Source organism: Tenrec ecaudatus, chromosome 12 (assembly GCF_050624435.1).
Source record: "Tenrec ecaudatus isolate mTenEca1 chromosome 12, mTenEca1.hap1, whole genome shotgun sequence".
NCBI lineage: Eukaryota > Metazoa > Chordata > Mammalia > Afrosoricida > Tenrecidae > Tenrec > Tenrec ecaudatus.
Window position 1 is genome coordinate 138,315,546 of NC_134541.1, and position 65,526 is coordinate 138,381,071.

The following is a 65,526-nucleotide window of genomic DNA, read 5'->3' on the forward strand; positions in this document are numbered from 1 at the left end:
AAGCAGGTGAATAAGCAAATGTGGTGAAGAAAGCTGATGGTGCCCGGCTATCAAAAGATATAGTGTCTGCGTTCTTAAAGGCTTGAAGTTAAACAAGCGGCCATCTTGCTCAGAAGCAACAAAGCCCACATGGAACACGCACACCAGCCTGTGTGATCACGAGGTGTCGAAGGGATCAGGTATCAGGTATCAAAGAACAAAAAATCATATCATTATAAATGAAGGGGAGTGCAGATTGGGAACCCAAAGCCCATCTGTAGGCAACTGGACAACCCCTTACAGGAGGGTCGTGGGGAGGAGACGAGCCAGTCGGTGCAGTGTAGCAACGATGAAACATACAACTTTCTCTTGTTCTTAAATGCTTCCTCTCCCTCCCCACTATCATGATCCCAATTCTACCTTACAAATCTGGGCAGACCAGAGGATGTACACTGGTACAAATAGGAACCAGAAACACAGGGAATCCAGGACAGATGATCGCTTCAGGACCAGTGATGAGAGTGGTGATACCGGAGGTGGGAAGGTGGGATAGAAAGGGGGAACCGATTACAAGGATCTACATACAACCTCCTCCCTGGGGAACAGACAACAGGGACGTGGGTGAAGGGAGACATCAGACAGTGTAAGATCTGACAAATAATAATAATTTATAAATGATCAAGGGTTCATGATGGTGAGGGGAGTGGGGAGGGAGGGCGGAAAGGAGGAGCTGATACCAAGGGCTTAAGTAGAAAGCAAATGTTTTGAGAATGATGAGGGGCAACAAATGTACAAATGTCCTTGACATACAATGGATGTATGTATGGATTGTGATGAGCTGTATGAGCCCCAATAAAATGATTTTTAAAAGCCTTATGCAAAAGGCACAGTTCTATGTACTTATTTGGGTTGGAGGAGATGTGGAGGGGATGTGGCTCCATGCCCTCATTTGATTGATGGGGAGCCAGAGACTTGGGGTGTTGCCTGGCTTGCCTGGGGTGTTTCAGCTAGTCTGGCCAAATGCTAGGTGAAGAGTCCTCTTGCCAGACCTATTGTTCTTTCATTCTGGATCCTGGGACAGAGACCAGACTATATTAGCAGGTGATGCATTTCAGCCTGCGGTGTTTCTATTGTTTAACTTTAAATGACACTTGTAACCACACAAGTCCTTCGAATCCTTTCACTCAACAGAGACACCTTCTTGAGAAAAAAGAGAAAAAAGTAAGACTCAAAACAAAAAATTATATTGATAGGAATGAGTGGGAGGGAGGAGTGGAGACCCAAAGCCCATCTGTAGACAATTGGACATCCCCTCACAGAAGGGTCACAAGGAAGAGACAGCCAGTCAGGGTGCAGTCTAGCACCGATGAAGCACACAATTTTCCTCTAGTTCTTTAATGCTTCCCTCCCTCTCCCCCTCCTCCCCCACTATCATGATCCGAATTCTATCTTACAAATCAGGCTAGACCAGAGGATGTACACTGGTACAGATAAGAACTCAAAACATAGGGAATCCAGGACAGATAAACCCCTCAGGACCAATAATGAGAGTGGCAATACCAAGAGGGTAAGGTTGGGAGAGAACGGGAAAACCGATCACAATGACTACATATAACCCCATCCCAGGGGGACAACAGAAAAGTGGGTGAAGGGAGACAGTGGTCAGTGTAAGACATGAAAAAAAAAAAAGTCAATTATCCAGGGAGCATGAGGGAGGGGAGGGGGAATGAGCTGATACCAAGGGCTCAAGTAGAAGGAAAATGTTTTGAAAACGGTGGCAACAGATGTACAAATGTGCTTGACAAAATGGAAGTATATATGGATCATGATAAGAGGTGTAAGAGCCCCAATAAAGTGATAAATAAATAAATATAAATGAGACATTTGTACAACTGACGGAGCTGATGTCTTCACTTATGAAACATTCTCCCTCCTGTAACCTGAGGTATTTTACTTAATGGAGTAAGAAACACCCTCCTTACAAAACACGTTTAGCCTCAGGTTCTTCACCGAATGTGGTCTCCAGGGAGGTTGTGACCGGCTACATTGCTCAAAAGCAGACAGGTTGGCTGCGGATGTCACCTGCTGAGAGTCTCCTCTTAGTTACCTGACTGTTGGTGACGAAAAGCTTGGCCCTGCCATCTGGTCACTCACAGAGCCATCCTGAGACTGGCCCAGGACCTAAGGAACCTTATGGTGTTGTTTGTTTGGTCACGGTCAACAGTCGTTCCCCCCTCACCCTCACCCCCACCCCGTGGTTCCCCTGAAATCCGAGTTAATGTAAAAAGTCCACACGTAACTCCCCAGTGTACAGATCCTGCTTCTGGAGTTCCACCATGTGTTAGTCTGGGCAGACTAGAAAAACAAATTCATAGTCACTCATGTGTATAAGAAAGAGCTTTATATACAAGAGCAATTGAATATTGAGAAAACATCCCAGCCTGGTTCAGATCAAGTCCATAATTCTAGTATTAGCCCATATGCCCAATAGCAATCTATAAATTGCTTTTCAGACTCATGAAACACATGTAATAATGCCAAATGCAGCATGGTCACAGGCCAGTGGGTGGGAAGTCTTGTGGATCCAGTGGTCATAGAGGCATTTCAACGCTGGTAGGGGTCTCCACCTGGCTCCTTCAGCTCCAGGGCTCTAGCGTAGCTCCACGTATCTTGTTGGTTGCAATGTCTTCCACGATATGAGCATGTGTCCTGCCTCCAGCGAGCTATTTATCTCCTTAGCACCTCCAAATGAGGTCATCAAGCCGTGACCTGATTGGCAGGCTAGACTCCACCCCTTCACTCCTAAATCTCAAACTGATAACAGATCATGTAACAACCTCCACCAGTCAGCATGTATCTTGATCTGCCACCAACCATGTTTCTGTGACAGTCTTCTTTGACCTCCCATGTCCTTTTTAAAGCTACGTATCTCAGCAAACCTTTGGAGCCCCCGCGCATGGTCTCCCTCATCCTGTGACGTTTCTGTGGTTGTCTGGACCTTGTCTCGTTTAAGACTTAATAAGTGTTCTCTTTACTAAGTCAATAAACGAACAAAATAAAGCAAAACCACAACAAAACAAATCCTAACAACCACAAAAAGAAGAAATACAAATGTTTTTTTTAAAAAAAAGGGAAGAGAAAGCAGTTACATTTTGTCTTTTTTTTTTTTTTAAACAAAAAATACTTTAAAAGCACAGAGGAGCAAAACATTCTAAAGAGGGATCCTGGGGTGGGGGTGGGGTGGGCATGGTGGTGAAGGACACCTTCCAGGGAGCCTCCTGGGAGAAAGGTGCTTGAATTGGCTTGGGGCAAGGAGTGGCCAACACGTAGTCACCTGGCCAGGTGGAAGTGTGCCCTGTGGGCCTGAGACATGAGTATGACTGAGACTGGAGACTGAGCCCCCAGGGCGTCATGAAGGGCTGGTTGGGCCAGGTCAGGTGGTGTGAGGCCGTGGGGCATCATTTGGCAGTTCTTGCTTTGGCTGAAACAAAACAAAACAAAACAGGACATCCATAACCGCATGAAGGGTGGTTGTGAACAGAACCATCTGTATTTCAAACAAACAAACAAACAGCTTTACAACGAATTGCAGGTTTTCTGAGAGGAGTAACTATTTTGCTGAGCGAGGCGAGCAGCCAGGATGTCCCTTAGAGGACTCCAGTGTGCCTGACTCGAAGCCCTGGTGTTCCCAACCACCTCCCACACATGCCAGAGTTGGAAAATGGACAAGGAAGACCAGAGAAGACGTAAGCTTTTGCACCGTGGTGTTTCTGAAGAGTTTTCAAAGTGTGGGGGATGGCCAGACAAGGAGCAACCCTGTCTGGGAGGGAGTACAGCCAGAATGCTCTTCTGACTCCATCTCACATACTGCGGACACTGTGGTAGGTACATCGCCCAGTGTCAACTTGTGAAGGGGTGGAGTCTAGCCTGTCAATCATATTGCAGCTTGATGACCTCATTTGGAGGCTCCATGGAGAGAAAGAGCTCTTAGAGGCCAGAGACAGATCGATTCCCTTTGCTTCATCTTCCCTGCTGAAAAGACACAGGGAACTCCCACCAGTCTGTCTGTCATCCTGAGGCGGCTCCAATGTTACTGTGACAACTGGGAGCTGGGCCACCCAGATATCAAATACCAGCATGGTCTCCATCCGTGGAGCTTCCAGACTAAGATGGACTAAGAAGACATCCTGACCATCTGCTTCCAAAAGTCAGCCCTCGAAAAGCGTGTGGACCACCACAGAATATTGTGTTGACACGATCCTGGGATTGGGGTCCACAGCAGCTGTGGTGGACAATGAGCACTCCTGTCCCCCTACCCCCTGGGCTGGAAGACATTAGAAATGCCCCGTGGTGGTGGTGGCAACAGCGGGCTTCAGCAACTCCCCCCCCCCCCCACCTTGTGAAGACTGTGCCGGCCAAGCCACATTCCATCCTGCTGCACGGGTCGTCCCCATGAGTCAGTGCTGGCTTGGTGGCAGCTGACAATCACAAGAAGCCTCTGGTGAGAATTCCAAATCCTCATTGAATCCAGACTTTCTGGAGGCTGGGTGAATCCTGGGACTCTCGTCCTGAGATCATTTTGCACACCTAGGCTTTAAGATATGCCCTGAAGCCTCTTACTAACCGGTCAGTAGTTTAGCTTCATGAACCTAGACTGCCTGGTCAGAGCACCGTGCTCTTCCAGGACTAGGTGAAAAGAGAAGCCAGCCCACCGGTTGCTATCAAATCAATTCCCACTCATCTGGACCCTAGAGGATTCTCACTATGGGATCAAATTGATAACAGCAACAAAGAGAACAGATGGGAAGCTTAGGGGACAGTGAGCTTGTGTTCAGGGGGGTGGGACACCTAAGAAAGGCTCAGTCCCCACTATAGCCACCCTCACACCCTTGAGTGGATGCTGAGTCCAAGCACAGGGGAGAGTAGAACTGGCCCCGTGGGTTTCTGAGCCGGTAACTCTTCCTGAGAATAGAAAGGGGTCCCTCTTTCACCTGCAGGGTGCCTCGTGGCTAGCAGCCCAATGCGTGCCCACTCTGCCACCCGTGCTCCTAATTAGGAGGAGAAGGATGGAGATGGACCACAACTTCAAGGACTTAACCAATGCCCCTGAGTCGAGGCTGTTGGACCGCTGTGTGTCCTGCTGCATTTCTTCCCAAGAACCAGTTGTTTTGCTTTGGGTTTTTTTTGTTTTTTGTTTTTTTAAACGTTTTATTAGGTGCTCATACAACTCTTACCACAATCCATACATCCATCAATTGTGTAAAGCACATCTGTGCATTCATTGCTCTCACCAGTCTCAAAGCATTTGCTCTCCACTTAAGCCCTTGGCATCAGGTCCTCTTTTTTTTTCTCTTCCCTCCCCGGTTCCCCCTCCCTCATGAGCCCTTGATAATTTATAAATTATTATTTTGTCATATCTTTCCATGTCCGACGTCTCCCTTCTCCCCCTTTTTTATTGTCTGTCCCCCAGGGAAGAGGTCACATGTAGATCCTTGTAATAGGTTCCCTCTTTCCAACCCACTCTCTCTCTACCCTCCCAATATCACCAGTCACACCCCTGGTCCTGAAGGTATCATCCACCCTGGATTCCCTGTGCCTCCAGCTCCCATCTGCACCAGTGTACAACCTCTGCTCTATCCAGACTTGCAAGGTAGAATTCGGATCATGGTAGTGGGCGGGGGGGGGGAGGGGGAGTGAAAGCATTTAGGAACTGGAGGAAAGCTGTATTCTTCATCGGTGCTACATCGCACCCTGACTGACTCATCTCCTCCCCTAGACCCCTCTGTGAGGGGATCTCCAGTGGCCGACAAATGGGCTTTGGGTCTCCCCTCTGCACTTCCCCCTTCATTCACTATGGTAAGATCTTTTGTTCTGATGATGCCTGATACCTGATCCCTTCGACACCTCATGATCACACAGGTTGGTGTGCTTCTTCCATGTGGGCTTTGTTGCTTCTGAGCTAGATGGCCGCTTGTTTATCTTCAAGCCTTTAAGACCCCAGACGCTGTATCTTCTGATAGCCAGTTGCTTTGTTTTTAAGAACTATTTTTAGGCTGAGTCTAAAAAGAAAAAGAACCATTTTAAATGAAGCCCCCTCAGAGAAACTTCACGGTGGGTCATCAAGGAGGTTCTCATGGGCTCAGCCCACCTTGGCGTGGTTTTGCCAGCGATGAGAAAGTACGTCGGGAGCAGGGGTGTTCTGATTGTTGACTGCATGTTTGCCGCTGGATCCCAAATGAAGGCAAGCCAGGTAGAAAGGCCTGGCAATCTACCAAGCTCTGACCCACTCCAGCACCCAGGGAGCCTTGTGGAGGAAGCCCCTGCCCTCCAGCCCTTCTATCCCTTCCTGCGTCCTGTCCCTCTTCCCTGTCCCCTCCAGGCCTGTGACAGAACAGCATCTTCTCCCCTGCCATCAGCCACTCTCCTCTTCACAGGGGGCCATACTTGGTCCCCTGATCACGGCTGGGTCAGGTCGCCACACACATGTCACTTTTCCTAGGAGGCCTGGCCTGGAAGTCTTGTTCTCAACCTCCCCCATCGGGCCCGGTCCTTCTTTCCCCTGTAATCAATAACGAAGGACAGTGCTCTGCCCTCGCGTGGCCTCAGTCCTCCACTAGAACGGCTCTTGGCAGATATTGTCCCAGGAAGAATCGGGGATGGGAAGTCACGCCTGTCCACAAACACTGCCACTGGTCCTGTGTGGGGCGGAGGGCAGACGTGTGCTTGAGCCCTGACCGTCCTGAGAGGGTCTGAGGAGAACAGCTCTTAGAGTTTCCCCGGAGGTTGTTTTACCACGTGACATCTTGGTGGCACCGTGGGTAAAACGCTGGGCTGGTCGCTGAAAGGTGGACAGTTGGAACCCCCAGCTGCTCCGTGGAGACAGATGCAACCATCTGCTTTCGTGAAGACGGAAACTAACTCTCTCTCTCTCTCTCTCTCTCTCTCTCTCTCTCTCTCTCTCTCTCTCTCTCTCTCTCTCTCTCTCGTTAGCCATTGACTGCTTACTGCAAGACTAGATTCAAAACAAAACAAACAAGGAAGCAACTGCCAGCGAGCTGACTGGCTCTTAGCAGCCCCGCTCTGGTCTGTGGGTTTCCCAGGCGCTCTTCTCCCGAAGAGCGAGCGCTCCTTACAGTCTGGAAAACCCACGGGGCAGTTCGTTCCACCGGTGCGACAGGGCCGTGAATTTTGGGTTGTTTGTCGTAACTCTTTTCGGAAGCCAACAGCTTCATCTTTGTCCCACAGGGAAGTCGGTGAGTTTGAAGTGCGGACCTTTCAGTTAGCATGCTGCCTGCCACTTAGTCCCCCGCACCACCAGGCACCTCCAGAAAGAGCACTGCCCCTTGGGAGCCCCAGGGTATAGTCCTACTGTCCCATGGGGCCGCTGTGATCTGAACTGCCTGTGACAGTGGGTCTGGGGAAGAGCGTGTCCTTTTGGCCTTGCTGCACTTGGGTGTGTCCTCTATGACTAAAGTCCTAATCTGAGAGGAGGAGAGACCACTGAGAGACAGGGGTACAGGAAGGGTGCCCAGGAGCATCTGGGGTGCCCAGACACCAGCCTATCACATGACCCCTTCCTGGTGCCAAAGGCATGTCCTCCCGATGGGCCCCTGCCCTCTCTGGTGGACTCCCTGGCTGCCCTGGCCTGGGAAGCAGACAGAGCTCAGCCCTCCTGGCCTTGGATGTGGCTTCAAATCCCCTCACTGCTACCCCAGAGCCTCAGTTTCCCCATTGGAAGGTAGAGCCAGGGCCATGGCAGCTCTCCAGCCCATGTGGCCCGTGATGGCCCGTGTGGCCATCAGTGTCCTCGCTCAGCCGTCACCTCTGGGCTCAGGATAGCAGGAGGGCCCTTCCTTTGTCCCTGCTCTAGGGATTCCCTTAGAGTGGAGCTGCTCTAGGCTGAAGGGGTGGTCGCCTGGCCCATCCAGCAGGGGCATCCCAGCCATTTAGGTTTTCAGTTTATTGGAAAGGGTAACCCCAGGCGATGAGAGCTGCCTCTTGGGGAGCTAGCCACCCCAAAGCGTCCTGGGTCTTCAGTATCAGGAACCTCCAGTGGCCTGCAGCAGAGGGGAACCGGGACAGCAGGCAGGGCCACCTGGGCCCTTGTAGAGTCTGTACTTGCACATTTCTGTCAAGCAAGAGAAAGGTCTGGGGAAGAGAGCCTTGGCATTGTCTGTCCAGGGGAGCAGGGCAGAGCGGCGGTCATGGCAATGTAGGTGTTAGGGTCACAAACAGATCCAGTCAAGCACCAGGTTTATTACTTACCATGTCAGTTTGCCAGGACCAACCCCTTGTCCTCTCTGAGCCTCACTTTCTTGATCTGTACAATGGGTACCAGGAAGCAGACAGGAGGAATGGCTCAGGTTGAGGGTCCCCGCTCAGCCCAGCTGCTGGCCTGAGGAGGGACAGATTGGACCATAAGGAGCTGCTCCTAGAGGGTTTTCTTGGCCGTCATCTTTACAGAGTGGCCTCTTAGTGGCACAGTGGTTAAAACACTAGGCTCACGGTCAAATGTGTGCTCCAGTTATTCTTGTGGTGCCTTTGACAGGCGTCCTGGGGGCACAGTGGATATGCACACGGCCGCTGAGAGGTTGGCAGTTCAAACCCATCCGCCGCTCAGTGGGAAAAAGATGAGGTCATCTGCTTCCGGAAAGATCTATAGCCTTGGAAACACCTCGGAACAGTTCGACACTCTCCTAGAGGGTTGCCAGAATGGCATCGCCCGGTCAGCGGCAGGTCTGGTTGGGGTGCGTGGTCCTATGATGTTGTTCGGTGCTTTCAGATCGGCGCTCCCTCAAGTGACCCTCAAGTGACCCCATGCCCAATAGAAGTTACCAGGACCCGGTCTGCCCTGCGCCAGCATAATATTTGAACCCACTGTTTGAACCCATTGTTGGAGTCAAGCTATCTGTCCATCTCCTTGAGGGTCTGTCTTCCTCTTTGGGGCTGACTCTCCATTGACCAAGCAGGTAAAGTCCTTCCCTTCCCCAAGGACAGTGCCTCCAGATCACATGGCCAAAGCACCTGGGACCAAGTCTCGCCATCTTTGCTCCTCCGGGACAGACGTGTCTGTTCTTCTGGCAGTCCACAATGCTTTCAGTGTTCTTCGCCCGCCAGCGCCGTCATTCATGTACATCTGTCTGTTGGCTTGTCATGCTGTGAGGGCTTGCGTGTCGCTGTGCTGCTTGAAGCCATGCCACCAGCAGTTTAAATGCCAACAGATTCTCCCCTGCTGGAGATTCTAGACGAAGCAGAAGGAAACAACGAAAAAATCTCACTGCTGTCCAGTCAATTCCAAACAGGATCAGTTAAAACTCCAAACCAGACGCACAACCCCTCTCGAGGTGAGGCCGGCTGGTCAGGTCCCTATAGAACAGGTTAGACCTGCCCGTGGGTTTCTGAGGCTGAGACTCTGGACAGACGCAGACAGCCTCATCTCTCTCGGGAGGAATAGGTCCCACAGGTGTTGGCAAATAATTAATGTCACATGTCCATCGTTACTGTCACCGTACAGAATGGCTTCCCCGCCTGCAACAGATTCTAAACCTGCATTCTGAATTCCTGCTCTCCAATCTTCCCCCTGAGCCCCTGAACCAACTTTTTGGTTTAAACAGTCTTATTAGCACTTCATCCACATGTCATACAATTCGACAATTCAATCCTCTCAAGAAGAGTTGTACAATTATCAGCACATTCAATTCTAGAACATTTTATTCCCCCTTGGACTCATTGTTATTCATGTGATTTTTTTCGAACTGTGGCAAAAAATACATAACAAAACGCTCTCTGATTCCACATCTACACTTAGAATTCAGTGCCATTGATTATACTCTTTGTGTTGTACAACCATGATTGATAAACTTTTCCAAGTCATTCCACCACCATTAACATAGACTCAATGCCCCCTAAGCAACAATATGTTCTCCTTCACCCATGATAACCACTGGTCTTTTTCCTTCTCTTTTTCTTTTTAAGTAGTTTTCTTAATAGAGTATTTACATATCATACACTGGGGGTGGTCTCAACAAGGCGGTGATGATTATCCCTATCATCACACGTGGCCATCATTACACACACCAGGTCGATTCCTGCGCTCAACCCTATGGCATGGGAAGAGAACGAGGCTCAGTGGGTGGTGATGGTAGGAGACTTGCTTAGGGCTACCCTGAAGTCACACAGGGGTTCAGCCCGGTTCTTCCTGCCTCCAGAGGAAGGCAAGATCTCCCCACACGTTTTCATTGTTCCACTCAACTCGCTGTCATCGAGTCCATTCTGACTCATGGTGGACTACTAATCATAAGGCCACCAGTTCGAGACCACCAGGCAGTCCTCGGGGGAAAAATGAGACTTTGGGGTCTAGGAAAGCCACAGAGGCAGATCTACTATAGAGTTGCTCTGAGTTTTCATGAATAGCAAATGTTTAAACCAATTCACGGACCAGCAATTATGTGTTCAGCGCTTATTACATATCAGGGGATCCTGCACAGCATACATTTTTATGGTGGAGGGGGAGGCGGGCGCGGGAACCAAACCCAAACTCACTGCCATCCAGTTGATCCCGACTCAGAGCGACCCTATAGAACAGAGCAGAGCTAGCTGGGGTTTTGAGACTTTCCATCTTTGTAAGCGTTAGACAGCCCCATCGTTCTCCCTTGAGGCAGCGGGCGGATTCCAACCCCTGACTTTTATGTTTAGCAACTCGATAGGGCAAACGTCAAAAGGGCAGGTCAGCGGGATGGGAAACCATTCCGACGTGCGTACATGCAGGTGGGGAGGAGCTCTGCTGTGGTGGCACTTGGTCCAGGGCAGTGGCTTTGGAACAGATCACAGGAAAGCCCTGGGGCGGAGCCTGCAGAAGTCCTGGGCGGGGCCTGGGCCTGGGGGCGGGGCCTGGGCGGGCCGCTAGGCATTCCCAGTCTCCGCGAGGCCGAAGCCCCAGCCCCCCGCGTACGTCGCGGCGTCGCCAAAGCCTATCTGGCTAGCACGCTGGGAGCGCGCCGGAGGACTCCCGGAAGTGCGTGCAGGAAGGCGCCGGAAGTGACGGGGCCCCGCCCCCTCCTAGGGTCTCTGTGGAGCCAGGGACGCGCCGGCTTTGAGCATCCCTGGCCGGGCAGGCGGGTGGCCCCGGGGTTGCAGCTCTGGCGGCGGCTGCTCCGCCGGCCGGCGACATGGCCAGCTCCGCAGAGGTACAGTCCGCACCTCTGTGCACGCCCGGCCTTCCTGCGGCCCGGCCCCACTCAGCCCTTCACAGCCCGGCCCCGGCCTGCGCGTCCTTCCCACCCCTCCCTGTCCCCGCGCTGCCCCTCCCTCCCCGGCCCCGGCCCCCCCTCCCTCCCCGGCCCCGGCCCGCTGGGTCCTTTCCACCCTGAGCCCGGCGTCGGGCCAGATTCGGCCCCTGTCCCACCCACAGCGTCAGCCCTGACCCACCCCTTCCCCCCTGGCCTGGCCTCTGGCCTCATCTCATCGAGCCCCATCCGCCCTGCCCGCTTTCCGGACCCTTGGTTGCCTCTTCGGGCTTCTGCCCCTCTGCGGTCCCGCCGCCTCTGCAGGCCTCCCGCCCCTCGCCCAGGGTCCCGCAGCCTTAAGACTGACTTCATCCATCCGTCCCACCCACCACTCATCCCCGTGGTCAGCTCCGTCTCACCGCCCTCAGGAGCCTCCTTGCCGTCTGACCTGTGTGCATTTGTGTGGGGGTGGGGAGGGAGCGTTGACGGAGGAAAAGCCATTTCACGGATTCCTCCCCGGAATCTGCGAATCAGAAAGGCCGTGTGTCTCCGCCGACAGAGGAGAGACACGCTGGGCTCCGAGTGGTGACATTTCTTTCCATTGCCTTCTGCCTACCTATCCGCACACCTGTGTTTATCTCCCAGCCCTGCCGGGGCTCAGATGGTGCACAGAACACACCTCTTCAGTCTTTGGCATTTGTGAGCCAGTGTGAGAAGTTTACGTGTCTCCCAGAGTGGACAGAGCCTTACGGCCAGCTTCCTATTGTTTGGAGGAACTTTGGTTCAGAGTGGCCACTGTGCTCCTTGGTGGAGGGGGCGGGGAGGCTAACAGGCTGGTGGTAGGAGGAAACCGTAGCGCTCAGGTCCAGTTGTCAGTACCGAATGGGGTTAGTGGTATGTGCTTGCAAATGATGATGGTGCTGGTACTCTCATAGGGCCTGACTCTCTTTTCCTTGAAGTATACATGGGCAGTTGTGCAGTGGGTTAAGCATTTGGCTTTGAACTACAAGTGCCCCATAGGGTCCTTAGGAGTTGGAATGGATGACTTGGCTGTACCATAGAGGGATCTTGGGTGGTGCAGTGGTTATCTTCTCTTGGCCTTTGGCCAAGAGGTCGGCAGCTTAACCCCACCAGTGACTCCATGGGAAGGAGCCCCTGCTATAAAGAAAGGTCTCCAGCCTTAGAAACTCTATAGGGACAGTTCCACAAGGTTCTATAAGGTCTCCATGAGTCAGAATGGATGCACGGGCATCTGGTGACAACCGGCCCTTTAAACCACCACGCAGAACCATTTCAAAGTCTCATTGTCCAGTTCAAACCAGATCCTTTCTGAATGTGCCTTATGAGAATCACTTGGACCCGGGAACCAGTGGCCTCAGGTGACTCTGCCTCCACTCCCCTCCACCTGGGACTGGAATTTCAGGAGAGGCCAGACCTATCAGAAAACCCCCTGGAGCAGAGGGACAGTCGGCAAAGGCCTGCCTTCCTCACTGCTGACCCTCTGACGGTGGGCTAGTGGCCCACGTGTTGGCTTTCTTGAAGATGGTGGTAGGTTCTCCTGAGGGGGTGGGGTTGGAGGGAGGCATGCTTGGGTCACTTTTTAAAAAGGGAAGTCGAATTGACAGCATACAAGGAAGCATTTTTAAGCTTTGAGTGTGTTCACAGCGGGAGGCAAGTACCAACCTCACTGGTTCTGTCATCCCCCCCAAAAAAATACCCCCCAGGTGGCCCCTAAGCAGTTGAGCCTGTCCCTCTCCCACCCAGTGCCCAGCAGCCACTGTTTGCTCTCTGTCATAACAGACAGACAGTCCCGGTCTGTACTTCCAGGCTTGGGTGACCCTGTGTCTCCTATCTTAACCTCAGCATGGTTTGGATGTGCATCTGTCCCACCCTCCTGTCTGTCAGCGCTTCATTCCTTGTTTTGGCTCAGTCGTATCCCATTGTAATGAGCCAGAGCAGGAGCCCAGGTGGCACAGTGGCTAAGTACTGGGCTGGCTGCCAACTGCAAGGTCAGTGGTTTGAGCCCCCCGGGAGAAAGATGCGGCCGTCTGCTTCTGTAAAGATTGCAGCCTTGGAAACCCAATGGGGCAGTTGTACTCTCCTTGCAGGTCGCTGTGAGTCGGAACGGGCCGGACAGGAGTGGGTTTAGGTTCAGGCTGGTTTGGTATGGCTTGGGTCACATGTGTTTCTTCAGTTTTCTCTGCACTGGGGTGGGGGCGGGGGTGGGAGCACTGTAGCTGCCATGCAGGCTGAAGGAATAGGCTTCCAGTCATTCCGCATATTCACCTAGAATGGAATTGCTGGTCTTGCCCACGCTTTGGGAGTCTTGGTGGTGTTGTGGTTACATGTTGGGTTGCTAACTGCAAGGTCAGCTGTTTGAAACCACCAACTACCTGGCCATGGTGAGTGATAGAAACCCCCTGAAGGAGATCGCATAATGAAATGACAGCGCCCTGGAAATGCTGCAGTCCCATGGGATAAGGCACCGAGGGGGGTGCCAAGCGCGGGCGGAGGAGCTGTAGCTCGCCTCCGGGCTGCTCGATGGTTTTTTAAAATGGATTGTGTTGCTGCTGCTGGAGACATGCGCATCAGGATGCACACCCACCGAGTCAGCACTGCCTCCCAGCTCGGTCCCATGATGGGGATGATGGGCTTGAAGTCATGTAACTGTGCTCCCCGCTCTCTGAGTCACCCTCCTGCTGAACATAGCTCACTGTCTCTTCCCCCTGCCCCCCCCCCCCAGCCTTCTATCTAATCATCCCAGTCTCTGCTGTCACTCTGATCCCATATAGATAGTTCTCAAAAGAGCAGAACAGCGGCAGGCAGACATTCTTGATGAGTTAAGTCAGAACTGTTTGGTTCTGGTCTTAAGAAAGTCATCGTCAGGGGATATTTTTTGGGTTGAAGTTTTCAAAGATGATCGATCTCAGGGCAGCCATTTGAGGGCTTTTATCCACGCACCACCCCCCAGGCTCCAGGAAGTCTGAATTCCGTGGTGATTTGAAAGCCTCTCTCATCTTTCTCTCCTTTGGGTCAAGGTTCTTCTAGAGAATCTTTTCTCTCCCTGTCTTTTTAAAAAATCATTTTATTGGGGGCTCATACAATTATCACCATCCATCCATCCATTGTGTCGAGCACATTTGTACATTTGTTGCCCTCATCATTCTCAAACATTTGCTTTCTACTTGAGCCCTTGATATCAGCTCCTCATTTTCCTCCCTCCCTCCCTGCTGCCCCCTCCCTCCATGTGTGTTTTTTAATTCTGTTTTCGGAAGGAGCCCTGGTAACTGAGGTGGGGGGCAAGCACTTGGCAGGTTAACCCCTAAGCCACCATGTCTACTCTGTGTCTGAGTAGGAATCAACTCCTCAACAGTAGGTCTGTGTGCCTTCTTGGTGGTTTTAATTACAATTCCACACCAGTGGTGGTAGAACCATGGGAGTCCTGGTGGCATCGTGAGCTGTTGGCATAAAGATCAGTGGTTCGAACCCACCAGCTATTCCACAGGAAAAAGATGATCTATCTGTTCCCATAAAGGTTTAAACCCTCCAAAACTCGCGGGGGCAGTTCTGCTCTGTCCTGCAGGGTCAGGGTCCCTGTGAGTCCGAATTGACTTGGCGGCAGTGAGAGTTGAACTCAGGAACTTAACGTGGTGGGGCAGCCTTTGTTCTCCTCTGACCACGTGTGCCTGATGGCTTTCTGGCTCCAATCCTTCCACATTGGGGCTCAGGACAGGTGCTTCAGCTTGGGCTGCTTAGCAGGGTATGACCAAGCCCTGTGACCCCACAACCCTTTGTTCCTGCTTCACCCCAGGTCCTCTTGTGTGCCAGAGTCCCCATCTCCTGGGCCCATGAGGCTTACCCCAATCTCACATCTCCTTCTTGGAATGGTGTCCATGGGTTGTAGGTGGAATTGGAGCTGTTATCCAAGAGGTTGGTACATCAGAGGAAAGGCCTGGTGATCTGGGCCTGAAAGAACAGCCATAGAAAATGCGATGGGGAGATCATGAGCCAGAACCACTAAGCCAAACACAAAAACCCAACCCAGACTCAGTGACACCACAAGCAGGGTAGGGCTGGTGTCCGCCTATATTTCTGTGGGGGCTTCAGAAAGCCCACAAGGACATCCCATGAGTTCCTAGTTGGGCTCGCCACCCACGCTTGGCTGCCCTGTCGAGCTCTCGCTCGGCGGAGGCTTTTCTGGTTGCTAGTCTGGAGGATCCTGCAAGAGCGGAGGCCCTGACTACCCATAGCAGCCCTGTGTGTGTAGAGGGGGTGGGGGGGAAACCAACACATGCTGTTATCATTAGGAAGTTGCTACCCTTTTTCTTCCTCCTGTTCCCTTCCGCTACCTCCCGCCCTCCCTCTTCCCTTGTGATAAATGCGGATGTGCATCAGACTGTGCTTCTGTGTCTCCCAAGCCATAGACACTGCGTTCTGTACAAATCAGAGGTTCGAAGCCTGTTGCTGCCCTTTCCCCAGCGGCCTCTGCTCACTTCCTGGTTCCCTTGTGTTCTTTCCTAAACCATGCTATCTCACGCTCCACACCTACAGTCTCCGTCAGCGTCACGTCCCTGCTGGGAAACCCAAGCCACCACGCAGCTCTCCCCTGGCAAGATTTGCTCCCCTGCGGTGGGCTGGACCCGAGGTCGGCCTGGGTACCGAGTGCTCGTCATCAAGTGTTCCGTTCATTGATGTTCTGTGTTGTGCAGCCGTCAACACGGTGGCTCATCCCCAAACGCCTCCGTCCCTCAGAAGGACCGACTGCCCAACCCGATGCTGCACCTTGCAGTCGATCCCGACTCGAGTGCCCCAAGACGGTCAATCCCCGTGGGAACAGAGAGCCTCCTCTTTCTCCCTCAGCACGGAGGGTGGTTTAGAACTGCCGACCTTGCAGTTGGCAGCCCAACAAGTAACCCCTTGTGCCTGCTGGGGGTCTTAACAGAAAGCCAGAATCCTTTGGACCCTGCCTTCCCTGCGCCCCGCTCCCAGCGGAACTTGGAACAGCTGGTACGGTCTCCTGATCTGTTCTAGGTGGTTTGTTTCACTGGGTCCTATGCTATTAGTCCTGCCAGCACGTTTCCCGATGGAATTCTCCTACTCCAGTGGTTTGGCCTTTAGCTGGGGATAAACAGTCAAGCCAACCAGCCTGTGGCTGCGCTCCCTAGGTGTTCTCGATTGCGTCTTTATGGACGCAGAAGGCCAGCACTTTCTTGGAGGGCACTGTGGGTGGGTTTGAAGCACCCACCTGTCGGCATTGAGTGTAGACCCAGAGACTGGAGGAGTAGCTTGCACAGGAGATGCTGTGGAGCTTGGCCTGCATTAGTGTTGTTGCGTCCAGGACACCCAAACCAGAAGGCAGATGTTTATCAGGGACAACTTCTTTTAAACATGTGACAATCTTATCCCTCAATCTCTAGTCTTTGATGTGTGCTCCTGGCTCAGCTCCCAGCCAGGAGGGGCCTTTCCATGCAGAATTTGACAGGCTCTTTGCACTGAGGTCAGGACTTATCTCTTCCCATTGGCTTCCCTGGGGGCTTCTCTTGAGGACTCCCCTCCCTACCCCACCCTAGTGCTGAGAGCCACCCTCATGGCCCCTAGCAACCTGATGCCCCCTGATTTCCAGGATATGCCCAGTGAAGAGGACACGGGCACCTCGGTGGCGGCTGGCATCTACCTCCTGGACTTCTCCGATGAGATCCTGCTGCACATCCTGAGCCACGTGCCCAGCACTGACCTGGTGCTGAGCGTCCGGCACACCTGCCGCAAGCTGTCTACTCTCTGCCTGGACAAGAGCCTCATCCACACCGTGTTGCTGCAGAAGGACTACCAGGTGAGGCGGGGCAGGGGTGAGGGGGAGACGCAGGAGACTGGAAACATGCTAAATGGCAGCCTGGGGCCAGCACAGCTCCACAGCCAGGAGACAGGCTCCTGAGCAAGGTGATAGAGCAAGGGACAGCAGTGTGTGTAGTAGGTTCCTGGAGAGAGGGGCCAGACAGAGGTGGAGGCTATTCTGGGAGGGAGAGACTTCAGGCATGGGGACAGGAAGAAGCCTGACTTGCTAGTCAGTACCTAGGAGTGGAACAGCTGGGCCCTCTTGTGGGTGTTGGCGTTCTTAGGAAGTTAGACACACGGCTCTCAGAGAATCCAGTAGGAGCGTCCCCTCGCACAGGAGAGTTCCAGTTGCCCTACATCCCTGTCAACCCTTGGTGCTGTCAGTCTGCTGAATCTTAGCCGTTTCCCTAAACATCAAGTTGATTCTGACTCATAGTGACCCCACACGACAGAGAACTCTCAGTCACCTTTCTCCTGCAGAGTGACTGCTGGATTTGAACTGCCGGCCTTTTGGTTACAGCCTCTTGGTTAACACTGTGCTCCCAGGGCTCCTCTGAGTCTTCCCAGTGAGCGAGCGGGACATGGGGTTGCCTTGTGGTGAGAGCGAGCATGCATTTTCCTGACGAAGGGGCTGCTGCTCACCTTTCCACGGTGCCTGGGGCCCTTGACGGCCTTTCCTAGAGGAGCTCTTTGATGTCCAGTTGTCCTCTTCTGAGCGGGCAAAGCAGCAGTTCTTGAGCTGGTCTGGATACAAGTCCAGTCAATGTATTGTGAAGAGTTTTCTCCGGTCTTGCTGTTTCATTTGCTGAGAAGCTGTGTATTGAATTTTCCCTTGAGCATTCATACTTTGTGTCGAGTTTAAGAAAAAGGATGTGTCCAAACCAAGGTCTTCCCCCACCCCCAACCCAAGGTCTTGAATTTCCGTTACATTGTATTTCAGAAGTCTTACAAAGAGATCTCTTTTTTTTTTTTTTTTGAGATCTCTTTTTTTTAAGAGCTCTCTTAAGTTTAAGCCTGCTCCATGTTGTGTGTTCATTTCCCGCACGGTGTGAGGTAAGGATCAAGCTCCCCTGCTTTGCATGTGGCCATCTGGTTGATCTAGCACCACTCCCTCATTGAATTACCTTAGAACCATTAGCTGCCCCTCAGACAAGCCCCAACCCGTCTAGGCCCGATGGGCAAACAGGCTGCCCGGGCTTGCACCCATCCCATCCGTGATTGGTTGGGGATTGGGCTGTTGTGATCCGTGAGTTCCCATTGGCTGATTTTTGCAAGTAGATCTCCAGGCTTTCTCCCTGCCAGTCTGGGTCAGTCTGGCAGCTCCACTAAAACTTTGTCAGCGTCACAGCAGCACCACCCCCCCGCCCCCGCCCTCCACTGACAGACTGTCTGAGCCGTGTTGGGACCCTCAGAGCATGTGTGTGTGTCCGTCCCCGCTGTGGAGTGGCTCCTTCTGCTGGAGGCCGCTGTGCTTCGTGCCCCAGAGTAATGAGGGACCAGGCTTGCTGTCTGGGAAGCTCTTTCTCATATAGGAGGTTCTGCTGCTAGCACCAGCACCACCCGCCTCACCTGCATCTAGAGCAAGTAAGATGACGTGTCTTTGGTTAAGTAGCTGGCTGATAACCCAAACGTTGGTGGTTTGAGCCCATCACACTCCCTGGGAGAAAGAAGCGGATTCCGCAAAGATGTGCAGTCTTGGAAGCCCCAGGGGTCAGATTTGTCTCTAGGGGCCCCATGAGTCAGAATCAACTCAACAGCAGTGGGCTTGCCCTGTCTCTGGATGATGCAGGTTCAATCCCAGACACTTGGGTCAATTGTGAGCAGTGTCCCAGCTAAGGTTCCGGGCTTTGCAGCCCTGCTGGAACAAGGTGCGATAACCACCTGCCAGTCTGGCTGGTCCCAGTGTGGGCCTCTTCAATCCTCCCCTCAACCTGCTGGTTTTGTTTGAATGGACACATAGCTGCCTTGCTCCCTCTTCATGCCATCCCCTTCATCGCTGTAAGTGCCCTCCAGTGACTTCGAGTTGTGTGCGCCCACGTCATCCCGTTTCTGAGTTGCTCCTCCCCCTTCAGCTGCTCATTGCACCTTTTGAGTTGCCCTTGTCCAGTTGGCCCAACGCTAGCTGGTCTGGAAGGAGCTCAGAGCCCAGGCGGGTCTGTGTCAGGGGATCCCAGGGGGAGGAGCTTGGTTCCACCATGGGAAATGGTTGTGAAAGGGTGTGAAGGAAAGTAGGAGCCCCCGCCTCCATGCCTGGGCCTGGCTGGAGGGGTGCACAGGGCAGAGGATTGAGGAGTCTGGGACAGGAGGGCATGGTGGCCTACTGGCCGCCTCTGTGCTCTCTGGGCGGGGCTGGAGTTTGTAGCTGGGCACCCTGGGCTGGGCCCTCGTGACTCGGCTCAAGGCCCATAGGAGGGAAGGTACCTCGATGTCCTGGACTGTTGTAACAGGACACCTCCACCGGATGGCTCATCTGCACAGAGACCCATTGTCTCAGCCCCAGAGGCTGCAGTCAGAGGCCGGGGTGTCGGTGAGTCCAGTTCTCCTGAGGCTCAGAGGGTGAATAGGGTCCAGGTCCTGGAGGCCCCAGCATCCCTTGGCTTGTGGACACCTCTTGGCGTGGTCATCTCAGCATGTACCTTTTTTATACGGGCACCTCTCCGGCAGGACCTCAGGTGAACTGGTTACTTCTCTAATGACCATTTCTAAATGAGGTCGAGGTCTGTAAAAGCTACCAATAAGGGGAGGCCACCAGTCTTCCCACGTGGCCCAGTTAAAGCAGGGGGGTGCCTTCAGCCCTTTCCTTCCCTCCTCCCCTGCCCCTGCAGGCCAGCGAGGACAAGGTGAAGCAGCTGGTGAAGGTGATTGGCCGTGAGATCCAGCAGCTGAACATGGCTGGCTGCTACTGGCTGTCAGGCGCCACGGTGGAGCAGGTGGCCCGCTGCCGCAGCCTGGTGAAGGTGAACCTGTCGGGCTGCCACCTGACCTCGCTGCGCCTCTCCAAGGTGCTCTCAGCGCTGCAGCACCTGCGCTCACTGGCCATCGATGTGAGCCCGGGCTTCGATGCCACCCAGCTGAGCAGTGAGTGCAAGGCCACCCTGAGCCGTGTGCGCGAGCTACGGCAGACACTCTTCACGCCCTCGTACGGCGTGGTGCCCTGCTGCACCAGCCTGGAGAAGCTGCTGCTCTACTTTGAGATCCTGGACCGCACGCGCGAGGGCGCCATCCTCTCGGGCCAGCTGATGGTGGGACAGAGCAACGTGCCGCACTACCAGCACCTGCGCGTCTTCTACGCCCGCCTGGCGCCCGGCTACATCAACCAGGAGGTGGTGCGCCTCTACCTAGCCGTGCTCAGCGACCGCACGCCTGAGAACTTGCACGCCTTCCTCATCTCTGTGCCCGGCAGCTTTGCCGAGAGCGGGGCCACCAAGAACCTGCTGGACTCCATGGCCCGCAGTGCCTGCCTGGACGCACTGCAGCTGCCCAAGTCCTGGCTGAATGGCTCTGCGCTGCTGCAGCACCTGCGCTTCAGCAATCCGCTCTACTTCAGCTTCAGCCGCTGCGCCCTGTCCGGTAGCCACCTAGTCCAGCGGGTCATCAACGGTGGCCGGGACCTGCGCAGCCTGGCCAGCCTGAATCTCAGCGGCTGCGTCCACTGCCTCTCGCCCGACGCCCTCTTCCGCAAGGCCGAGGACGACATCGACAGCAGCATCTTGGAGACCCTGGTGGGCGCCTGCTGCAACCTGCGCCACCTGAACCTGTCGGCTGCGCACCACCACAGCGCCGAGGGCCTGGGCCGCCACCTCTGCCAGCTGCTGGCCCGCTTGCGCCACCTCCGCTCGCTGGCCCTGCCGGTCTGTGCTGTCGCTGACTCTGTGCCGCGGGCTGACCGTGCACCTGCGCCGCCCGCCATGCACGCCGTTCCTCGTGGCTTCGGCAAGAAGGTGCGCCTGGGTGTGTCCTCAGGCCCCTTCACGGGCCAGTTGGTGCCCCCACCCACCTCCGTCTTTTGGACGCTGCTGCGGAGTGTGCCCTTCCTGGAGCGCCTGGAGCTCATTGGCTCCAACTTCTCCTCTGCCATGCCTCGCAATGAGCCGGCCATCCGTAACTCCCTGCCCCCCTGCAGCCGCGCACAGAGTGTCGGGGATGCTGAGGTGGCCGCCATCGGCCAGCTGGCCTTCCTGCGGCACCTGACGTTGGCCCAGCTGCCCAGCATCCTGACGGGCTCCGGGCTGCTCACCATTGGCCTGCAGTGCCAGCAGCTGCAGTCGCTGTCGCTGGCCAACCTGGGCATGATGGGGAAGGTGGTGTACATGCCTGCGCTCTTGGACATGCTGCGGCACTGCAGGCAGCTCAGGGACCTCAGGTGAGGGGACGGCCAGACCGGGGACTGTCTCTCTCATTCTCTCTCTCTCTCTCTCTTACTCTTTCTTTCTCTCGGCTGCTCTCCCAGTGCTTTTGGCCTCATAGTCTTGGGTCAATAGGGGAGCCTGAGGAGGGCATGTATGGTCGACATACAAGGGAGTACCCCCAAAAATCCTGGAGTTGTGCTGGACGGAGCAGAGCTTTTGTCGTATGCATTTTTCCCACTAGGCAAGCATCCAGCAACTCATTCTGAGTCAGTGCACCCAGTGGCATCGCCTGGGAAGGTTCTCTCTGGTCACAGTGAATTTTTTTTTTAAAGCAGTTTTGCTCAAATCTTGCTTTTTGTGATGGCCGGTTTAAGAGAACCGTGTGCGGCTATGAAATTGGGTTTCCTGTTTGGGGAAGAACGCCGCAGAAACTGTTGGGATGTTGAACACATCTTACAGGGACAGCACGACGGGAAACACTCAAGTGTGCCGGTGTTTTTCTCATTTCCAAGAAGGTGAAATGTCGATTGATGACAAACCTTGTTCTGGATGCCCATCAGCTTCCGAAAGGGGTAAAATGTTGACTCGTGGTGTGTTTGGAGTTATTCCACCAGGTCCGACTGTTAATCATGCTTTCTGTGTAGAGGTCTGAGTAGAAGCCTGATTCATAGCCGACGGGGCACTGGTTTTTCCCCACAACAGCACTCGCTCACGCAGCCACCTCAGTGCGCCACTCTGACAAAAACGGCACGCCTCTCTCGCCCCACGTACCCTACTCACCTGATCTCTCTTGGTGTGACTTCTTTTTGTTTCCACACATCAAGAGGGACATGAAAGGGCAATTATTTGACAGCTTAAAAGAGGTGGCCAAAAAAATAACCCAAACAAGGGAGATGCTGTCAGTCATCCAAACAGATGAGTTTGCAAAATGTTTATAAGAATGGAGTCTCAGATTTGCAAATATATTAAATGCAATGGAGAGTACTTTAAGGTGCTACCATTGTTCTGTAAAAAAAATTAAATCTATAGCTTTGGGCGGGGAATCCCAGGGTTTTTTTGGGTACCCCTTTGTATGAACCAGGGGTGGGGCAGGGAGAGTGGCATTGGGGTCTGGGGGCCTTGACACATTGTGGTCACATTGTCGTCTTTGTTAACACTGCTGAAGTCAGCTAGGGGCTTCAGTTTGCCCCGTTAGTCTGGGCTGCGCTGGGCCACTGCGGTCCACAGTGTTCTGACAGGCTGCCCTTGAGAAGCAGGTCGCCAGCCCTTTCTTCCCAGCCCTTGGTCTGGGGGCTCCCCGAACCCCGTTCATTACCATGCGGCACCACTGGTGGAGTGTCGGTCCCAGCAGTGGCAGGTGGTGGGCACTTAGAGCTGCGGCCCCATGAAGCGAGGGCCTGGGGGTCTTGAGGGGCAAAAGGAAGCAGACAGGTGGAGATCCTGACCTTACTGGTCACTGCCCCATGGGGTTTCCAGGAAGCAGACAGCCACGTCTTTCTCCTGCGGAGCAGCTGGTGGGCCAGGTGGGTTCTCACTCACCTTTTGGTTTGCAGCAGAGTGCTTTAACCACTGTGCCACCAAGGTTCCTCCTCACGTGTAACTAAGTAAGTAACTCTAACTAACCCACTGTCAACAACTCACATCGACACAGAGGACAGCGGAGAGCTGCTCCTGTGGGTTTCTGAGGCTGTCACTCTTCGCAGGGGTAGAAAGCTCATCTTTCTCCGGAGGGGTGGCTGGTGGTTTTGAACTGCTGACCTTGTGGTTAGCAGCCCTACGCGGAACCACTATGCCACTGCACTTGACAGTAGTAGTTTTCACTTCCGGAGTGAAGCCTTTGAGGTCACTCAGAGATGACATTAAGGGATGGTTGTGGCACGAGACTTTGAGGCCAGGCTCAGGGCAGTAGTCCTGGGGTCTCCGAGCCGCATGGGGACCCTCTGGGCACTTGAAGTTCAAATTCTCAGAATTTGTGCAGTGCTGGCTCAGGAAGCCCCTGGGGTTCTGCAGGCCAGCCCCGGAGCTCCCCCAGCCTGGGTACCCAGCAGTCCGCTGGCGGCATGCCTGCTAGGGGCAGGACAGCCTGTACAAAACCCACACACTGAGACATAGCCAGCTGGCCTCGTGCCTCTGGGTTCCCACGTCTGCTGCCAGCCAGCCTGGACCGGGTGTAAGGAACAGGTGGGCCTTTTGTTTGAGTGGGAGTGGGGGAGCCCAGCTCGATACTGGCCGGGAGCCGCCTGCGCCTGCCCTGCCGGGGCGCTTCCACGGGGAGGAGGCGGTGCTGGGACATGGTGTTCTAGCCTGGTGGCACCTCCGAGATGAGTACCCACTGGGCAGACACCGCCCTCCCCTCTGAAGGCTGGCTTCATGCCTTGCCTGCTGGTGGAGGAGGGGTGGAAGTTGCCCAAGTCATTCTGGGCGGGGCAGCAAGAAGCCGCCTGGGAACCAGGGTGCTGGGTTGGCCAGCCGGAGGAGCCGGTTGGGGATGGCTCTCCCTGGTCCTACCTAGGTAAGGTGGGAACCCCAGGGGATGAGTCAGGTCAAGCCCCCAGCCCCCAGCCCGCTGTGTTGTCACCGACCCTGCCCCGGGGAAGCTGACCCCTTCCTGACCACCCCTGTGGGCTTTGTCGGGTGTAGGGGCACATAGGGTCCACTGTGGATCCACATAGACCTCATTTTGTAGAAAATCTGGAAGCGGCTGTTGAAAACGAAAACTCCAAATACAGACAGAGTGCACCTATGTGAACACCGAGTGTGTAATCTGAGGGCCTGGAGGAAGCTGCGCAGCAATGCGGACCTGCAGTGCCACCTAGTGGCTGCTTCCTGCAGCCTAGACCTCGCTGTAGCTCCAGTGCCCCCCACTCCCAGACTGCTAAAGGAGGCTTGCCTCAAGAGTTAAAACTTTCTTCCTCTGCCCCGCCCCCCAATGGTGTTTTTATGTGAAACTCATTGCTTTTTCTTTTTCCTAATTTTATTTTGGGTGAGCAGGTACACACGGCAAAAACCACCCCCATGCCACCCTTTCTGGGCCTGGTTGTCAGTGACCAGTGACGTGGGTCCCCACCTCAAGCTGTGTGAACATCCGGTTACCCCGCCTAGTGGTTGCCCCTCCACTGGCTTGCTGGCCCTGTCCTCCCTCTTATGGTCCGTGTTCCTAAACAGCCGTCCACACCTGGGTCACATGAAGAATTGTCTTACTCCCTGCAGCACTCCAGGGCGGAGCTCCTTATCTTTGGACTAAACTGCTGCTCCCATGGAATGTGGGCCCGGGCTGACTCCACCCTGCTACCCTGGCTGGAACAGGCCGCAGCAGTTTCTCAGGACAATAGTTCAGGGGCTCATGCAGCCCCAGTGACTCCGAACATCTGGGTCCATGAGACTTGAAATGCTGCTCTACATTCTGCCTCCCTATTTGACCAGCACCCCCCTCCTCGGTGCCCGGTGTACCTGGGTCCCCATTCCCTGTGCTCACCAAGGGTAGGAACCACACATGCCTGCAGGGCCAGTCAGTGTTTGAGAAAGATGGAAGGTTTTAGGGCCTCCAGTGGGCAGGTCACTTTGAACCAGTGACCCTCTGCTGGGTCTATGGGTGGGCCGACCACCCGGTGCCCACAGGGGCTCCACCCAGCACTGGGGCTGTCGCGTGGTGGTGTGACTGGAGGGCGGGCAACTGGCCTCGTTGCCGTCCCTGGCATGGCCAGGCGGCCGCTCACCGCCCTGTCTCCCCACAGGTTGGAGCAGCCCTACTTCAGCGCCAACGCGCAGTTCTTCCAGGCGCTCAGCCAATGCTCCCACCTGCAGCGGCTCTGCCTGGTCTCGCGCAGTGGCACACTGCAGCCCGATGCCCTGCTGGCCTTTGTGGGCCACTGCCTGCACGTCGTCATGTGCCACATGTTCACGGGGGAGTCCCTCACCACCTGCAAGAGCCTGCAGCAGACCCTGCTCCGGAGGTGAGGGCATGGGGGCAGGGGGTGGAGGTGGCACAGGGTGGGGAGGGGGCTGGACCAGACCAACAACGGAGTGGCTCATCATGTCCAGCCCAGAAGTCCAGGGCCCTAGGTCCTAGCTGTGGGTGGAGTCAGACAGTGGACTGAAGGTACCTGAAGCCCTGGCCCCAAGTGCCAGCGTGCCCCCCGCTTGTCCATGTGGGGACAGACATGCTTCTCTCTGTGGGCAATGCACCTGCCCAAATCTCTCTCTTTTACTAACTTGAATTTGAAATAATTCAAGATGTCAAGAAATTGCAACAGTAAATAACAGAATTCTCAAATGCCTTTCTGTCCACTGCCATGGAGTCGATCCTGACTCAGCAGCCTTCCAGGATGGAGTAGGGCGGCCTCCGCGGCCCCCGGAGCTGTCCATCTCTGGAAGCAGGCAGCTGTGGGTGGTGGACGCATGCCTAAAGCCCCCTGGCTGATAACATGAAGGGCTGAGGTCTGAGCCCACCAACCACCCCTGGGGGGAAAGATGATGCAGAGATTTACAGAGTCACAGGAAACCCACAGGGGCAGTTCAACCCTGGCCTGCAGGGTCGCTGTGAGTCAGAGTCGGCCTGATGGCACGGGGGTTGGTTTTGGAGTTTGGATTTTGCCTCCTTCCCAGAGATGCAGTGTTTCAAGCTCTTACTGGGCTGCCAACCACAGAGCTGGCGCTTTGAACTGGGCAGCAGAGAAATGAGGCTGTCGGTTCCACAAAGGCAGTCCTGCTGTCCTATGGAGGCACTGAGGCAGAGCCGGCTCCACAACAATGGGCTTGGTGTTTGGGGCTTTGTTCCTTCTACATCTGTTAAGTGGGATCCAGTGTGAGAAAGACCTGCCCCTTCTCCTCAGTGGGTTATTTATTCCGAATAATAAACTGTAATCTAAAAGGAGTGTGCTTATAATGGGTCCCAAAGTCGCCAGGAACAAATTTAAACGCAACAGAGAGCTCATCATTGGATCATACTGAACTTGAGTGTGAACTTGTGCCTATGTAGTTTATTCCAGTACGACCCTCTGCCCCCCTACTGTCTTTATTGTCACTGTGTGAATGATGTCACCAACGCCTGCTATGCCTCCAGCTCAGCGCCCTGCAGCCCTGACCGCCCTCCACGCCCCCACGTTCCCTCCTTCCCTCCCACAGACTCCATGCCCCTTACCAGCGGCCCCTCCTGCCTCCTCTGGCCCTGTCCCCTACAGAACTCGCCCTGTCCCCTACAGAACGTGCCCTGGCGGCTTCTAAATGAGCCTTTCTGCTTCTCTTCCGCACCAATGAGCGGATGCAGCTCTATTTTCTTACGTCTCCCGACCCCGCTCTGCAGGCATGTGGCTCCTTTGCACAATTATTGACCTTGGGGAGTCCGCTTTACCCACACCCAGCGCCCTGCCCGCTCTTTCACTGCTCTGCATTCTTTTCAACTTTCAGGTTGATTTCTCCTTCAACGCTTCGTGCACATTCGTTTTACAACGTCACTTGCAGTCCCCACGATGTCGCAGCACTGCACCCACCTCTTCCCTGGGTTTCCCATTTCCATGCTGCCTTCTCCACTTATCCCCTGGGTGCTTGTTGCCCTTTGGATCGTGTGTGATTGGTTGTTCTAAAGCAGTGGTTCTCAACCTTCCTCACGCCGCGACCCTTTCATACAGGTCCTCATGTGGTGGTGACCCCCAACCATAACATTTATTTTCGTTGCTACTTCATCACTGTCATTTTGCTACCATGATGAGTTGGGTGACCCCTGTGAAAGGGTTGTTCAACCCCCCAAAGGGGTCGTGACCCCCAGGTTGAGAACCGCTGTTCTAAGGGGTGTGTGGGGCTCCCTGATGTTCTTCACCATACTGACCTGTCTGTTGTTTGGCTGAAAGTGGAGACAGGGAGGTGAGTTCCGTTCCAAAGTTGAAGGGTGATAAGGGCCAGAGTCTGCTGTATTCTTGAAATTTATTTTAAGAAGCTTCAAAGTCACAGACCCAAAGGAGCATCTTACAGTGGGGCTCCCCTGGAACCACCTGGTTCCCGTCACCCTCCAGCATAGTTTGCCCCAAGACTTGATAATGGCCATGAATCCAGAAGGCCCAGGGCTCCCTCAGGCTCCTTGGGCCGCTGCAGCACAGACACCACAAGGTTTCGTGACAGGACACCCCCACTCAATCCCACCCCACCCTCCAGTGGGGCAGGGACTCTGCTCGCTCTTCTTTCCTCCTGGGCTCCCTCAGGCTCCTTGGGCCGCTGCAGCACAGACACCACAAGGTCTCGTGACAGGACACCCCCACTCAATCCCACCCCACCCTCCAGTGGGGCAGGGACTCTGCTCGCTCTTCTTTCCTCCTGGGCAGCTGTGTGCATGATCTGCCCATTTTCCCGATCACCCCTCCCCTGGTGCCCTGAGCTCTGGGCGGCAGGTGCCAGTGCTGGATTGGGGACCTAGAGGCCAGGTTGAGGTACCAGGAACCATGTTGGGGGATCAGTGGGTTGGGCTGGGAGTCCAGGGGACTGGGTTGGGGGTACAAGGGCTGACTGGCTTTTTACTGAGCGCTTGCTGTAGCAGGCACTGTGTTAAAACTGCAGAACCCCCTGTGAAAGTACTAGTAGCTCCATTTTACAAATGGTGAAATGAGGCTCAGATCAGGAGACACACACCCCAGCGAAAGGGACAGTTGTGTATGTGTGCGTGTCTCCCACCCCTGCCTCCTCGAGCTCGACCAGTCTGCACTGTAGAGGGCAGCAGAACCCCCAGCTGCTAAGGGGTCTTACTTCACCCCGCCTGGGAACCCATACGGATGCAGTGGCTGGCTCATAGGGGTTGGGGCAGGGAGTGCCACACTGCCAGCAGCAGGGCTGGGCCAGGTCCTTAGAGCCGGGTGTAGGAGACCACCCACCCATTGTCTGTGTGGAGGTGACACTGCAGGGCCAGTGGTGCCTGTACATGGTGGCCTGGGAAGCCTCAGGCTGGTGAAGTAGCCCAGACATCCTGTCCTGCCGCCAAGGACCTGCCCCTCCACGGGATCCCCAGTGGGCATCCAGCCAGGCCCAGGTGCCCGCTGCATCTGTGCAGGGTCCCCAGCAGGTGGCGCTGTGGCCATGTCTTCTGCTGTGCCTTCCCAGCTGCTCCCTTCCCCCTCCCCAGGCCTGGGTCATGTGGGATGGGGGACTTGAAATGAGAGGTGCCTCTTTTTTTGAGATTTCACTGTCACCTCTCTGGGGCTTTCCTCCCTCCTCACCCCTGCACTCCCACCCCCCACTCTCCTCCGCCCCAGCCCACCAACAGCCTAGAGAAGTGCCCAGTGATTGGGGAGGACATGCCTGGCCTCTGCTGCCCTGCGGGTACTGCCTCCCCTGCACACGGGCACTGCCCTCTGCCACTGGCACTGTTAGCAACATTGCTAACACCCCTGCAGCACACTGGGAGCCCACACAGATACACAGTTACCATCTTCCTGAGTTCCCGTGGTGGTTGGGTGTCATGAGACAGAGCAGACCCCTCCCAGAGGGCTTTGCAGGCTACCGGCTGGCTTTTCGGGAGCAGGTGTGGAGACACAACCAAAGAGAGACCCTTGTGACGGAGGGCTGTTGGCTGTCATCTTCACCCAGATGGTTGTCAGACCTTTCTCCTGCAGAGCTGTTGGCTGGCCCTGAACTGCCGAACTTTCCCTCAGCAGCCAGGCGCTCTATCTACTCGTGCCACTAGAGGGAAACTATCTGAGCCTGCCCAGCAGCATTGTGCAGCTTAGCGTCAGGGCCCTGAACAGGGCTGTGGGTTCCCATCTCCACAGCTCCGTTGTGCTGTCGGCTCACAGCCACCCTTCTGGTGTCTCCTGGCACACTGGCCCTCAGCAGCCCATCCAGGGGTCAGGGAGGTACCTGCTGAGCCAGGACCACCTTGGGCCCGAACTGAGGTGTTTCCTACGGGATCTGCCTCTTGCCCTCGGGGTGGACGCAGACTTAAAGATCTCTGCCTTGCTGGCCTCAGGGATGCCTCCTGGCTTCAGCCAGCGGGCCCCTTGCCCTGCTCCGTCTGCCTCACTTCCTGCCGCTCCCAGAAAACCCTGAGTCATCCCGTCGCGGCTGAGCAAGCCCACTTCCCTCCCTAGCAGCACCGACCATGGCCAAGTGATATGTGTGGAGTCTGGGGGCTGCCATTCGTGCCGCGGGTGTACCACCAAGCCCTGCTCCTGCCCCTGTGTCCAGCAGCTGCCCTAGGCTGTCCTGGCTGGCAGAGGGTGTCTGGTGGCATCTGTGGACCTATGTGTCCCACTCACCTGCCCGGTGGTTTGTCATGGGAGTGACACCAATGCTCTGCTCCACACGATGCTCCACTGGGGTCAGTCGTACTGCACCGGCCTCGCCTGCCAGCTTTGGAACCATGTCTGACCCTGGCCTCCCTCTTCAGGGCAGCTCCGGTGCTGTGTCCCAGGCCTTGGCCTCGCTCAGAGCCCTCGTTTCCTGTCTGGCTCACAGGCATCTGGGGACCCTGGCTGATTGTCACAGCTGAGTGGCAGAGCAGGCAAGGGTGCTGGCCCCCCTCAGACCCTCGTGGGAAACCTGGGTACCATCTGATTAGGAGTTGTGCAGGGAATGGGGCAGAGGTGGAGAGCCCTAGTATGAGCCAGGAGACAGCTTTGGGGTTTCTGGTGACAATCCACAGTGCTGTCCTGACAGTGGGCGTGGGCCTCGAGCTCTGCCAGGAAAGGGGCCTCTGAGCGCCAGGACTAGCTCCCACCCCCCTGCCCAGAGCCCGCTCCTGCAGTCTGCAGAGCCATCTTGTGCTTCTTGAATATTTCTGCTTTGGTCTGCAGACCCTGGACAGAGATGAGCTGGAGAGTGCTAGTCCCGGGGCCTGAGAGGGTGAGCTGTGGAGGGACAGGGTGCTCCCACATGGGGGGGGGTGGTCCTGGGTCTCTCGGGACTCCTTCCTGTAGGATACCCAGGAATTCCATCTAGGCGGGCTGGCTGGGCCCCTCTGTCCGTTGTGACCCGGCCTGACATTCCTGGGGGTGGGTCATGAGCTCTGTCTGTCCCCAGGCTCCACTGGAAATTCCTTCCCTGGAGCAGAACCAGTGGTCCTGGGGTGTGTGATTTGGCAAGGGTTCCTGCTGGGGAGGAATGTGGGCTGGCCAGACCAGCCAGACAGAGCACCCATACGACTCCCTCCACCGTAAAGGAAGCCATTCCATGCCACTCCCCACCCTGAAGGTGTTGGGGGACCTTGTGCCTGGCCAGCACCTGGGCCCAGCTGCCCTGGTGGTCCAGGTCCCCAGAGCTTGGAGGATGAGGACGCAGTGTGCTTCTGGGCTGCAGATGGCTGCTGGCCGAGTGAGCGAGCCAGCGATGTCACAGACAGCCCCACCCCTGCCCCTGGGTGTAAGTCTGGACAGCCCAGGCGCTTCTGGCGGAAGAGGTGATGGAGGGGACCAGCATCCTGGTCCCCTCCATCACAGGAAACACCAGCAGGGTTCATAGGTGCAGTCTGACCCCAGGTGAGGTGTGGCTCGCGGAGGAAGACCCTTCAGCAGGGCCTGGGGGCAAGTGGCACCTCTCCCCACAGAGCTTCCCAGGGGCAGGACTGCCACTCGCTCCAGTGTGGACTTGCAAAGACTTCCAGGGTCTAGACTGTGGCCTGGTTTTTAGTTTTGTTTTCCTTCCTGTTTTTCTAAATGTCACTGACTTTGCTGTTGTCTCTGAGACCACGGGGAGTGGGAGGGTGGGGGGAGCTTGGGAAAGCTGGTGGAAAAGCTCCTGATCTTGCATTGCTCTTTTCTCCCAGCTTCCAGATGCCCCTCATGTGCACGGCAACCCCCCACCCCCAACATCCCCATGCATTCTCAGTGACATGACGGCAGTCCCGAAACCGTGTAGCCTGTTCCCCCAACTTTCCCATAGTAGGAGGCTCCCTGTGGGTGTCCTGGGTTACCAGCTGGGCCGCTTCTGGCAAGGTCACAGGTTCGAAACCACCAGCTGCTCCCCAGGAGAAAGATGAGACGTACTGCTCTCAAGAAGAGTGACATTCTTGGAAACCCCCAGGGGCAGCTCTGCTCCGTCCTCCAGGGTCACAGGAGTCAGCAGGGACGGGATGGTGTGGGCTCGTTTTCTGGCTTGTATTTGAATCTTCCCTGTATTTCAATGGGAAGATCCGGAAGATGCGCTGTGGGAGCAGGAGCCAACCCCAGACTTCTGAGATGCTGGGAGTGGCTGGATGTGTTTGCATGTGGCAAGGACATAGATTTTGGGGAAGTCAAGGGCGGAGTGTGGTGGATTGATGGGGTCTATGGGCTGCCAATCACAAGGTTGGCCGTTTAAACCCACCAGCCAACCCCCAGGAGAAAGAGGGGGCTTCTGTTCCCAGAGAGACTGGCAGTCTCAGAACCCCTCTGTGTGAGCCCCACCTCCAATGACAGTGGGCGCGGCCTCCCCACCCCCCCACCCCCGTGGTTCTGGTGCCGATGCACCTCTGTGGTCCGGTTAGGGAGGCAGCAGGTGCTGAGTCGGTCCCTCGAGACAGGTGAGATGAGCAGGAACCAGAGCAGAGGAGGACCTTGGTGGCATAGTGGCTTACCCACTGAGCTGCTCAGCCTCAAGGTCGGCGGTTTGAACCCACTGGGGGCTCCAAGGGAGAGAGTGTCCAAAAGGGGTGATGCCAAGTTGTCTCCCCAAAGGCCCAAGCATGTGAGGAGAGGTGGCACATGATCAAGCACCAGCAGCACCAAAGGGAGAGGTCCAAGCCGAGCTGAAGAATGAGGACCCAGAACCGATGGAACACCAAGTGGGGTGTTCGGACTGACACACACGCCACTGGGAGCACTCCCTGGTCTTTGCCAAGGAAGCTGGAAGACAGCTCCCTGGCCAGCTGGCTGGAGGAGCGCCGTCGCCGAACCACTTCAGAGAGAGGCGATCCAACTGAATGCGGGAATTATCCACCGCAGTGCAGGGACTGGCTTCCCGGGGCCCTGCAGCGATAGGCGCCCACCTCGTGCGGCATTGGAAAACTTGCTCAGTAAAGCCAGAGGGGCAGCGGGACAGACGGAGCCCCCCTCAAGGAGATGGACTATGGGCTCAAACATAGGAACCTTTGTGAGGACGGCGCAGCCCCGGCAGTGCTTCCTGCAGTTGGACGCAAGGTCACCGAGTCTGAACTTGCTGGGCGGCACCTGTTAGCAACATTGTCCAAGGTCGGATCTCTGAACAGGGTGGGACTCCCAGGGACAGTGCTTACACTGTTCAGCATGTCTCTTTGGGGGAGCAGGTACAGTTCAAACCCTACACCCAAACCCAAACAAACCCTTTACCAGCGAGTTGGAGTGATGGGGTACAGAGCAGAGCTGTGTCCCCTCCACTGGAGACGGGCCAAGCGCTGAGTCCCCATGACTGCATGTGAGTGCTCTCGTCTCGTCGCCGCCGTCCAGGCTGCTGTGGAGAGCAGCTGCCCGTCTCTGCGGGCTTTTCTTGGTCCTGAGCCCTTTTTGCCACCCAGGGAGCCATCTTACCGGCAAAGACGTCGGGGTTTGAACCGGCGAGTGGGGCTGGGTGGTCTCTGGGGAGGGACCCTCTGTCAGGTCCCCTGACAGTGTGTGAGCTGTTTCCTCACCTGGAACCTCACCTGGGCCACACACTCCCCACCCCCAACTCTGGGCAGGACCTTGCTCCCTCCCCGTGGTGGGTCCTGCACTACCCATATCTGAGGCTGCCTTGGAGCGGAGTGAGCACGTGTCACCTCCCCGGCTCCGGCCCATGGGGCCGGAGGGACCAGTGCCATCGCCTCCTCCTTGCCCTAGGTCACATCCTGAAGGCAGGTGGGCAGGGAGTCCTGCCCACTTGGCTCCCAGTCAGATCTTTCTGAGGCTCACAGAGGGCCCCATCGAGCACAACATGCACGGGTGACAGCAGGGACGTGTCAGTGGTGAGGGGGGCCTTCTGTTCCTCTCCTTCTTCAGCCCTGAACCCCCACCTTGGTGTAGGCTGCTTAGCTGGTGTCTCCCCGTGGTTCCCGAAGTAGCCGTTTGTCATGGGTTTGCTTTGACCAGGTGACCCTGCTTCTGAAATTCCGTCTGAGGAGACAGGCCATCCCCCCTGGGAAACAGATGTTTGTGGATACCATCATGGAAAGGAAGGAGCCCAGAATTATGTCAGTGCAGACACACGGCTCAGTCAGTGTGACCAGGCTGGTGGCAGGGCTGGTGGCCACCAGAAGTGACCATACGGGTACCCGGAAAATGCTTGGGAGGGGTACATCAGGCCACGGGGTCTAGGCAGGAAAGCAGGGATGGCATCCCCCCCCCCCAACACACACACTTTTGACAACCAGCTGTGGACGACTGAGGAGAGTGCCCACCATGCTACAGGGCCCTGCCTGCAGCTGGAAGCAGGCTGTTCCCCCCTTTGGCCACCTTCCTGAGCCCCTGGTTTGGGACCCCAGGCCTTCCCTCTGGGTGAGGGGTGTCGACCTAGCTGAGACCGGGGTGGTGCAGCCCAATGGGTGCCAACTCGGTATCTACCGAACAAAGCCCCACTCCACCCTGCGCCGGGCCACCACTGCTGTTGTCCCTGCCCGTGTTGTTCCTGAGCCTGGGGTGGCCGCCCCTGGACCAGCCCATCTCCCCGAGGGCCTACCTCTTTTTCGCTGTCTCAACAAGATGTCCTCCTAGGGGGGCTGCTCCCTCCATGTATTTTAAAACACTGGATTGTGAATGAAGGCTTACAGAGCAAACCATCGGTTTGACGTTCACCAATTCATTCACAACTTGTTCCACCTCCTCCCTTGCCAGTCCCCTCAATGTGCCCCCACTGCCTGTGTCTCCTGTACCCAGCCCCCCACCCACACCACCCGCTAGCCTGCTGAGCAAAGGCTGCCCCATTGACATTGACCAGGCATCCTCAAAGTATGGCCCGCAGGCCACATGCGGCCCACTGAGGACATTTATCTGACCTGCCGAGTGTTTTTGCCCTGTTTGTGTTTTTACTTCAAGATAAAATATGTGCAGTGTGCATAGGAATGTGTTCATAGTTTTTTTTTTAACTATCGTCTGGCCCTCCAATTGGTCTGAGGGACAGTGAACTGTTTGAGGACCCCTGACCTTGACTGTTCTAACATGGGGGTGAGTTCAGTTTTGGACCTGAAAGGAGACTGAGGGCTCTGTTGTCTTGGGGTCCCCCTGTCTCTACCTGACCAGTAAGCCTGGTCTCAGGATTTCCCCCCACGCTCTCCAGGACGCTCCAGCGTGAGTCTTTGTGGAAAGGTTAGCAGTGGTGCTGGGCACCTTCAAGCCCTGTGGAGGTTGCTGCTCACGTGGCCCGAGCGTCCACTAGCCCCGTTGTTTCCATGCGTCTTTCTGTGGTCATTACCCTTCCTCCCTCTGGACGCGGAGAGACCAGCGCCGGTGCCAGAGGTGGCCATTTACGATTGCCACTCAGTGACGTGGGATGTAGAGTGCCGGCCAGTTGACCTTGGTTTGGTGTGCCCTAGACGACGGGATTTTGGTTCCTGTTGGTGGTGTGTCCAAAACACCAGAGACGCGTCTCGCCATCGTCACTTCTAAGGGGCATCCTGGGCGTGCTTCTTACTGGACACGCTGGCCAGCACCAGGATTCCGGGGCAGCAGTCCTTCATGGGTCGTCCTTGCTCACGGCCCTGTCTGCACGCGGAGGAGGCGGGGGAGCACAGCAGTGCTCCACAGAGCGTCAGGTCCTCTTTCCCGTAAGCAAGGTGGTAGGTGTCGTCTGCATCTTACAGGTGACTAATGAGCCCTCCTCCGATCTTAGTGCGCCTTCTTCTCCCAGCCTCTGGGGTTACGTGTTAAGCACGCAGACTGCCTAAGTGTTCTGAGAGAGTACAAGCCAACACTCACCCTTCCTGATGGGCAGCTGTGCCCTGTCCAGCAGCGCCCTGCTGGTCTGTGTGCAGCTGCTGCGTGGGCGCAGGAGGTGTGCTGGAGTTCCCATTCTTCCCAGGGTGGTCCAGAGTGGGTCACGGTCCCCACAGTCCAATGCCTTGGCAAAGTCTGTAAGATGCAAGTAAACATTTTTCTGAAAGATCTGGCTGACATCAGCAGTGCTAGCCCAGGTGCCCGCCCTTCTCTGAATCCCGCCTGAATTTCTCGCAGCTCCCTGCCCACCTAATGCTGCAACCTCTTTGGAATTGTTACCAGCAGTTTTACTTGCATGCCACAGCTGTGGCTTTGCTTCATCAGGTCTGCATTCCAGCAGGTCCCCCTTCTTGGGAATGGACATGAATTTGGGTCTCCTCCGGGAGGGTGGTAGCTTGTCTTCCAGGTTTCTCGGACACCAGAGAGGAGAACAGGGGTCTGGGCTGATGAGGGTTGAGCCAGGTGAGCCTGTAGGTGCAGCCTGGGGTGGGCCTGTGTGCACCTGGCCAGCCAGGGCCGGGTGGGGCGCATTCTTTTGTTTAGTTTTAACTCATCCCAACCCCCATGTCTCCTGCCCCCATCCTGAAGGCAGCTCTGGAGCAGAGGTGGGCCCCCTGGGAGGGGTGGTGGGCACCTGGCATGCACACCCCTGGAGGATCCTGTTTCCAGACAGTCAGTCACAGGGGCATGTGCAGGCCAGGGCCCGTCTACCACACTGCTGCCTCAAGGCCCGCTCAGCAGAGATGCAACTGCTGGCCAGAGCGCATGCTCAGGACCCAGGCAGGCCGGTCTTTGGTGCCTTTATTGCCCAAATGGCAGGTTTTATGAACGCCGTAAACCTAGACCGGATCCCGGCAGATTGCCTGCGGTGGGTGTGACCCCAGCCAGCTCTAGCCCACCAGGCTGCCTGGACCAAGATGCAATCTCTCATCCCCTGCGAGACCTGAGGACTAGAAGTTTCTTGTGTGACGAGAGTCGCTAGGAATCTGGTGTCTTCTGGGCTCGTCCGTGGGGGCCAGCTGCCAGGGCCTCCCCTCAACCGGTACGCACATTCCTTGGAGGATAGAGTAGAGCACTCGGGGCCGTGCAGCACTTCGTCACGAGGGCCACTGTTCCCGAGGCGTCTGCCCGCTGGCTGGTGGCAGTGGACAGTTGTCTTCTGAGAGGCAGCAATCAGGTGCAGGTTCAGCGTGGACGCCAGTCCCATGGCTTCTGGCCCAGAGAGGCCCTGCAGCTGGAGGCAACCTCTCTAGGCGTAACCCACCTCCTTGGGGCTAAAAGGGCAGGGTGGCCAGGATAGGGAGGGTTGTGGGAGTGTGAGCTGCCCCCAGGAGCTTTCCTTCTGGGCACCACCCCCAGGTGGGGAGGGGACAGGACTTTGAAAAGCTAGGTGGCCAGGGTAACTTGTCGTGAGCTGGCTGTTGACATTGATGTGGACGCAGCTTGAGAATGTCCTGGAGCCCACTCCCTGAGTGTCATCCCGTGTCTGACTCGTGTGGGGCGGTCCCGCCCTCCTCTCCAGTCATCCCCACGGCCTCCTGACAAGGGACATGCCAGGGACCCCTTGGGGGTGCTGGTACAGGGGGTCCCCTATGCATCCTGGGACCCATGGCCGGCCGGCCGGCCCACTGACCCTGCCTCTGCTCAGTTTCCAGGCAGAGCGGCCCGCGCTGAATGTGGTCATCTTCCCGCTGCTCCACGAGGGCCTGACTGACGTCATCCGCGACGTGCCCCTGGCCCACCTGGACGAGGTCACCCTCTTCAAGAGCAGAGTGGCCGAGGAGCCGCCCAACCTCTGGTGGTGAGGGGTCTGCCCGCGGACTGCCCCTCACCTGCCCGCCGCAACACCACCCAGCTGGGAGAAAGGAGCCCCTCTTCATCCCAGAAGGGAGCCGGCCCCTCCACACCGCCCTGCCCCACCCCCGTACCTCCTGCTTCCCCACGGGGACCGGCTGCGGCGGTGGGAGGGTTGGGTAGAGATGCCTGTCACCTCACTGGGGCCTTGTCCCCACCCCAGGTTCCATGAGGCCACCTGACATGTGGGGGGTTGGGGTGCATGTGCACCCTTCCTGAGCCATCCCCATGTGACAGGTGAGGCGCCCCTCCCCCCACCGGGGGCAGGCTCAAGCTCTGGGTGCCCTGTCCTTGAGGGGTAGATGTAGCTCGAGGCCCCTTCCTTACAAGTCATCTTCAGACGAATATGTGGCCGGCTCAGTGGGATCCTGGGACTTGGGGGGACCCTGAGCTGGGGCAGCCTGTGCACCTCTGAGTAGTCCCCATTCCTTATCAGAGGGGCCTCATGGGAGATTGGGGTGTTCTGCTTGGAGACTTGCTGGCTCCCTCATGCGTGTAGGGAGGGCATTCTGTCCATGCACACATGTGGTCCATGCACACTCATACACGTGTACACTCTTGGCTTCAGAAGTGATTAAAACCCGGGCCTGGGGAGCGGTTGGATCCCCCACTCCTCATTCCACTTCATTTGGCAAGCTGCAGACATGCAGTGCGCCATTCCAGGGACTGGCCTGTGCCCAGCCTGACCGGGCAGCACCTCACACAGCCTTCGTGGCCACCTGGCTCCTACCCCGCCCCATGGGAACTCTGGGGGCTTGTCCCAGGGGCTGACTAATTCCACTGGGGCTAGGGCGGAACCTACTTGGCCATGACCCCTGACTGCCACCACTGTCCGCTTCTCTGTGTCCATGGGGCCGCGGGGAGCTGGCCTGAGCTGACCTTGCAGGAAGGAGCTGAGCATGCTGTTCTCCTGAGCAGAAGGTGCCTGCAGCTCATGTAGCTGGGGTGGGAGCCCGGACAGGAACTGTGGGGTTGGCGCCCCCACCTGAGTGTGAGCTGGCGCCCCTGCTCTCCGGGTGGGATGAAGGCCCCATCTCGCCCCTTTTCTTACTGTGGGTGAGGTGGGCTTCCTCTCTTCTGAACTTGGGTCATCCCCACCCTGCCAGAGGAAGTACCTGCTGAGTCCTCCCTCCCTCCAGGGCCTGACACCGTCCGTGTCCATCCCCCTCTCCTCAGGACACTGCCACCCCTGGTCCGTGGTGGATGAGGGACTGGGTGCTGGTCATCTCTGTCAGATCTTTCAAGTGGCATCTGGAGACCTTGGTGGTGACAGCGGGGGGCAGGGTAGGGCTGGCTGGCTTATCCTTGAGGGGGAGGAGGGTCAAGACCAGAGCGGAGTGTCCTGCAGACCCCAGACCTACGTGCCAGCCTCGTCCTCTGGGCCGTCTCCCATGTCCTTTTCACCCTGGTCTTCCCGGCCCCCACCTTGCTCGCCTTCCCCAGGGGATGACCGGGAAGATGGTGGTGTCTGCTCATGCAGCGCCTGGTGGCCAGTCCCCGGGAGTGACAGCGTCCTGGCCAGCAGTGTGGGGTTTGCTGACAAGCCAGGGCAGGGGACTGGGCTGCAGCCCGCCAGGGCCGAGCTGGCATGCTTCTCGTCCCTGCAGCAGCCTCTTCCTCAGAGCGAGAGTCCCCACCCGCCCACCCACCGCCCCGTGCTCAAGCCGGATTCACCAGATGTTAATAATGTGCTTATTTTCGCTAAGTGCTGTTTTGGCACTGGTGTTAATTGCAATTTATATTCTGCAGCATTTGATGCTGGGAAGGCGCCCACCCCTAATGGTCCCCGGCTGGCAGCAGGGGCTGTGACGCAGTGGACCGTATGCTGTCAGCCGAGGGGCACGCAGCCTGTGCCTGGTCAGCAGGAGCGCTGTGTGTACGCGTGTGCCTGCATGCATGGTGTATGTGTGTATGTGTGCATGCTGTGTACATACAGTCCCATGTGGGCGTGCATAGGTGAATGCGTGCGTGTAGGCTGTGCACGTACAATTGTGTGTGCGTGCGTGTATGAGAGATTGTGCTGTGTGTGTGCATTACGTGCTTGTGAGTACGTGTGAGGACCCTGAGCACATGAGGTGTGTGCACCTCCATCCACTCGCATGTGAGTGTCAGTCGTGTGAATATGTATGTGTTCATGTGTGCACATGCTCATGTGTACGTGAGTGTGTGTGGGGACCCTGTGCACGTAGGGGGCATGTGTAATTGTGTGTGTGCACATGTGCACGTGAGGGAGGAAGCTTTCAGAGAAACCTTTTCCTTCTTCCCTTCCACCTCAAGGCTGCTGCCTCCCCCTCCCCTGCAGGCCTGACTTCTGAGGGGCCCCCAGGATGCCATTTGAACCTGAGGTGGGATGCAGGCCAGGGCACTGAGCACCTACCTCGCCCTTCCCCCTGCCCTCCTCATGGCCTACATGGGGCCCCACATGGTCCCTCAACACAGGCTACAGGGGGACAGAAGTTTGGTGAGGGCTTGGGGGTTTGTTGACCTCTGGGCTAGAGGAGGGGATCGGTGAGGGAGCCCCCTTGATGACCATCAGTGCATACTTCTAGCAGTGTTCTTGCTAGAAGTTCCCCTGTGTTTATACCTGTCCTGTGGGGCTTTGTAAAAGCCCAGGTCTGCCCAGATCACTCCCCTTTCCTGGGCTCTCTGGAGGCCCTGGCTGGGAGCCTTCACCCTGGGGTGGAGGGCTCTGCCCTGAGGGGGTGCAGGCCTTCCCAGCCTGTAGGTTACACAGGGAGCCCTATCAGGCGGGCTGCATGGCTTTGAGGCCAACGCTGGGGACAAAGGGCTCTCTTTCCATGGAGGGCTGATGACATGAGCTAGAATCTGAAGTGCGCACCAGCAGGAGTGTGTGTGTGTGTGCACGTGTGTGAGGGGTGGCATGTGAGGAGGGCCTGTGAAGTGGGGTCCGTGTGAGGCAGGCGTTCACATGTGTAAGGTGTACGACCAGGCATGTGTTCATGTATGTCACATGCATTCCCTCCTGTGTGTGAGGCATGTGTTTGTGTGCTAGGTACTGGTGAGGCATGCGTTCACACACGTGAGGCATGTCTTCAGGTGTGTATGGCCCCCTCGCTCCCTGTCCCTTGTCCCAGGTGTTATGTCCCCAGCCCCCTCAGTCCCAGACCACTACAGTCACAAGGCTGGGGCCTGGCCTCCATGGCCCTGACGAGGTGCTGAGTGACAGCCCGGCCGCCGCCCTGGCAGGGATGTGGACACGGGGCTTGTGTTGGTGTGGTGGCCTCTGTCCTCAGACCCCCTCGGGAGTGTCCTGTCCGTTTGTGGCATGTGGAACATTTCCAATAAACTTAAGCGGATTTAGAAGTGGCGTCTGTGGTGTCAGTGAGCACTTTGCACACTTTGTGACCCTTGCTCGGGTCATGGCCAAGGCCTGGAGATGGGGGCTGGGGTGGGGGTTAAAGGTTGAGGGACCTGGGGGGAGGCTTATGGCAGTGGGGAGCAAGTTTCTGGGGAGTTGGCTGTGGGGGAGGGCCATGCAGCTGCCCAGGAACTCGGCAGTACCAGCATGGGGTGACCAGCTGGAGGCCATGGGGTGCAGAACAAAAGGACACGAATCATTGCAGACCCCAAGAGTAGGTGCCCATGTTTTGTGGGGCACACTGTACTGGGAGGACTTTCCACCACAAACTACCCACAGCCCGTGGGCCCCCAGTGTGAGGAGTAGCCTGGCCTTCTCTGACAGGCAGAGCCTTCTATGAAAACAGTCCCCTCAGCCCCGCCTCCTTTGCAGCTGGGATGGAGAGGACCAGGGCTGGACTGGGGGATTGAAGCTGGAGGGGGGAGAGCAGGGTTGAGCCGCTTGCACAGGGTCCTCGGGAAGAGCCGGCCTCCATCTGCTTGGCAGCCGAGCGTGCACCCCCCCCCACCCAAGGGGCTCCAGGGAGTGGGGCTGGAATCCACGTTGGGGGGCACGTCCTGGTTCCCTTGCCCACCTCGTGCAGGGGGATGTGCACCCCATCAGGACCTCCTGAGGATGATGCCCCCCTCCCCCATAGGAGGCTTCCTGAGGGTGAAACTGTTCCCCAGGACCTTCCAGTGGGGCCTCCCCCCGAGGTGACAACCTGCTTTGGCTGCCCTGAGACTGGACCCCTTACCTGCTGACCTTGCAGAGACAGCCCGACCCACTCGCTCACTCACTCACTGGAGGACACAGGCATTTGGAGGTATTCAAGCCCTCCCCCACACCCAGACCCACACCCACACACCACCTCCATGCTCATGTTCATATTACACACAGGTGACTGACTCTGTGAACCACACAACCGGTTCCAGTCAAGGGACACTCTTAGGATAGCCATTCTAGAAGATTCCAGAAATTCAGAGAAGTCGATAGAGCAAAGGTGGGAATAAGTCCCCCCTCCCCTCCCCAACCTCTGCTGATACTTTCTGTCAGTCGGGATCTTGCTGGCCCGCCCCTGGCTGCTACCCCTCCCTTTCAGGCCCCGCTTTCTGCTAACTACGAAGAAAGCCTTCAGCTTCCGCCCTTCTTCCAGATCCCTCCTCCCCTCCCTAACCCCCCAGCCTCCCCCTCCCTCCTGTCGGACAATTAGGCTGTCTCTAATTAGTCGCTCTTCTAAGGGAAGCTGCAACGCACCTCCTTGCGCTGGGGCGTTTTTCTATATTTGGGATTATCTCCTCGAAGAGGCCCTCATTAGCGAAATTGTGGGCCTGAGCATTTGCACGCCCTCCTCTGGGGCTTCCAGAAGCCGTGGAAGTAGGGCTGTGCCTGGGGAGCGGGCTTAGCAGCTTTCCACAGGAGAGACCTGGCCCACATTCAAAACGTGGAGCCCCCCCCCCACAGGCATTTTTCATTTGCCGAATCCCCTTGGTGTCTCGTGGATTTGTAGCGCAGGAGCCTGTGGTGGCCTGCTGTGGCTGGCTGCTGTGGCGTTGGCCACGGCACACGATGACCCCACGCTCAGCAGAAGGGTGCGTTGCCCGGCTCTGCTCTCTCTTGACTGTGGCTCGGTGCCCACCTGTGGGCCTTCCCATACCCCACGGACTGACGTGGAGCAAGCACACCTGACCTGGAAGATCACGTCCAGCCAGAGTGCTGCTCGGACGCAGGGACGGAGCGGCCTCCCCTCACTCCCGTTGGGGCGTGTTATCAGGAGAGACCAGTCCCCGGGGAAGGACGGCGTGCTGGGTCAGGAGGGGCAGCGAGAAAGAGGAAGGCCCTCCAGGAGAGGATGGACACGGTGGCCGCAGCAGTGAGGTCAGAGAGCAACACCGTGAGGGCGACGGCGTGGGACTGGGGCGTGGGTCCTTTGGTTGTACGCCAGCCAGCTTCAGCCCGTGGTTGCAGGCACTGTGTTTGGCGTGCCCTACGGCCTGGAGGTGTAGTGGAGTGGGCTGGCTAACTCCAAGGTGAACGGTTAGAAACCACCGGCCGCTCCAAGACGGAGCGATGAGGCTGGCGGCTCTGGTCAAGCTCCAGTCTCAGAAACCACAGGGAGCTCTACTTGCAGAAGTCCATCGAATGGAGCCATGGTGGTATCAAACCCAAACCAAACCGGCTGCCATCTAGCCGGGGCGGACTCCTAACGCGCCCCCGTGGGTTTCCCAGGCCGTCACTGTTCACAGGAGCAGAAAGCCTGTCTTACCCGCTTGGAGCTGCTGCCCTTTCCCACCGCCCACCACGCGGCGCGCCGCAGCCCGGCATGTAGCCACGTCAGCACCAGGGCCCCCTCTGCCCCTGCGGCACATGCTGGGCCGCTCTCCGGAAGTCCAGCAGCGGTCGACGAGAAAGGAGAAACCCAGGCAGTTCTCACACTCGACTCCTTGGCAGTGAGAGTTTTTTCACAAAGCTTTATCTATTTTATTGTCGTTGAGCCTGCACACTGTGAAAAGAATGCCAACTGAGCGGCTTCTACGGGCACAATTCGGTGACTTCGGAGAATGACGCTTAGAATTGCGCTACCTCCGAGTGGTCACTCCCTCGTGACCATAAACTCAGCCACCTGGAAGGTTCAAAGGTTCCTCTCCAATCATCCGAATTTCTGTGCCCAGTTCATCCCGACTCGGAGCAACCTGACAGGACAACGTGGAACTGTCCATCCTGACGGGACTAGAAAGCCTCATCTTTCTCATGTGGAGTGGCTGATGGGTTTGAACTGCTGTCCTTGGGATTAGCAGCCCAGTGCATAACCACTATGCCACCTGGGCTCCTGACCCACCGAGTGAGTTCTTTTTAAAAACCCAGTGCTCATGGCAGACACTCTTCTCTTGCTTAAGATAAACCACTGTTTGCTTTTAAGATGACAACTGTTTGCTTTTAAGGGCATTTTTTTGGTGGGAGGTCTCAAGTTGATCTCAGGACAGTCATTTCAGGGGCTCTTCCAGCCTCCACGGCTCCAGGAAGTCTAGAGTTGACATGAATTTGAAGTCCTGCCCTTGATCAGAATTCTATAGACTCTGATCAAATTGCTCAGATAGTAGCAGACGGGCACCATCTGGCCTTTCTGGTGTCATAGCAGAAGGGAGGCCGTTGTTGGTCATGGTTGTCACCCCCACAGGCCATGTCTTCCTCCTGCCCCTGACTCCCCTCCCTCTGTTGCTTCCGGTGGACTGAGCCCAATCATTGTGAGTGTTTGATGGCTGCGGGCAGGCTTCTAGGACCCCAGGCACCGCCCTGCGGTGATCTGGGAGGTAGGACAGAGGATGTCCCATGAAACCATGACCCCCAAGCCCCAAACCCAGGAACCAAGTCCCATGGGGTGTTTGTGTGGACAGTCATGGCGCTCTTTTAATAACTGGATGGGGTCACAATGACAATGGGCTTGTACAAGTAAATACATATCTATTTTTTAATCCAACAATTCAGAAAATTAGATTGGAAAACTAGGAACCCATGAACCCATGTGAATGGTGGGGGGTTAGAACTCAGAAAAGGAGGGCGAGGGTGGGCGCACAGGTGGGAGAATGTCATCGGTGTCATGGGACGGTAGGTCTTTGCGTGAGTGTGAGGGAGAATTGAGGAAGATGACTGTGGAGGAAACCTTTGTTCAACAGAAACTCCGAGTGGGAAGCCCTGGTTTCTCAGCACATCCTCCCTGGAAGGCTGCACCCTTCCGACAGTGCCCCAGTGGCACAGTGGTTACGTGTTGGGCAGCTAACCTCAGGTCAGCAGTTCCAAGCCCCTGGCCAGCTCAAGTGGACGAAGACAGGGCTTCCTACTCTTGTCAAGAGTTACGTCTCGGAAGCCCCCAACGTCAGTTCTCCCCTGTCCTAGGGGGTCAACAGGGCTTCCTACTCTTGTCAAGAGTTACGTCTTGGAAGCCCCCAAGGTCAGTTCTCCCCTGTCCTAGGGGGTCAGTATCTGTCACATTGACTCGGTGGCTGGGAGTGAGCGAGTTGACTGCAAATCAATCAGAAGGGCCGTTGGCATCCTTGGGGACGCAAGTCTGGTTTCTTCTCTGTACTCTTTGAGTTTGGGGAATAAGACGTCTTCAAGGGGCCAGAGGGTGCACAGGGGTAAAATTTCCCAATGAAACTCTTGTAGAACAGCCTGGCTGCCTGTGTTAATCTGGGTAGACTAGAGAAACAAATCCATGGACACTCTCATATGTATATGAGAGAGGTTTATATACAAGAGCAGTTGAATATTGAGAAAACAGCCCAGTCCAGATCAAGTCCATAAGTTCAATATTAGCCCATATCCCTGATACCAATCTGTAAGGTCCTCTTCAGACTCACAAAACATATGCAATGATGCTGAGTACAGGAAGATCACAGGCCAGTGGGTTGGAAGTCTTCTGGATCCAGTGGTGTACACATCTCAGCACTGGCAGGGATCTCCCTGTGGCTCCTCCCATTCCCAGCACTGCATCAGGGAAGGTCCATGTGACTTCTCTTCAGGGATGTCTCACAAGAAGTGAGCAGAGAAGAGAGAGTCCCCTGCCTCCAAGGAGGAAATCAGGAGTTCCCAGAATCCTCAGGAGGGCCACGCCCATACAGAGTCCTCATTGGCTGTGACCCGATTGACAGATTAGACTCCACCCCTTCACTCTTAATCCTCAAACTGACAAACTATTATATAATTACCACACGGCCCTCAAAGAATGAGCAGATACGTCATCATGGGGGGAAAACAAAACAAAAAAACAGTGGTCCTTATCGAAGCTGCAGTTGCTTCCACATCGCTGCTGTTGGCTAAAAAGAGCCCACAGGGAGTTTTTCCCTGACGGGGGCCGTTCGGTTTTCTGTATCCAGTCAGCAACATTTCAGGAAAAGACATTGCCTTGATGTGTCAGCCATTGCATAGTCAGAGTGAGTCCTTTATGAAAATCGGCATGCTTTCTGAAGCCAGTGGCTATGCTGACCATGGCTTGCGTGTACAGTAAGTGCGACGGGGGCTGGGGACAGTCCCTTGCCAAGGGCAGCCAGGGGTACATCAGGAAGCTGTCGACAGTGTCCTGAAGCTCCATCAGGACTGAAGGTGAAGCACACAGTAAGGGCCACCTCGTGTTGAAAGCTGAAACGTTTCATCCAGGTGACCATAAAAAGATAGTGCCTGGCCTCCAACCTTCGTTACTGAGGAGCAGTCAGCTCGGGTCATCCTGGTCTATTGTGTTCTGTTTCCATCCCAGCTGTGCTGAAGACCCCGGGTTCCTGAGACTGGTGGTCTCCGGTGGAGGACAATTGTGACACGGAGCCGGAACCATGGGCCCTGGGACCTGGATGTCCTTGCTTTTCCTGGCTCTTTAAAAAATTCGAAGATATAGCTGTGCTTTCTAAAAATCCGGCTAGTAGAACAGCCTTGAAATATCACGAGGCCAGCAGATCTAGAGTTTTGAGCATTGAAGCACTATGGGAAGAAAGAACTTTAAGCAGGCCGTTTTGTATGCTGCAGAAAAATTTTAAAATGTACCTGGCTTAATCAATAAAAAGACTTGTGGGAAAACAAAACATTGCCTCATTTTTCTTGGTCTTTTTCTCACCAATGTCATGCTCAGTTTTCTTAGATAATTGTTTTAGGAATTCTCGAGTAACTCCCCTGGCTGTCCTGTGTCCTTGAGCAGTCTGTCAAGATGACCCCTTTAGAATGCCCCCAAACAGTCACTGTCACCTGAGCTGACCTCCCTGGTGTATGGAGCTGCCCCGCAGATCTCCGCAGGAGCCGCTGTTTTCCTGGGACCTTGTGGTTTTAAGACCCCCTAACAAGGAGCCGCCTGCTGGTGGCAGAGCCCTGTTTAAACACACTTTGTTGGGAATAAGCCTGGGCATGGACGAGTGGGTACCCCGGTCGTCATGCTTTTGACTGACCCTCGTGTCGTCTCAGCAGTCTTGAGTGCATGGACAGGGGCATGCTTGGTACGCCACAGGCCACCCCCTCCAGCTCCCCAGCTCCCTGCGGTGGGGAGTCCTCGGGCCCAGGGTCCTCTGGCTGTGGCCCTGACCCGGGTCAGGCTCCCCTGGGAGCACACAGCGTGGAGGCTGTTCCCAGAGCCATGTTCTGGGTCCCTCCACCTGGGCCACACCAGGGACCAGCTGCCAGAAGAAGGATTGGGGGAGGGGGAAGCAGGAACACACAGGCCAAGCCCAGCCCTGAGTGTGGAGGGGAAATATGGTCTCTAATGCAAGACTCTTCGGCCCGGTTTCCAGCAGCATAAGTATCTCAGAGCAGGGCCACCTCCAAGAGAGAGCCATGGGGGGGCTGGAGACAGAGAGGGTAGTGGGAAGAGAGAGAGAGCACATGCATAGACACACAGGAGACAGACAGACAGACAGCAACAAGCAGACAGGTGGGAAGAGACAAAAATAGAAGCAGAGACAGAATGAGAGATGAAGACAGGCAGAGAGACAGAGAGAGTAATGAAGACAGAGATTGACAGATGAAACCAGGCGGGGGTGGTGTTGGGGGCTGCATGAGACCAGTGTTAAGGAGAAGTTGCCCAGCAGGGGCCTGGGGCTGGGCCTCCACCATTAGATTTGTGCTAGCGACACTGCACGGGCTCAAATCTGATCCAAAAGGACCCCGTGTGGTCACAGCAGCCTGCCACTCCAGTAGACAGCCTGTTCCCAAGCAGAAATGGATGTTCTCCTCTAGAGCCTGTTCAGATGCACACGTGTGTGCTCACACGTGCACTCGCACCTGCACACACTCCCGCTCATTCACGCACACGCTCCTACATATTCTTACACATGCTCGTGTACTTTCATACAGACACACCCTCACACACACTCATATACTCACTCACACACACAAGCTCAAACACATATACTGTCACACACATGCGCATACATACATGCTCATAAACTCATACACACGCTCCCACACATGCTCATAGACTTGTACACTCATGCTCACACACACACACACACACACACACACACACTCATCTACTCTCATAAAGACATACACTCGCGCCTGCACAGGCCTCCGACAGCTCTGGTGTGGTTCTGGCCACCTCAAGAAAGCCAAGGTTGCAGTCCAGTGAGCCCCACACATTGGGGGGGGGGGGCCCAGAGCAGGGAAGAGTGATGCTGACGGTGAGGGTGCCATGGCGCCGCGGTGAAGCTGTTCCCAGGAAGAAAGATGAGACTCTTTGCTCCCGTCAAGAGGGACAGTGTCAGACACCCACAGGGGCAGTTCCGCCCTCTCCTGTAGACTTGCTATGGGTGGCACCGACTCGACGGCTGAGAGTTTGAGGTGTGCTTGACGCAGGTGGCTTCAGACCTGCAGGATTAGAAAGCCGAGATCTGTGAAGTGAGGTGAGAGACCTGCCTGACCGTCTGCAGATCTGTCGCTGAGACTCACGGTGGTGGCCTGTGCGTCAGGGTACAGCTGTCCTACGGGGTTCTCAAAGCTCTGACTGCCCGGCCTTTCTTCCAAGATGCCACCGGTCAGTCCCCACGCCAAGCGGCCACTTGATGTACAACAGAAGGAAATGCCTCTCGGTCCAGCAGCATCCTCACATGGTCCCAGTGCAGCCACTGTGTCCGTCTAGGTCCTAGACGTCCCTCCACCCTCCCCCTCCAGTTCCCCCAGCATGACATCAGCTGCAGGGACTGATCTCTCCTGACCATAGGTCCAGAGTCCGTGAGACAACGCCTCACCCGCCTCCCTTCTAAGGAGCAGCCTGGCCAGCCGGCCTCCCAAACATCCCTTGGTTCTTCTGGAGGCCCAAGATGGAGCAGACATGCAGTCCCTGCGCCTCATCCCAGCACAGTGATCTAAAGGAGAAAATGCAATGGGTTTCCCCGTGGTGTGTTCATAGCACCCAATAGACACACCTACACGTGGGGGAGACCCTCACAAAGACCTCATCCTTAGAATGACACCCTGGACCTCTGCCTCCTGGTACCCACCCTGATGTCGACCTGTGAGAGCCTCAGACACACCGAGTGCCCCCCAGACCCCACCCCCTGTGACCTGGCAGCCCACCCCAACGGGCAGCCCCTCCGGTGCTGACGCTCCAGCTGCTTCCTCGAGTGTCCCCCGAGGGCGGCTGGCCTGCTGGATCCCCCACCTCTTCTTTTCCAAGCAGGGAACTCTGCTCTGGGATTGAGAACTTTCTGCAGGGATCTGACGGAGCAGTGGGGTCATGCTGCGTGGTGGTTGCATCATCTGCTGTCAGTTTGAGAGGATTAAGAGTGAAGGGGTGGAGTTTAGCCTGTCAATCAGGTTGCAGCTTGATGACCTCATTTGGAGGCACTAAGGAGATAAATAGGTTGCTGGGGGCAGGATGCTGGCTCATTCCCTGGGAGACATTTCTGAAAATCACATGAAGCTACGCTCATGCAGCCAGGGCCCTGGAGCTGGAGGAGCCACGTGGAGACCCACGCCAGCGCTGAGATGCTTCCACCACCACTGGATCCACTAGACTTCACCCACTGGCCTGTGATCTTCCTGCATTCGGCGTCATTGTATATGTCTCATGAATCTGAAGAGGACTTTATAGATTGGTATCAGACATATGGGCTAATATAGGATTTATGGACATGATCTGGACTGGGATGTTTTCTCAATATTCAATTGCTATTGTATATAAAGCTCTTTCTTATACACATGAGTGTCCGTGAATTTGTTTCTCTAGTCTACCCGGACTCACACATGGTTGGTGGATGGCCTGGGCTTCCTATTTCCACTCACTCACACTCACTCACACTCACTCACTCACTTACTCACTGCTGCCTACTGAGCACCGGCTCCATGTTGGCCTCAGCCCCCTGGCCCCTCCCTCATCTCTCCCCAATCCTGCTGTGGTTTTGCAAGGTAAGTAGAAGCGGACAGGGAAAGCCAGTCTTCCATGCAGCAGTCCACACACATTCTGTTGCCTGGCATTGACCATGACCCATGTCCCAGTTCCACTTGTCCTTCTTCCCTGTCCCGTCCAGCCTTCTGAGCCTCCTTCCTGGCCACAGGCTGCCCCTCTGGCCACCAAGGGCTGATGGGTCTAAGGGGGGCGGCCCTCCCTCCCCAGAGTGACCGGTCATACCTCATCGGCTTGTCTGTTGTTTGGCTGAAAGTTGAGCCCTGGGGGGTGGGGTGGAGAGGAGGTTCCAGGCCTGAACGCTGTCTACGAGGTATGCACCCAAGAGAACCCAAACATGTCAACATGATGGTGTGGACACAGGTCTGCAGAGGGGAAGGGTGCCTCAGGGCTCTGCCTCGGCCCTACCCTAGCTAATCAATCAATAATTGGCACACAGGCATAGAAGTCAACGCTGGGTCAGGGCCAGAATCCTGGGCACACCTCTTGGACCTATCTCTGGAATGTCCCGCTGCCACGGACGGAGGGCAGTAGCCACAATCTGCGTCCCTGCGTCAGAGGTGAGCACACAGAGAACTTTCTAGAAGGCCCCAGGGGCAGTCAGCTTGGCATTTGGGCTCAGCTAAGAAGGTTGAAAGCAACGATGTCACCTGCGTGGACTAGCGTGCACCTGGTCCAAGCCACGGTGTTTCCCGTGGCCTCCCGGGCCTCCAGAGCTGGACAGGCAGCAAGGAAGATGGGACAGGGAGGGACACCTTTGAAGCAGGTCATGGGGGAAGACTGGAAACACCGTGGCCTTTCCAAAGCACACACCAATCTGTCTTGGGGGAAGTCCTTTAGGAGCGAGGACAGGGAAAACATGTTGTCAGAAGAGACCCGACCCTGGGAAGGATACTGTGTCTGGTGCAGTAGAGGGTCAGCAAACATGAGGAAGGCCCTCAGGGAGACGGACGGGCACAGTCGCTGCAGCAGTGCGTGGTGGCGATGGCGCAGGACTGGGCGGAGTCCTGTTGTGGGGGGGAGGGGAGGGCTGCTGGAGTCCCAACTGACTCTGAGATGGCACCGAACAACAACAGAATGGCCCCCCTTCCTGTCCCCGCTCTTCTGCTCCCCACACCTCATGGCCCCGAGACGTCTGGGTGAAAGCTCCGTAGGGAGAGCGGCTGGAGGTGGCAGGGGCAGGCAGTAGGGACACCCCCAAATGCTGGATGTGTCCCCAGCCGTGTTGCAGGGCCCCTAGGCGGTCCCCTCTGCCCCCCAGGCTGCTCCTTATCAGTTCTAGACAAGCAGCAGCCAAATCCTGCAGCCACCCCACCTGTTCTGCAGTTGGTGGTTTAGGGTTTCTGCGTTCTTTCTTTTTTTCAGGAAGTAAAATGAACAGCACTCTTTCTGGAAAGCGGAGATAAGGCTCGGAACAGTGTCTGTTGGAAAGAAATCTCTTTCAACTTGCGGGCGGCTTTCCAGCTCTGCTCGGGTGGCGAGGAAGCTGGCGGCAAAACCGCCAAGAGTTGGACCAGGCCCCGATGCGGCGCCCGGCCTGCACACTGAGGCAAACGGCCGTGGTGGGGGCCTAGGCGCCAGGCACAGCCTCCAGGGCAATAGCCCAAGGGGCGTGGTTCTGGGGATCCCGGCCCACTCCTAGGCCTCCCCACACCCCTCTGCTCCTGCCAGCAGGGCCCTCTTGGACTGAGTTCCCCAAACCCACGTTCACTTCTTACACCATAGCTGAGCCTCTCTGAGGCAGTGGGCTCATGTCGCTGGATTGTGACATCTAGAGACAGCTCCACTGGCTTCTCGGTGGCCTCATTGTTACCTGGGTCTCTCGATGGGGACTCAGTCCCAGCCCCCCCCCCCCAGCCAGGATCGGGCTGGTGGCACCTAAGAGACATCCTAACTCCAAACCCCTTGGCAATGAAGGGACTGGACTGTGGTGGTGGGAGGGTGGGTGTCAGGTCAGGTTTGGTCCAGCAGCTCCAGTAACATCTCCAAGAACCCAGTTGAGGACTGAGCTCTGGACTCCTTATTTTCCCTTCCCCTGAGCTCACTGTGATCAAAGGGATGACACCCTGACTGGTTCAGGGCAGACGGGGACCACCCACACCCCACACTGCTTCAGGGGCAGAAGGGACAAATGGGAGTTTGAGGCATACACAGCATTTGCTACATTTTCCCCAGATAGAGGGACAGAATGACTTCTGTGGGGCAGGCGAGCTATTCTCTGTGTGCCTGCAAGGCCGTGTGCTCCTGGAGGGTATGAGCCCCAACAGTGTACCCTGAGTCAGTATCCCCAAGAGAGTGCTCCCCGAGATGGAATCCCTGAGAACGCACCCCAGAAACACTCCCCAAGATACCATCCATGATCCAAAATGCTCCTTGGGACAGCACCCTTGGTAGCACTTTTCTAATAGTGCTGCCTGAGGTGGCATCCCTTACCAATAATGCACCCCAAGACAGCATCCCCAAGTGCTCCCCAGGGTGACATCCTTGACAAAGAGCGCCCCCTACGGTGGTATCCTTGAGAATGCTCCCTGAGAGTGATCACCAAACAGCATCCCAAGTGCTCCCAAGAAACATCCCCAAAGGGTGGTCCCCAAGACTACAACCCAAGAGTGCTCCCCAAGCCTGCATCCCCATGGAGAGTGCTCCCCAAGGCAGGAGGATGGTTTTGCAGACCAGGCTATCTTTGTGGGGGGCCAGCCCACCCGGCAGCTCTGAGTCTGCCCTGAGGCCATCCCCAGGCCTCGACTTCCCTATCATAGGAGCAAATGGAAATAGTGTGTGTGTGTGTGTGTGTGTGTGTGTGGTGGTGGCGGGGGACCGGGTGACTGGCTTTGTCCTTCGGGATTTGGGTCCTGTAGGATGAGAAGCCCCGGGCAGCCTGACACCAGCTCTCTGACAGACCATCTCTCTTGCTTGCAGTGCGGGGGCATCTGTGAACAGCCCAGCTGACGAGGGAGAAGCCAATCCTCTTGCGGCTCTCTTGGGGTGCGGAGTCAACCCTGGACCGTGGGATCTGCCCCTCACTTGCTGTGTGGCCTCGGGCAGCTCCCTTAACCTCTCTGAGCTTCGGGTGCCGGAGCCTGAGCAATGAAATCCCTTCCATGCACTGGGAGTCCTGGGTGGTGCAATGAACTGAGGTCCTCAGCTGTTGGCCAGAGAGCCGGCCACTAAGTCCGTGCAGAGGCACCGTGAAAGAAAGGCCTGGTGGTCAACTTCCCAAAGGCCAAGCATCGAAAACCCTGTTGTGTGCAATTCCCCCCTGACACACGTGACTCTCAGTCGGCCAGGCCACCAACCAACCAACCAGCCAACTGCCATCGAGCTGATTCTGACTCATAGCAATCCTGGACGTCAGAGTGGAGCTGCTTTTTTGGGTTGCTGAGACTGTCAGTCTGAGTGGGAGCAGCCCCACCTTTCTCCTCGGCTTCTAGCCCAGGGGTCCCGCCAACAGCCACCCAGTGTAGATACCGAGGCGAGGAAAGGAAACAGTGGTGCTGAGTGGGAGGTGAGCCGACTGGGCATGGTCCTTTCCATCGCCTCCCGTGTGTGTGAATGTTGGACATGAGAGAAGAGTCGATGTGTCTGCATGATGGAACTGGAATGCGGACGGTACCGTGGACTGCCTACAGGCCAAGCAGGTCGGCCCTGGCAGAAGGACAGCTAGACTGCTCCTTTAGAAGCCAGATTGTTAACACATCTTCTCCAGACTTTGGGCACGTTGTCAGGTGGAGCCAGTCCCTGGAGAAGGACATCATGCCTGGTACAGGAGAGGAGACAGAGGAAGTGCCAACAGGGGATGGCGCGGGACCGTGACTGCAACAATGGGGTCAGACCCAGCAGTGGTTGTGAGGCCGGCGCACGCCCCAGCGGGGTTCATCGTGTAGTGTGCCCTGTGGGGGTGCCATGAGTCGAGACCGACTTGAAGGTACCCGAAACCAACAGCAACGTAAGGTATCATCTGAGTCCTTTTGCGCAAGTGGATAGTGGCTGGCCATTGAAAAGTGGCCGTCTCCCTCTCAGCTGCCTGGAGGTTGGCCACCATCATGAACGACACCAGGAAGTTCATTCCTGCAGCAGAATGTGGGGGTCGCAACACCCCCACTCCCCACCCCAAGGCAGGGCGACAGAACCTAAGATAGAAGTGTGAGTGAGAAGGATGAACATGGATAAGAGACCCCTCCCCCCAGATAGCATCTCTGGGTGTGGATTCAGAACTCACAGTGTGGGGGCCAGGCCGCTGGCTCTGAAGACAGACGGCCCCAGACCCCAAGGGTCAGCCACAGCAGGCAGGGCCAGATACCACTGGGAGAGAGCCGTGGGAAGGGTGGGGCATTAACGCAGAGGGAGGAAGTGGGGTGAGGGTGTTTGAGTGAGGGCCAGCAATCAGGGACTTGAAACAAAAGGAGCGTGGATTGTTGGACAGGAGACCGCTCTACTCTGCCTCCCCTGCACCGGACTCACCAAAAATGTAGACAAAGAAACACAGACTAGCAAGACATGCCCGGACGAGAAGGGAAAAACCTCAAGCAAACAGCTCTTGGAGCACAGGGCAGAATGGAGGGGGTGGCGGGGGGCGGGGTGCCTGTGCCCCGTTGCCCGTGGCCTCAGGAAGCAGCAGGCCGATCCCACAGTGACCCGATCTGCCTGAGATGGTTGTGTGCTTTGCTTTTTCACGGGAAGATCGGCAAACTACAGAATCTCTAAGGGCAAGACAAAACCCAGACAGGGAAAGAACAGCAAAGGCATCTCTCTCTCCAGACGAACAAGCAAACAGAACAGGGTGCGGACATCAGGCGTGGGTTGGCCAAGCCTGGCTGGCCGTTCCATCCCCTGGCCCCTGCATTCCCTCTGTCAAGCAGCTCACAGCTCTGCCATCACAGGGCGACTCCTGGAGGTGGGGGCGGGGTGGGGGGGCTGTGTCATGTCATCTCCTGCAGGGAGACCAGTGGCCATACACGTTTTTTGCCACTTGGGGTTTGGTGAGGGGCTGGTTAAGTGGATTTCTAAGGAGCCCTGGTGGTGTAGTGGGTTACGAGTTGGGCTGCCAACCACAGGGTCAGCAGTTCGAAACCACCAGTCACTGCTTAGGAGAAAGAGGAGGCTCTCTGCCCCAATGAAAAGTTATGGTATCGGAAACCCACAGGGGAAGTGAATTTGGAGTTTGGGAGTCCTATGAGGGGGAGATTGAAATGCAGTTTCCCAGGATTGCCGGCTCCCTAGGTCCGGCTGACAGCTGACACCCATGTGCCCTTCGACGGGTGAATGAATCTGTCCACTCGACAGAGCCTGGCTCAGCCACATAGAGAAATGAAACTTGGATGTCAGGACACCAACCCCAGGGGGTGCAGGTACCGGACCAGACAGGGGCAGGGACAGAGAGTAGGACCTGGGAGGGGGTGGGACTGGGGCATTATTGTGAAGAGATACTGAGTCTTCTGTTAGGTCTCGCAGTGAAGCAGTGGCCGGAAGGTTGGTGTTCCCAGGTACCCGGTGGAACAGCAGAAGGAAGACCTGGCAATGGGCGGCAGCCAAGGAAAGCCCGTGGGGTGCCCATGGGTCAGACTCTACCCAGCAGCCATGGGTTTGGGTTTGGTGGTATTGCTTTGTGAGGGTCCTTTCGGGCTGACGAAAACCCTCGGGGGAGAGGATGTGGTGACCGGCAATGAACCCTCTGCTTAAGAAAGGCAACAAGACAAACTTGAGCTGTCTACATTGTATCATCATAAAAATAGAATGCTTTCTGTGTAACACAAGACCCAGTCATCGCACCATCTGGAGGCGTGGGGTCTCAGGGAGGGAGGGTGAGGGGCAGAGGGAGACACCACAGCCTCCAGGAACCACTGGCTCTGACTGAAAATGGCCCCAATTAAAATGGGAACTCCTTGCCCAGGGCCGGAGCACCGCTTCCTCCAGGTTCTTCTGAACCCCCAGAGGGGACTAGGCCTCCTGGGAGAACCGCTCAGGGGAGAGCTATCCATGAACCCCCAGGCATCACTGCCTCCCTGCCAGCCTGTGCCCTGCCCCCTCCCTCCACACCCTGCACCCCTGCATCCTTCTACCCTTCCACCCTCCACCCCTGTACGGCTGCACATTTCCACTCCCTCCACCACTGCACCCCTTCTGACCTATACTTCCTGCACCCCTCAATCTCTCCCCCCTCCCCCCAGTGTGGCCCTGCCCAGGGGACCAGGCCAGGGCTACCCCCTCAGGAATGCCCTGGGGTCAGACCCGGGCTCCGGTCAGGTTGGGACAGCATGACTGGCCCAGGGGAGACTGGAGACTCCTCCATGGTGACTGAGCTTGAAGGGTGGAAGTCCTGTCCTGTCTGAGGCGATGGCTGGTGACACTGCATGTGTGTGTGTGTGTGTGTGTCCTACTGAGGTGTGGGTAATTGCAGTGGGCACTGACCCCAGCTGGCTCTTTGGGTCCTTGGATAGGGCACACACACTGGGCCTCACAGACAGACATCCTGCCGGGCAGCCCTTGACCCTGGGGGTGCAGGGGCTTAAAGTCCCCTCCCCCTGGCTTGCTGGTCTCAGGGACAGTCCTGAGTTGAAATTGACATCCAGTATGATCAGCAGGTCCTATCTCTGTGAGTACCCCTCCCCCACATACATTTCTTTAAACCGTCACTCCAGACGGGCCACCCTTTCCCTGTTCCATCCTGGCTCTCTGCTGCTTCCTGACACTGAGGGCCATCAGGGAGTAGAGAGAATGAAGGCCCTGGGGCCCTCCTGTGCTCCCACCCCTGCCTCCGCCACCAGTCCTTGGTTGCCTCCAACCACGGAGTGCTCACCCCTTTCTGAGGAGTAAGCCTCATTGCCAGGCCTTCCATCAGAGAGGAAGGCCCGGTCCCTTAAGAGAAATTGGGGGGTGGAGGGGAGGGCAGGCCTTGGCAAGAGTGAAGTTATTCCACTCAGGAGAAGATGAGTCTCAGCACAGGACCAGCGGGCCAGCACTCACCAGGGCCAGAGGGGGGCAGCCAGGCCAGAGGGCACCCACTGGGTGCTGGGGGAGGGGTGGACAGGGCCTTGGAGCCTTTTCTTTGGACTGAGCCTTGTGCCGGGGCCACCCTAGAGGTCTCTAACTTGGGCTCAGAATCTCCCCAGTGACCAGAGGTGGGGGCGGCGGCTCTGGGACTGGAGTTGGCCATACCCTTGTGGGCTGATCAGTCCTGCCACCAGATGGAGCTGCCAGTCCACAGGCCTGGCCCTGGGTGGGGGTGAGAACAGCCTGGGGGTGGGGGTGGTAGGGGGGAATGTTTGGGAGACTTGAGATGTTAGCTTCCCTGCTGCACCTGGCTCAACAGGCCTCTGCTGGCCCCCATGGCCTTGGGCAGTCCCCTAGCTGACCTCCGCTCTTTGTAGGTGAGCTGGGGCTGGGGCTCGTGGGCCCTACGGGACAAAGGACAGCCAGAATGCACCTTAGAGGCACGGGCAGTGAGACTTCTCACAGACTTTGGACATGTGGCCAGGAGAGGCCAGTTCTTGGAAAAGGCCATCTTGCTTGGTAAGGTAGAGGGGCAGGGAAAAGGGAGGAGGCCCTGGACCAGATGGATGGACACCGTGGCTCCATCGATGGGCTCCCAGTAATGACCAGAGGTGGTGAGGCCGGAGCAGGACTGACCAGGCAGTGTGGCCCATCTGCTGCACACGGGCTACTGTGAGTCAGCAACGTGGGGACCAGGTCCCTGTGAACACGCTTTTGTCCCTGCCTCCCCCTCGCCCCCAGGCTTGTAGGCCCTGCTCACCATCGTGACTCTAAGCAGCAGGCCCAGCCCTCTCGGTGCAAGCAGGTGTTCCAGCTCCAGTATCGGAATGGCCCCGGGGCCCCCAGCTCCCGCAGACCAGCAGGCCAGGCATGTTCTCGTCCGCACTTTGCAGGTCTAGAGCTGCAAGGTGACCTACCCCAGGTGCGTCAGCCAATCTAGACTGAGAGGGTGGCTGGTGTGCCGGGGTGGCAGGGGCAGGGCGCGGCCGCTGGATGAGCTGTTTGTAGGTGGGGGAAATTGACAGCACCCAAGATTATCCAGGGACCCTCTGAGAGCAACCCCTTCCGGCTCTCCTGCAGCTCCTTCCTCTCCCTTCCTTTGTAACACCCCTTCCCCTGAGACTCCCTCCCTGACTGAGCGTGTGTGTGTGCACATGCGCAATAATCCCTCTCGGCTGTTGGTCTGCCGAGCAGAATAGCAGGATGCTGTTTTTATTGCCACATCAGCCTCCCGGCCTTCAAGGAGCATGTGGCCTTGGCCACTGCATTCCAAGGGGACAACCAAGTCACAGCCCTGCAGGCTTGACAGCAGGGGCCACAGGCCACCACCCTCAGGACTCAGGAAGGGCCAGGTCCTAGAAGAACATGAGTCCTCAGGTGCGCACAGTGCCCCCACAGCGCAGAAGGAAACAGTGTCCGGCCTTTGTCCTCCTCCCCATGGCGCTGAAGGCTGCTGTGAGCCCCCTGTTGCAGCCGCTGTGTCCACCCATCTGGTGGGGGGGGGGTCTTCTTTTTCGGTGCTCTTTACCAAGCATGGCGTCCTTCTCTAGGGACTGGCCTCTAAAGTCCATCAGGAGGTTCCCAAACCAAACCAACTCATCGCCAGGGGTCTGTCCGTCCGATGCTGACTCCTAGTTCATAGTGAGCCTACAGGGTGGGGTAGACTGCCATTCTCTCCAGGAGCAGACCGTCTCCTCTTTCTGCTGAGCAGCTGGTGGTTTTGAACTGCTGACCTTGTGGGGTCAGCAGTCCAATGCCTCCCCCACTAGGCCGCTGGGCTCCTTGTCATAGACTGGGCATCATTGCTGTGGCCATGCTTGGAAGACGTTTTGACTGTCTGAGTGTGTGTGCATGTGTGTGTCTATGTGTTTGTGTGTGATGTGTGTGTGGTGTGTGTATATGTGTATGTTTGTGTGGTGTGTATGTGTGTGTGTGGTGTTTGTGTGTGATGTATGTGTGTGTGTTGTGTGATGTATGGTATGTGTGGTGTGTGTCTGTGTGTCATGTGTGTATGTGTGATGTATGTGTATGTGGTGTGTATGTGTGTGTGTCTGTGTGGTGTGTATGTGGTGTGAGGCACAGAGCCTGTGTGACAGCCCTGGGTTGCCAGCAGGGAGAAGAGATGTCCTTGGGGACAGTCATTCAGGATTCACAGGTACAGATGACAGAGGCCACAGTGGCTGTGGAGAAGAACCTGAGCAGATCTGAGGGGCTGTGCTGAGTCCCTCAGTCAGGAAAGTGTCCAGTTACCACAGGACTGGCTGGAACATTCTGGAATAGGAAAGCCCGCGGCTGGCTCCCACCCCTCCACGCCCTCAGTGCGGTCTCTCACACCTGTGAGGGCTGTGCCCCTCCCAGCTGCCTCAGGGGTCTGAGGCCCACCTCAGGTGGATTCTTACTGGCTGGCAGGAAGAAAGAGCTATGTGGAACAGAACCTCAAATTCCTTGAACAAACAGACAAAACCTGACCCACTGGACTGGTTAAGACAGAAGGAATCTCTGACCACCGCCCGGAGGGAATCTTAAGATCTTGAACCGAAACTCACCCCTGAGGTCACCTTGTCTCTAAATAATAGGTTAGCTCACAGAATAGACTGTCACCAGCGAATACTGCTCTTAAAAAAAAAAAAAAAGAACGAGGATGTCCGAAGGAGCCTGGTGGTTCCACATTGGGCTGCTCACTGCAAGGTCAGCAGTTTGAACCCAGCAGCCGCTCCTAGGGAGAAAGATGAGGTTCTCCACTCCTGTGAAGAGCAAGAGCCTTGGAAACCCACAGGGGCAGCTCTACCCTGTTCTGTGGAATTGGTGGTGGTGGTGGTGGTGGTGACAGGGCATTTGGCTTTGGAGACAGGAGAGCAAATGGCCAACAATGACTTTCAACCAGAGGAGAAAGTGAGGGGCAGGGCGGGGACAGCACACCTTAGAGAGCCTGTGCTTCAGGTGCTATGAAGAATGTGACCAGCGATACTCAAGGGGAGCGAGTTTGGTCTAACCACCCACCCCACTCCACCCATCTCACTTGCTTTCCTCCTGCATTTGCGATCTGATCTGGATGGAGCTGGGCAGGGCCAGCTCACTCCTGCCCGCCATGGTGATGGAGCCGATGGAGGAGTCATGCTGGGGAGTTGAGGTGGGCTGTTACCTGAGCTGCCGACTCACAGCACGGTGGCTGGGGTCCGTGAGTGAGCATCCCAAGATACAAACAAGCAAACAAATAAACAAAGCAGAAGGTTTGTTCTTATTTTTTAATTAATGTGGAGAGTGTGTGACGCCACCATTTCAGCAGTTCATTTCAGGGACATTGTCCTGTCACTGGGGGGTGCCGTTCTTCAGGAAAGACCACGCTCTCCACAGCCTTTCCCCAGTGACTGCACCACTGGGAGCGTGCACGCCCCTGCCCTCTGACCTTCTCATCTATTGCTTTTTTTTTTTCTGTCTAACTTTACTGAATTCCAAGTCGTTGGGGGTTAGGGGGGCACGGGTCTCTTATATTCCATAATTGCAGGCTTCATGGGGGTGGTAAGGTGGCAATAGTGAATTTGGGGATCTGGTCTCCCAAGAGAACCTGTCGCTCTACCCCCGATTCTGCAATGGCTGCCAGGAGGATCACCCCTCCACTGGAGCCATCCGCTCCATGGCCAGAGCAAGCGCATTGGCAGTGAATTGCAGGCATTCCACTTTGGTCATGCCCTCCTTTTGGTGGCATCGACATAGCCATAGATATAGGAGCTCCCGGAGCCTCCAATGGCAAAGGACTGCCGCACCATCATACCCCCCATGGGCACTGAGTACACCTGCCCTCCTTCTTGGGGATCCCCGCCTGCGATGATGATTCCTGCCATCAGGTCTTCCCGGTATCGGTAACACATCTCCTTAAAGAGGCTGGCTGCCATGTGTACCAGTGGAGGCCCATTGAGCTCCATGCTGTGGAAGCCTAGCTGCTAAGTGACGGCATCAGCTACAGCCTGGGTAACAGGAGCAGAATATTCGATCATGAATTGGGGTCAGCTTGTCAGTCACTCAATTCTCGATGTAGGACCCAGTGGTGGTTCTGGAGCCGGCGCCCAGAACCACGCCCCCGTCACACTGCACAGCCATATAGTGGTCCCTGTGGAGACTTCTCGGCTTCCCCAATCGGGGGGGAGGGCCTGCGGCCCCCCAGGCCGGTGCAAGTCCCAATTCTGGAGCAGCTACCACAGATGCCGCCATCTTTCTCCTCTGCTCCTCTATTGCTCTTTCAGACTGGTCCCAGACAGTTCTCGAAGGATCCAACCCTTCCCGCGAGCGGGCCTTCTTCTCTAAGGAGACTAACTGGCTATTTGGTTCAGAGATGACGTCATGGAGTGTTCGCGTTCTTTTAGAATTTGTGGTTTTTCAGTTCCTTCTGGAAGATCCTATGGGATAAAGAAAAATTTTTCTTTAAGATGACTTCAGGAGATAGTTTGTTTCAGGTTTAAAGATTCCCGGAGACAATAGCTCCAGGTGAGGCTGTGATCCCTCAGTCTCCAGAAAGTCTGGAACCTATGAGATTTAGAAATTCTGTTGTACATTATCCCCCTTTTGATCAGGGTTCTTCATTAGAATCTTTGATGAGAGCACCCCCAGTAGTGGGACACCATCTAGTCTTCTGATCTCGTGGCAAAGGAGACAATTGCTCACGGAGGCCACACACCCCCTCTTCTGTTCCTGACACTCCTCTCTGCTGCTCCAGGTGGATGGAGACACATTGTTGCGCTCTGGGCGGCCACATGCAAGCTTCTAAGTCCCCGTGCGCTACATACAGGACACGAACCATGCACGGGAGGTCCAACAGAAGCACCACAGTCAAAACTAGTCACAGGCCAATTGGCTGACCTGGCCAGAAGCAGTTGTTTAAGGTTTGGCCCAGAGGAGGTAGAGTCCCTCCTGCTACATTCTATGGGCCAGATGCAAGGGGAGGAGACTCCGGCCCATTCTCAAGAGCAGGTGTGTCCGGGTCATTCAACCATCTAAGTACATTTTGTTTCAAATCATTGGTAGCAATTCCCTCAGTGCAAATGCACGCTTCCCACTTCTTTCCTGGTCCCTTGTGTCCCTCTGTCCATCTTTCCCACCGCCCTCTCCCTCCTGAGTTTTGTTTTGGTCCCCGGTTGACTGGTTGGAGGGTATGTTCCTCAGGGCGATTGTTCACTGTATTGGCGTGGCTATTGTTTGACTACAAGGTGCTGCAGGGAATGGGCTTGGGTCCTGCTTTCAACAATGCCCAAGGGTCACAGCCTTGAGGGTCCACCACTCCTGATCAGACCAGTCAGTCTGGTTTTTTTATTTTAGTCAACATTCCTTCCCCCCTCACCCCCACCATCTAGAACGCCCTGATTGGAGGGGTCAGTAGCGGCAGTAGGGCCACCTCTAGCTCTGGTCTCTGTGGCTCCCGTGTTCCCCTCATCCTTTTGACACGTTCCAGTGACGAGTCTGTGGTTTTCTACATTCCTTCCCTCGGAACTGAAACCGGCAGTGAATCATTCCTGTGCGTTCAACAGACACGCCGACAGGTGTGCATGCAGGTGTGAGGGACATGAGAGACACCGAAAACCATCTGAGCTGCATTCTCGGGGTTAGAGGTGCTGCGCTGGGCAGTCCACGCCACCGCAGCCTGTGCTGAGGGAAGGGGACTGGTCACAGACGTAGAGCTCAGAGGCCCTGCCTGTCCTCCTCGCGGCTCTCTCCCTGTCCCACACACACCACGCCAGCTCTTCTGGTCGCCTCACTGTCCACTGGAGTCAATTCTGATGCACAGAGACCGCACGCATAATGGAACAAAAGGCTGCCTGGTCATTCTCATATCGCGAGCCATACCTGGTTTTATTAGGCTTCCCAGATACTGTTTGATGTCTTACAGATGGAAGGTTTGTGGCTCCCCTATGCCCAGCAAGCCTATGGGCACCGTTTTTTCAGCAGCGCGTGCTCATGTCCCAGTGTCCCGTGTTGGCCAGTCCCACCATCTTTCAAACATTCCCCGAGAGAGAGCTAGTGCAGGCTTCACAAGCAGACCCTCGCTCTCCTTGCCATCGAGTGGCGAATCCGGCTCATGGCGACCTTATAGGACAGGGTCGACCTGCCCTGCGGTGGGTCTGACACTGCACTACTTTACTCGAGAACGCTGCCTGTGGAGCGTCTGGGGGTTCAACCTGTGGATCTTGTCACAGCGATGCCACCCGTCTGGGGAAGCGTGGCGTCTCTGCCAGAAAAGGTGTGTGACTAGCTTGATAGGACATTTGCTTTAGGGCAGTCATCTGCGATGGAACCTGCAGGGGCTCCCCGGCGCACCTGTCGTCCTGGGCGTGTTTGGATGAGCCCATTGGTGCAGCCTCTACTCAGAGAAAACAGGCCTCCGCAGAGCTGGGCCAGCAAGGGACACCATGAGAAGTGGAGAGAAGACCGGGGTTGCCCGGGATCTTTTGATTCGGATCCACCACCGATGCCCGTGGAAGCAGCTGGCAGGAAATCACACAGCCCGTGGCACTGGGCGGATCAGTTGCACAAGGACCGTTTTTCCGGAACAAAGGGCTCCAGAGCCCGTTGTCAGAGAACTCAGAAAGATGCCTGGATTGTGACAGCCCGATTTGTGGTGACCCTGTGGGGTTTCCAAGGCTGGGGTCTTCAGGGATCAGACTGCCAAGTATCCTGCCCAGTGGGTTGGAACCACCTGGTCGGGTAGTGGTTAGGCATTAAGCTGTTAACTACAAGGTCAGCAGTTTGAAACCACTAAAAGCTTCAAGGGAGAAAGGTGAAGCTTGCTACTCCCGTAGAGAGTTAGTTTCCCTGTCCTATGGGGTCACTGTGAGTCAGAATTGGCTTGTTGGCCGGAGGATACCTTTCCACTAGCAGCCAAGCAGGAAGCTCTTCTGTCTGTCCCAGGGCTCCTTTTTGAATTGGCTCTCCAGCTCCCTATCTCTGACCCTATGGAGATGCTCACTGAACAACCAAGCAGCTGAGATCGAAGGGCAGGGAGACATTCAAGCGGGTGGGAAGGGGCAGGCCAGACCCGAGGGAATGGGCGACACAGGGAGGAGTTGGACAGAGGGCTGTGGCACTGTGGGAATGCCCATTAATGTCACAAGTCAAAGTGTGTGCAAATTGTTGAAACAAAACCCAATTTACTGTTAACTTTCACCCAAGTTTCTCACACTGACACACACACACACACAAATAAATACAAATGTGGGGGCACAATGAAACAAAGAAGAGCGGGGGGGGGGGCAGAGAAGGGAGATGAGGAGGGGGGAGGCGGAGGATGATGGGTTTGAGAAGGGGCAGGAGTGGATTAAGCTCAGTGAGAGGCTCCAGCCCTCCAGGCACTCTCCGTCCCCCCTAACCCCCCCTCCCACCCCCGGCAGAAAGATGAGGTTGTCAGTCACCAATACAAGTGCCATGGGCAGGGTTCCTCAGTCATTGCCCGGTCTCAGGGGGTCTGCTCTCAGCAGTGGGTTGAGAAGAGTCCCACTACTTGCCCAGCTCTCCCCAACCCCCCAGTGGAGAAGCCCCGTTGTTCACTGCAAATCCATGCGACCCCTGGCTGCCTCACTCCCTACGGAGGGAAATACACATGCTTCCAGAGAAGGGAGTAAGATGGAAAGCATAGAGGGATATCCTGGATCCAGCTGTACCTTAAGCTCATGGACAACTGTGTTATGGGACCCAATACACCTATTACGCTTTAATACGGCAGCTGGGTATCAACATCTCTTTCCTGATCAGGATGGAGTCCTGGTCTGCCTGCTTTCCCCCCTGTAGCTCCTGGGGCCCCCAGTCCTCCTTGGCTGTGCTCAACAGTGGCAAGGGCAGAGGAGAGAGGCCAGTCTCCTTGTCTACCACTGAAAACAAGCGGGTATCTGTTCTTGGTCAGCACAACCAAATGAGCTATGGCCAGGTCTGCGTGGACTCAGAGCACCTCCATGTGCATCAGAGTAAACAGGGCTCTGGAGATCAGCAGGCTGTCTGTCCAAAGGGGGATTCCAGAGGGGGCTGTCTGGGGGGATTCAGAGCTGCAGCCTTTTGGGTAGCAGCTGCATACATCAACCCATTCAGAAAAGTGCCTAGGTGAACTAATCATGTCACACCCCACTGTGCGGGAGTGCTTTTATCGTCAAGGAGCCCTCGGTCCACAGTTCAAAACCTGCGGTTGTCAGTCCTTGGGAGAAAGACGGGGGCTGTCAACTCCTGTCAATCCACAGGGGCAGTTTCGCTCCGTCCCGTAGGGTTGCTATGAGACAGAGCCAACCTGATGGCAGGAGTAGGGTTTGGTCTCATTCACCAGTCTCTGGCTAGGTCTCCATGCCTTCCCGGACTGACGGACACCTGGAAGACACCACTTCCCAATACCTTCCAGCTGGGTGGGACCACATGACTAGGTCTGGCCAATGGCTATGAGCATCAGTGACATGTGACTTCCCGGGCTCCAGCAGAGAAAATTCAGAGTAATTTTCTTCCTTTTCCTTCCTTGGCCTCAATTGGGGCAGACAACCATGAGAGCTAAATGATTTGGGGTGCCACGCTGCCAAATGGAGGCCACCCGCCCTGGAGGGGCACCCAGACGGAGGAGACGGTGTGTAGGTGAGCAGAAATGTGCATGTGAGGTGTGGGGGACTTTCGGCAGGGCAGCACAGCCTTGCTCTGGTGGACTGTGACGCCAGCTCCGTGAACCCTGACAGCTCTGGGCGGGGAGTTGCTGTCCTGTGTACCCACGTTTTCTGACAACCGTGTGGTAGCTATTGGCGTGGCTCTGACTCATGGCAGCCCCGCAGCGGAACGGATCACCACCTGGTTCTGCGCCAGCCGCGCACAATTGTTGGTACTTTTGAAGGCATGCAGATCAATCAAGGGTCTCATGGTGCAAGGAGGCCGTTGACAACGCTGGTGTGACCTACAAAGCTCTCACCTGCTGCCCTGGTGGCGTAGTGGTTATGAGTTGGGCTGCTAACTGCAAGGTCAGCAGTTGTACCCTACCAGTAGCTCCATGGGAGAACGGGGAGGCTTTCTATTCCCCTCAAAACTGAAAAGTCTCAGAAGCCCACAGGGGCAGTTCTACCCTTCCCTGTAGGGTTGCTATGGGCCAGAACCAACTTATTAGCAACAGCAAGGTTTTGTTTTTGGAACTTAGGGCAAGGTCAACTTTTCAAGCCCAACAGCCGCTCCAAGGGAGAAAGAGGAGGGTACCAGCTGCAGTAAGGACAGGGTTGCTTGGAAG

General features: G+C 56.1%; 1 protein-coding gene, 1 non-coding gene and 1 pseudogene across 2 annotated transcripts; 2 read left to right on the forward strand and 1 right to left on the reverse strand.

The window, feature by feature from the left end:
* Positions 1 to 11,021: 11,021 nt before the first annotated feature.
* Positions 11,022 to 40,398, forward strand: FBXL18 (F-box and leucine rich repeat protein 18). The gene is made up of 5 exons (XM_075527563.1): positions 11,022 to 11,165; positions 16,828 to 17,034; positions 19,862 to 21,399; positions 25,120 to 25,338; positions 36,869 to 40,398. The coding sequence occupies exons 1-5, from the start codon at positions 11,148 to 11,150 to the stop codon at positions 37,023 to 37,025; spliced, it is 2,139 nt and encodes a 712-aa protein (XP_075383678.1). The 5' UTR covers positions 11,022 to 11,147; the 3' UTR covers positions 37,026 to 40,398.
* Positions 40,399 to 45,199: 4,801 nt separating this feature from the next.
* On the forward strand, positions 45,200 to 45,333 carry LOC142423610 (small nucleolar RNA SNORA16B/SNORA16A family). The gene has a single exon (XR_012779221.1). It is a non-coding gene; the product is annotated as a small nucleolar RNA SNORA16B/SNORA16A family (small nucleolar RNA).
* A 14,198-nt stretch (positions 45,334 to 59,531) lies between these two features.
* The window catches only part of LOC142422134 (proteasome subunit beta type-6 pseudogene), an 11,514-nt pseudogene continuing 5,519 nt past the window's right edge, over positions 59,532 to 65,526 (reverse strand).

Coding starts and splice junctions, on each gene's coding strand:
- FBXL18 (XM_075527563.1), top strand. Junction 17,035..19,861: donor TGCTGCAGAAGGACTACCAG/GTGAGGCGGGGC, acceptor CTGCCCCTGCAG/GCCAGCGAGGACAAGGTGAA. Junction 21,400..25,119: donor AGGCAGCTCAGGGACCTCAG/GTGAGGGGACGG, acceptor GTCTCCCCACAG/GTTGGAGCAGCCCTACTTCA.